Source organism: Nicotiana tomentosiformis, chromosome 2 (assembly GCF_000390325.3).
Source record: "Nicotiana tomentosiformis chromosome 2, ASM39032v3, whole genome shotgun sequence".
Classification (NCBI taxonomy): domain Eukaryota; kingdom Viridiplantae; phylum Streptophyta; class Magnoliopsida; order Solanales; family Solanaceae; genus Nicotiana; species Nicotiana tomentosiformis.
Window position 1 is genome coordinate 43,422,836 of NC_090813.1, and position 71,812 is coordinate 43,494,647.

At 40.1% G+C, this 71,812-nt stretch overlaps 5 protein-coding genes, 2 long non-coding RNA genes and 1 pseudogene across 14 annotated transcripts; 3 read left to right on the forward strand and 5 right to left on the reverse strand.

Moving 5' to 3' along the window:
• Positions 1-334: 334 nt before the first annotated feature.
• On the forward strand, positions 335-1,848 carry LOC104115574 (uncharacterized). The gene is made up of 2 exons (XR_690639.4): positions 335-1,225; positions 1,393-1,848. It is a non-coding gene; the product is annotated as an uncharacterized lncRNA (long non-coding RNA).
• A 6,018-nt stretch (positions 1,849-7,866) lies between these two features.
• LOC104115580 (uncharacterized) lies at positions 7,867-12,022 on the reverse strand. Of its 7 annotated transcripts, XR_011413834.1 has the most exons (6): positions 11,436-11,730; positions 10,476-10,538; positions 10,154-10,398; positions 9,727-10,058; positions 8,857-9,106; positions 7,867-8,505 (listed from the first exon to the last, which is right to left on the reverse strand). It is a non-coding gene; the product is annotated as an uncharacterized lncRNA (long non-coding RNA). The 7 variants fall into 7 exon arrangements; XR_011413833.1 differs by having other exon boundaries at positions 8,852-9,106; positions 9,727-10,398; positions 11,436-12,022; XR_011413832.1 differs by having other exon boundaries at positions 9,727-10,398; positions 11,547-11,737.
• A 252-nt stretch (positions 12,023-12,274) lies between these two features.
• LOC104115604 (abscisic acid and environmental stress-inducible protein TAS14-like) lies at positions 12,275-13,458 on the forward strand. 2 transcript variants are annotated; one of them, XM_018777392.3, is made up of 3 exons: positions 12,275-12,520; positions 12,617-12,768; positions 12,945-13,458. In XM_018777392.3, the coding sequence occupies exons 1-3, from the start codon at positions 12,421-12,423 to the stop codon at positions 13,137-13,139; spliced, it is 447 nt and encodes a 148-aa protein (XP_018632908.1). In that variant the 5' UTR covers positions 12,275-12,420; the 3' UTR covers positions 13,140-13,458. The 2 variants fall into 2 exon arrangements, with proteins under 2 accessions (XP_018632908.1, XP_009624572.1); XM_009626277.4 differs by having other exon boundaries at positions 12,275-12,768.
• A 7,482-nt stretch (positions 13,459-20,940) lies between these two features.
• Positions 20,941-22,875, reverse strand: LOC138904546 (uncharacterized). The gene is made up of 2 exons (XM_070193050.1): positions 22,266-22,875; positions 20,941-22,154 (listed from the first exon to the last, which is right to left on the reverse strand). The coding sequence occupies exons 1-2, from the start codon at positions 22,542-22,544 to the stop codon at positions 21,363-21,365; spliced, it is 1,071 nt and encodes a 356-aa protein (XP_070049151.1). The 5' UTR covers positions 22,545-22,875; the 3' UTR covers positions 20,941-21,362.
• A 2,264-nt stretch (positions 22,876-25,139) lies between these two features.
• LOC104115619 (dehydrin Xero 1-like) lies at positions 25,140-26,213 on the forward strand. Its single transcript, XM_009626297.4, has 2 exons — positions 25,140-25,516; positions 25,722-26,213. The coding sequence occupies exons 1-2, from the start codon at positions 25,229-25,231 to the stop codon at positions 25,941-25,943; spliced, it is 510 nt and encodes a 169-aa protein (XP_009624592.1). The 5' UTR covers positions 25,140-25,228; the 3' UTR covers positions 25,944-26,213.
• Positions 26,214-26,421: 208 nt separating this feature from the next.
• Positions 26,422-30,073, reverse strand: LOC104115611 (pentatricopeptide repeat-containing protein At5g44230). Its single transcript, XM_009626288.3, has 2 exons — positions 27,775-30,073; positions 26,422-27,125 (listed from the first exon to the last, which is right to left on the reverse strand). Exon 1 carries the CDS (start codon positions 29,969-29,971, stop codon positions 28,010-28,012), a length of 1,962 nt encoding a protein of 653 aa, XP_009624583.1. The 5' UTR covers positions 29,972-30,073; the 3' UTR covers positions 26,422-27,125; positions 27,775-28,009.
• Positions 30,074-31,768: 1,695 nt separating this feature from the next.
• Positions 31,769-39,156, reverse strand: LOC104115626 (uncharacterized). Its single transcript, XM_009626304.4, has 7 exons — positions 38,491-39,156; positions 36,066-36,208; positions 34,724-34,995; positions 33,149-33,303; positions 32,620-32,882; positions 32,419-32,481; positions 31,769-32,275 (listed from the first exon to the last, which is right to left on the reverse strand). Exons 1-7 carry the CDS (start codon positions 38,768-38,770, stop codon positions 32,018-32,020), a joined length of 1,434 nt encoding a protein of 477 aa, XP_009624599.1. The 5' UTR covers positions 38,771-39,156; the 3' UTR covers positions 31,769-32,017.
• Positions 36,352-36,459, reverse strand: LOC117281333 (U6atac minor spliceosomal RNA; annotated as a pseudogene).
• Positions 39,157-71,812: the final 32,656 nt, after the last annotated feature.

Here is a 71,812-nt window from a genome sequence, read left to right on the forward strand (position 1 = left end):
TACAGCTCACAATGCGAAAATGCTCTAATTATAGAAAGTAGACCAAGTTAAATGAATCGGATGCGCATTAGTGTGATCCATTTCTATCATACACCATTGACGAGCAAGCTAAGTTGCGCTCCTATTCTTGTGTTAATATATTAGGCTTAGAAAAAGTCAGCGACTAGAATTGAAAAACTAAATCAAGCTATAATTATGGCAATTAAATTGAGTCACGCATCATGAATTTTAATAGATCGAAGAGTCCATCAAGCAACAACCATATTGTTACACTGTCAAAATGCAAACCTGCCCCTCTCATTTTATTTAGGAAATAAATTATATGCATATCCTTTGGGATTTTTAACAAAATTGATATTGATAATTAACTTTATTGTTGGAACTTTTCCAAAGAAAAAGGCTTGATTCCAGGAATTAGTTCAACTTCCCTAGCTTATTTGACTCCTCTGAGATAATTAATTGCACATATTTATTAAAAAATTCGAAAACTCGTTTTTTAATGTTTTTTTCATCTTCGTTGAAATTCTTTCTCGTCAAAGGACATAAATCACATGAGGCTATTTTCATGTGCTCACTGTCATGGGAATATATCCTTTTATAGAAACCAGGTAAAGTGGCATTACATGCATGCATTCGGGATAGATAATAAAATTATTAGTACGTACTATATTTATGTTGGACCAATTTACCTGAGGAAATGGGTAAAAGGCAGAATGAGAGAATCAGATTTCTATTCTCAGATGGGCTATAAATAGAGTACTGGGATTAGAGCTCTAACGTCATTAATAGAGCAAATTATTAAAGCATGAGGAAATTAAGGAGAGAGGTCTTACATGAAGTGTAAGAACCCTTTTGATAGCCAAGGATGACTTGCCTGCTTCATTCTTGAGGCTGTTGAATTTAATATATATATATATATATATATATATATATATATATGGTTAATTAGCATTCTTGTTTGATTTCCAGGCAGGTGTCCTTAGCTACTCTAATTGGTTCTTCTTTTCATGCTTGACTCCTCTCTTCTTCTTCAACCCAGTAGAACCCCGCCACTGCCTTTTACGGATGGAGAAATTAACTTTGAGCAATATTGTCATCTTTAAAAATTTGACTTCTAATCTCCATAGGAATTATTGGTACATATATATATGGTTTAATTTGTCAATGCTCAGTGCAAAGTGGTGAGAATGTTCTGCAGCATGAAGGGATCGAGACTATGGACAAGGTATGTAAAATTTTAACAATATGCTCGTTTTATCAAACAAAACTATATGTTGAGTGAAATGATGATTAAATGAACTACTAAGTCGTTTCCAGAATAATCTAGTGTGCATAATGTTTTTGATCTACCCCATATTGTACTTTTATGAAGTTTAATTTTATTGTTTTTAGAGAAATTCCTGGACCCTATATTGCAGAAGAATAATCCCAAATCTAATGAGATCGGATCATTGAAGTAAACACTGTATTCAAGAATAGCGAATTGTACGAAAATTCCAGCATCTCATGATTTACAGCGGTATAGTTGGAATACTGGGTCTGGATTAGAAGGCCATTGGGCTGGAGACAATTTGATAGTAGAGTGATTGTTGGGTCATTCAATGAGGAGTGCTATAGAGCCCAATGGTTCAAATAAAATTGAGATTTTGAGAATTATTTCACAAAATGTCGATGTAATTTGTCAAGATAAGTTAAATGCACCGATGACATTGTATAAACTATAAAGTACTTGCAAAATCAAGTTACTTAAAGATTACAACACATAAATCTTTAGAATAAGTATTGATGTAGTAAATTATTGTAACAAGTTAAATTGTATAAATACAGTAATAGTATAAAATTTTATTACATATTCAGCGTATATAATTTATAATCAATTTGTCAATTAACATGGTCACCTGATTGTCTACTCGAATCCAAAAAGGCTTGAAGCAAGTTTTCTCTCTTCAAATTCTTGTTAGGACTTGTAGTATCCAAAAATTAAAAAAACAACTAGTTATACAAGCAAAGGCTACACCACATTCAATTTCTACAATAGGAATTTAAAAAATTGGAATCAAATCATAATACAGAGGGCGGGAAGGAACACACGAACTTATGTTTGTTATCTTTGTTAGCTAGATACATTCGCGTACGGGCTTTGATATTTTATCCAAAGCAAATCATCCAAAATTCTTATCATAAGGGCCCACAGAACATGAGTTTATCCTAATTTTCAGTTACTAGTAGGGATAGCCCGGGCTTTGCCCGGCCCAACGTGAATAAAGCTATGCTATTACAAATAAAGGTACCGTGATAATATCTAGAAGAATGAGCTTTTGTTCAGAGGAGAAATAGAAGATTACAGAGTTACTACAGGAGCCATAATATTAAAATAATATGGCTTTCCAACAAAAGCATGTGATATGGATCTAAAAGATAGCAGCAGTTACAATAGCTCTTGTTGCGACCAAACACACTCACGCAAGTATACGCGGTCGTCAAGTAATAAAGTGACTAAAAGTCGGATGTCGAACCCACGAGGACTTATGATTAACTATTAACTAAATTAGACTATCCTAATTATCTAAACAAGAATTAAACCTAAAAATATTTTATTCTAAACTAATTAAATAAGAAAATATAAATAATGAACTTTGAACAGAGAAAGAGCAGATTTTTATGATATCAATGTAAGGAAAATGATCTAGGGTTATGGGCTATCTAACAATCCTATTGTATTCTTCAATTGAATTGACCGACTAATTTATCTAGCTTATTGGTTGACAGGGTTAATATTGCTCATAAGAATCTGTCGAGTTCTTACTCGCCTATTCAAGCTAACCTAACGCCTATATGTCTATGGAGTTAGAATCAACAAGAACGCATGTATAATTCCTGTAAATCAACCAAGCAAGGCAATTAGGTATATGTCTATCCTAACCACGAATCTGTTCCCCGATGCCCGAGTTCAAGAACTTGCCCTACTCAATCCTATATGCAATATAAAATTCCCACTTTCGAGTTCAATTCTAGATTCGTAGATAATATTCAATTGGTGATCAAGCAATTAAATAATTAAGTGCAAGATTGAATAAATAAACTAATATGATAAATCAAGAAGTCAAAATCAATATCCGAATAACAATAGTCGTGAAAGAATCACAACCCTAGAACGTGAAGTTTAGCTCCACATAGACATGGTAGCCAAACAACAAATCATACAAAGAAACATAAAAATTACTAAGTTTGGTGGGAGAAAGATGAAACTTGATGAATTCCAGCCTCCACAGCTTTTTCGTGGCTTTTTCCCTCTCTCCAATATGTTAGATAACCTAAAGGAGGCGTTTTTGGCTTATATATTGCGTACAAAAGTCGTGCCAAAGCTCTCCTATTCCTAGTCCAAATCGGCTTCAGGGATTGATGCTAAGGTGGATGCGACGCATCCACCTCGTCCTCCATTTCAATTTTGCCTGCGAAGGTGGATGCGACGCATCCACCTTGTCCTCTATTTCTCAGCTTTGCATGCGAGGGTGGATGCGACGCATCCACCCCTAGTTCCTCCATCTCAGCTTTGCCCAGGTGCGGATGCTATGGCGGATGCTATGGGCTGACTTCACTGCTAAGGGTGCGCGAACTGATCTTTTTCTAGATTGGATGCGACGCATCCAATCTCTCTTCCTCTACCTAGAGCACCTTTTCTTCATATTTTTGCACTCCAAACACCCTAATTCACCACACACAACTCAATTAGTCATAAAACCAATAATTAAACCATGTTGGGCATTTTAAAGATCAAATAACATCAAGAAGCGGTTAAAACATGGGTAAAGTAACATCAACACATATCGAAATATGCCAAACATCACTACCCCACACTTAAACCTTTGTTCGTCCTCGAACAAACCATCCTATAGTAGACAAAACAAAATTAAGCTCTTATCATTCAAAGCACACTGCACCTATGACCATGGTTATTTGCAACAATTAGGCTCTAGACTATGCATCACACAAACTTCCCTTTACTTATGCCCTTCTTTAAACATATTCGAACAAAGACAACATGCTCACAACAACTCTAACCTCAAAAACCGACTCAATATCACTATGCACTCATGGCTTGAACACCCAACATCATAGAGAAGTCTAATAACGTTACCTATCCCTCGTGAAACCATGTGCCCTCACAACAAGAACAAGAGAGCGAGTTCAATCCATACATTCGAATCTCATGATCAAATATATTTTAATGACTCACATATATCAAAGAAAATCACTCACTCTCACAGAGAAGTCACATGCATGCAATTGGTACCATAGGCTTGCCCTTAATGTAAATCTCTACTAATGTAAGCTCGCTCGATCTAAAATCAATTAGGACTTTTTCATGGTTGTAATGTGGGCTAAGGGAAAGGTAGGATATATTTTAGGAATAGTGACTCAACCTCCTAAGCACTTTAACACATCATCAAATAACTTAAGCGCAAATTCTTCAACACCACTTCAATTTCATAAATAATATCACCCCAACAATATTTCCTCTTTCTTTAAGCACTACTTTAATTCATACCCACTAGCAAGAACAAGACAACAATTTATTCCTCTATATTTTTCTTTCTTTTTTTTTTCAGATTTTCCTCTTCTTTTTTTTTTTTTAATTTCCGCTAGTGGTGTATTATTTTACAAAATAAGTGTACCCTTCTTTCTTTCATTGGTTCCACTCAAAAGTCACCCCACACTTAGTCTCTTCTTACTTCTTTTAGCGCTCATCTAACAATTAAAGTGCTTTAAGAGGTAAAAGGATCAAAATAATGTCAATTAAGAATAAAAAGGGTATAGGCTTGTAATGTGGGTACCAAATAAAAGGTCTACAGGCTCAAAAGGGTTAACTAGGGATAGATTTTATTTGTGATAAGCAATAAGCTCAAAAAGATCAAAGAAAGCCTAAAATTATTTTTCAAACCGAGCATCACCTAAAATTTCGCTTCAACTCACATACCGGGCAAGTTCTAGACACAAGTACAATACATGGACAACATAAAAACCTCACCACACATGGCACATGACTCACTAAAGACGACCACATTCCGACTCTCAAGCAATACAAGTATTCACGGAGCCACGAGATATTAAGTATTAAACACAAAGTGAACATAAGTCATGTAAACGAGACATAGGCACCACAAAACATGCTGTCCAATTTAACAAGGCATCATCAATAAATTCAAATCATACAGAAGATACTACACATGCCAAAGTATAAATATGTTACTATCAAACAAGTCAAGGGCGCCTAGGTTCATCATTCTTGCTCCTTTTATTCCCTAAATTCCTAATCTACTCAGAAAAAAAGCTACCTGGTTCAAACTACATCCCATGGAAAAGAACCGAGGCACAAAGAAAAACCACAGGGGATTATTACTACCTAAAGAAAGCTAAAAGACATATTTTGGATTTTAGTTTAGACTTTAATCCCTCAAGAAAACTGTCTAGGAGATCAATCGTCGGGAAAAGTCCAATTTTTCTACTTTTTTTTTTTCACAAAAGCTACTACACTTTAGAATGAGTACTACAACTAAGCTAAAATAGCACAGAAACTCATCCAAACGATCTTCTCACCCCACACTTAAAATTTTGCAATGTCCTCAATGCACACTATAAATAATAAGAGGGTAAACGAGACTCCTGATAGGCCAAAGGCCGAAGCAATAGCGGCTCACGAGGTACTCAGACTTCCCCCAGGCATCGTCCTTTGTGTGGGCACCCCACACTTAGTCCTCACCATCTAGCTCGCTTTTGCACTCTTCTAATGGCTTTGCTTCCTATGCTCATAATCCTACAAAATAAAAATAAATACTACAAAATAATAAAAATAAAATAAAATAAAAAGTAAACAAAAATAAAAGAAAGCAGTAAAGCTGGGTTGCCTCCCAACAAGCGCTTGATTTAACGTAGTGGCACGACTTGAACCACTTTCTGCCTCCACCTCGAACTTATGAATTGTACCCCTAACATGGCATCCAGTCTGTGGCTATGCTCCTTTGGTGGGGATACAAAAATAAATAGGCCAAGTAACAAATTTTTCACTCTATACTTCTCGGCCTTTATATGAGGAATGTAATTTTTTCTCTCTGGCACGACAAATCCAAGAATGTAAGCATCTTGTTCCTCTTCCATTGACTCCTCCAAAGGCTTAGATGACTCGATTTCCATGTCATCATCCAAATACAATGTCGAAAAATGTTTAGAATGAGAACCAACACGCCCTAACTTTGGAATTGTATTACTATTTATATCCTCATATGTGCACACATTAGAGTCTTCAAATATAACATTATTTGCTACCTCGTATTGCTCTAGTGTACTTTTCTCAACATGGGCATCATCAACAGAAATATGCTCGAATGATTGGCTCTCCACTTTTAGCTCCTCAATTTGGCGTATAAGCTCCTTTTCAGCTTCTGACAACTCATTACTATTTTGTTGGGCGATAGACGCAACAACCTTTGCATTTAATTTATCTTGCAAGTCGTGAATAGTAGTGACAAATTTATCGATCCCTTGTCCTAGTTTAGATCTTTCCTCTATAAAGTGTCTCATCCCATCAGTAAGTTCCTCACGTTGAGCTTCATATATTTCTAACTTTTCAGCCTGTTCTACCAGCCAAGTTTGGCTCAAAATCTCCTCTTTTTCAAAAATTTTCTCTTGCTGGTACTCGCTCTCTTCATTCAATTCTTCCATATTGGCCTTCATTCTTGTGATTGCTGCCCTCATTTTTTTCATATCTTTTTTGAGTTCATCCTGTTGCTCTGCTACTTGCCTCAAAATATCCCTAATATATGCATCAGGTTCCATATCCTGTACTTCATTGCCCCTATCAAACTCAGAAACATCATTAGAAAGATCATAATAAGGGCTCAGAGAAGGATGAACAAAATTAGGACAACCATCCCAATGGCCATCTTGACCACCACACATATTACAAATATTTCACTCAAAGGATTGAGATTGTGCGCACAAATCGGTCCCGGGAATATTCTGATAATTTTTTCACCAGTGGGGTCCTCCACAATATGGACAAGGATCATCAAAATAAGAATAACCATCATTCGAATAATTTTCATTCCAAGATGCCATGCTAAAATAAATAAAAAATACTAACTAAACTAAAATAAAATAAAAAACATGAATAGATAAAAAAAATGTCTAATCTAGAAAAATAGCTATTTTCTGAGTCCCCGGCAACGGCGCCAAAAACTTGTTGCGACCAAACACACTCACGCAAGTATACGCGGTCGTCAAGTAATAAAGTGACTAAAAGTCGGATGTCGAACCCACGAGGACTTATGATTAACTATTAACTAAATTAGACTATCCTAATTATCTAAACAAGAATTAAACCTAAAAATATTTTATTCTAAACTAATTAAATAAGAAAATATAAATAATGAACTTTGAACAGAGAAAGAGCAGATTTTTATGATATCAATGTAATGAAAACGATCTAGGGTTATGGGCTATCTAACAATCCTATTGTATTCTTCAATTGAATTGACCGACTAATTTATCTAGCTTATTGGTTGACAGGGTTAATATTGCTCATAAGAATCTGTCGAGTTCTTACTCGCCTATTCAAGCTAACCTAACGCCTATATGTCTATGGAGTTAGAATCAACAAGAACGCATTTATAATTCCTGTAAATCAACCAAGCAAGGCAATTAGGTATATGTCTATCCTAACCACGAATCCGTTCCCCGATGCCCGAGTTCAAGAACTTGCCCTACTCAATCCTATATGCAATATAGAATTCCCACTTTCGAGTTCAATTCTAGATTCGTAGATAATATTCAATTGGTGATCAAGCAATTAAATAATTAAGTGCAAGATTGAATAAATAAACTAATATGATAAATCAAGAAGTCAAAATCAATATCCGAATAACAATAGTCATGAAAGAATCACAACCCTAGAACGTGAAGTTTAGCTCCACATAGACATGGTAGCCAAACAACAAATCATACAAAGAAACATAAAAATTACTAAGTTTGGTGGGAGAAAGATGAAACTTGATGAATTCCAACCTCCACAGCTTTTTCGTGGCTTTTTCCCTCTCCCCAATATGTTAGATAACCTAAAGGAGGCGTTTTTGGCTTATATATTGCGTACAAAAATCGTGGGCCAAAGCTCTCCTATTCCTAGTCCAAATCGGCTTCAGGGATTGATGCTAAGGTGGATGCGACGCATCCACCTCGTCCTCCATTTCAATTTTGCCTGCGAAGGTGGATGCGACGCATCCACCTTGTCCTCTATTTCTCAGCTTTGCATGCGAGGGTGGATGCGACGCATCCACCCCTAGTTCCTCCATCTCAGCTTTGCCCAGGTGCGGATGCTATGGCGGATGCTATGGGCTGACTTCACTGCTAAAGGTGCGCGAACTGATCTTTTTCTAGATTGGATGCGACGCATCCAATCTCTCTTCCTCTACCTAGAGCACCTTTTCTTCATATTTTTGCACTCCAAATACCCTAATTCACCACACACAACTCAATTAGTCATAAAACCAATAATTAAACCATGTTGGGAATTTTAAAGATCAAATAACATCAAGAAGCGGTTAAAACATGGGTAAAGTAACATCAACACATATCGAAATATGCCAAACATCAGCTCTCAACAAGATGATGATGATAAACTATTAAGTAAAATAGCACCAGGTGATATGGATCTAAAAGATAGCAGCAGTTAGTTAACAAGATGATAAACTATTGTGAAAAATAAAGTACAGCAACAGTGAAATAAATTAGCCGTCGACAGAACTTTAGGAATCAATTTTTCGTGAAAACACTTATGGATAATGGAGTTGGACTTAACAATACCAATTAACGAAATTCCTGTTAGGTCACCAGAGCTGCTCGTTGCCTGCGATTATCTGTCTCGATTGCTTGAAATTTCTGAGCATTCTCATAAAGTGAATCAACACCAGATGTGCAATAAGGAGACATTCTCTTTAGGGATCTTGATGAGATTAAACAAGACTCTTGTCCTCTATTTTTTCCTTCAGTGGCTAAACCACCAGTTTCTCCAAGAACTTTAGTATGGGCATCAAGTTGCAGCTTGATCACAATCCTACAAAAGAAAAGAATAGTGCGATCAGGGAAGGCAAGGAAAGAAACAGATTCTGAATTTTTTCTACAAATTATTAAAAGACACACCATATGCATCAAATATAAATTCACCTGCTTATTACTATAAGCACATCAAATACAATACTGTGTAAGGACAACTAAATAGACGTATAAAAGTGTTCTCACTTCGCATAGAGGCTACCGAAACTGCCATCAATTAGAATAATAATTTATAATTCGATTTGATGCGTATAATCTAGAACACTTAACCAGCAAGGTCAAACCCACTTCCCATATTATTCAAGCTACAAGGATTATACCTTGTCAAGTCCATTTTTGCTACAGAGACCGAACTCATAGAAACACATATACACAAATAAAATAATTCTCATAAAAAGATCTAGTTAAAAAGATATATGGACTCAAACAAAACATAATGGATCTGACGTAGACAGTAATACAAAATAATCCTGTCAAATGAACTTTTTCTAATTAAAAACAAAGGCAGGGAAATAGCAGATAAATCATGAGAGCAACTCCAACTTATTACAAACTTTTATAACAACCTTAGATTTCTTTGTAAAGCCAAAACAAAATAATAAAATGAAAAAGAATATGTACCTTTCTGATCAAAATCCATTTGCCATCTTTCCAATTTTGTCGATCTCTCATGCCTGATATATGAATGCTAAGTTTCAGAGAGCAACCAAGTAGTCTCACCAAATAACGATCACGTGGTAACATACTGAGCACGATGGCAACTTTCCAAGAGCAGTCATTATATACCTCCACAATGTCCCCAGGTGCCCAAGTCTCCACACACTGCACTACAGGGGGCAGGGCCTTATCATCTTCCTTGATACCCTTTCTTCGATATTTTCACTTTACATTGGTGAACCAGAACCATATCTGACAACTGCAACTGTGGCCATTACCAGACACTATCTCGGCAGCTAAAGGGATGCAGAAATATTGCAATAGTGTAAGTTTGACGCATTATATGACCAGTAGTAATATTTTCATTAGCATCAAAGCAGAATTGTCTTACTTTGGCAAATGAGATGGAAAGCTAACCAATGATGTTAGGTATAGCAGCTATCATTAAAGACTGCAAATAGGACAAGAAACTCGAGTATCCACTTGTACAAAATAGGCAAGCAAAAGAAAAGGGGAAGCAGAATTCCTAGTGATGCCATTATCTTACCCCTTTCCCCCAATGTACTCGACAATTTGACCACTAGATATTGCTCCGACCATAGCACCCACATTAGATAACGAACCGAACAAAGAGAACTGAAAAGATTAACTTTAGTCAGAAATTGCTCTCAAGCAAATGAATCGAAATATATAAAGCAAGAATGACTCGTTACCTAAGAAACAGTGAGCTTCAGATCTTTGGTAATAGTAGTTTGCGCAGGCAAAGAATAACCAGACTACAGTAACAATAACAACAAGAACAAAAAATGTAAAACAATAGATCAAGCAGAGACATATATACGCACACAAACACATGTACATACATACATATATACATACATAGCAGCAATATAAAACTGGTATGCATCCACGACAGTGCAAGTTACACAGAGACACTTCAACCTCTACATTAACTACGCATTTAGTTAGAAAATTGCCATAACAAATTGTAATCCCAGAAAAGAAATTGTATTCCCAATAAATAAGTAACTTTTATGCCAAGCGATCCCTTATGACTTAATATCAGCCAAGAAATTGCAGACTACATAATGAAAACTTCAATCTCTAAAATTACTACAGATTTAGGTTACAAGAATCAATAGAAATCTCAATAAAGACTCCGCCTTTTAGCCAAAATTGATCCTTTAACCACTAAGAAAGAAAGGTAAAACAGGCAACAAAAAATCACATGTAGTACTATCACACTTTTCATTGAAGGAATAAGTTGGAAACAGAGAGAAGCCATTATACATTTTAAGAAGTATGTACATCCTTTTTGTATTTGTGCAGAATCGATCACTTCACAAATTACGACAATTATTCTTTTGCAGTCAAAACCTTTGATGTGTAAGAAAGATGATGATCACATGAGCATTATTTACAACCATTCTTATATCATTTAGCCCAAGCGAAATGAGAACAAAAACCATTGATACTCCTCAAGAGAAATACACATAGAGATGAATCACAAACAGTTAAAAAATAGAGAAGACAGAAATATGCATAAGAAATTTAACAGAAATGGTAATTCATTGAAGAATTTTCTCAAACACCTAGAGACCAAAATCCGTTGATACTCCTCAAGAGAAATATGGATAAAGATGAATCAAAGAGATGACAAAAGAGGTACCCACCAGAAAATACTATTGACGGAAGAAAACACACTGAAGTGCACACTTGACAACAAGAGGAAAGACGGAGAGCACAGACATTCTGGATTTTTCTTAAGTTGAAGATGGTGTTACCTCTACACGATTGTTCGAGATTTAGCTGAAAAACCAGCGGTACTTCCACGCGCTAAAATTGGAATCCACGTGTTAAGCTATATAATCAAATGTATAGCTGTGAAAGTTTTAAAATGACAAAAATATCCTCATTTTAGTTTTTATTTTCATATAAGCTCACATGTTGACCTTGAGGTGCCAACTATTCCCTCTTATTAGTGAGTAGTAATATATGTCATAAGGATGAGTCATAGGTGCTGCCTCTCTTACCATGCCACGTTTAAGGCTATTTGAATTCCCAGTCCCAAATTATTGGTATGTACTCCTTAGTCCATATACCCCCAAAATGAAATTTCCTCTTCCCTTTGTTGGATGTAGCAATAATTTGTCATTAACCTCCTTGTCCTTGTCCTTGTAATAGCAGCGAAGTGTCACATTAGTTTTTCAGTTAAAAATCTTCTTCCATCTTTATGTCCAGTTGACACTGGCCAATACACTTGTCTTCCATTCTATGCTCTTAACCTCGCTCAGTGTAAAGCTGCGAAGTGTCACCTTCATTTTGTTCTAGTTGCGTAAGTTGCACTATTGCAATCAAATATCTTCTTCCAATCTTTTAATTATTACTCCTCTCTTTATCTCCCAGCCGACACTCACCACCTGTCTTCAACTCTCTGCTGCCACGATCACTCTTCGTTATCCTAAAACCCTCAACTCCATTAGTCACTTAACACCTGTTATGCCTCGAACTAGCCTTTCCAGCTTCTCCTTTCCCTATATAAATCTCAACTCCCCGCAGCTCACTCCATCACAACAAACCAAACTGCAAGTAGAATAATATTCTAGTTCTCTTAATTCGTCTAGCTTTGTTTGTTCAAGTTTTCTTTACTAGAAAGAGATGGCACAATACAACGAGGGATACGGTAGCCAGGGGCAAATGCGCCAGACTGATGAATATGGAAACCGGGTCCAAGAAAGTGGGGGCATGGGCAGTACTGGTGCCTATGGAACTCAGCAAGGTATGGGGGGCATAGGTGGTGGAGAATATGGAACCCAAGGCCAAGGTACTGGTATGGGGACCACTGGTGGTGGAGCCTATGGAACTCAGGGTGGTACTGGAATGGGGGCTATGGGTGGAGATCAGTATGGAACCCAAGGTACTGGAATGGGTATGGGTACTGGTGGTATGCATACTCAGCACCATGAGGGCCAACAACAGCTTCGTCGATCCGACAGCTCTAGCTCTGTAAGTTAAAGATCTTTCACATGGAGTATATAAAAGTGTCATTTCTTTCAAAGACAAAAGAAAAAGGAAAGTGTCATATAAAATGGAATATTGGGAGTTTTTTGTTCCTCCATTTGATATTACTTTGTGAAATATACCCTTCTAACGTGATTTTATTTATGTGGTTTAATTTGCAGTCTGAGGATGATGGAGAAGGTGGAAGAAGGAAGAAGGGAATGAAGGAGAAGATAATGGAGAAGATGCCAGGAGGACATGCCCAACAGGAAGGTGAGTATAACCAACATGCGCAAACAACTTATACTAGTACTGAAGGAGGAGAGAAGAAGGGAATGATGGACAAAATCAAGGACAAGATCCCTGGGATGCACTGAGAACAAGTTGATCAGCTTGTTCCTTAATTTGTTTTCATTTCCAGCTTATAAGTAACAAATAAGTGTCTAAAAAGCGCTTGATTTTATTTCATGCACTCGTGAGTCGTGAGTTTTCTTCACGTTGTATGTTTGAAGTTGTGTAAGGGCAATGTGCTGACTCTATGTGTATATAGGCGGCGGCCATGCTCGCTTCTGTGTATTAAGAAGAACAGTGAGTTTACTACTCAATATGTATCTTGTTAAGGTGTTGTGGTGTCCCATGTTTAATGCTGTACGTACTCTTTGGAACTAATATATGAGTTTAAGTTGTGTTGTATAATTTTACACTATCTAAGTTTAGTTGACATATAATAGTACTCCATAATGGTAACTCTTAAAAGAGGGCTAAATGGGTCTCTTGAACTGTTTTTTTTTTTTTTTTTCTTTATACTGTGCTGCTATTTCCTACAAATATTTTCCAATAAAGCGATGTAGGTCTTTTTTCTTTTCTTTTTGTTTATGTCCTTTAATTTTTCCTTTGTGGTATCATTTTCTTCCTTCTAGATTGTAGTCTTAGGATGTTATTTCTGTTGTTGTGACTACTATTATTATGAATGAATAAGTTGTGCTCTTCAAATTTTATTCAAACAATAAACTACTACGTAATTTTATGGTAACAAATGAAAGGGAAAGAAATTAAGAAGGAAGCTCGATTATCCATATTTACTACGAATAAAGATTAGGGGGGGAAACTTAACTATGCAATCAAACATGTGAATAGAACTCCTTACACATTGTGGATCTATTTGGACCTTGAGCGTACGTATCTGTATTGAACATGGGCTGGTAACACTCTCATTCAATAATTTTACGTTCATATGCATCAATGGCAAAGGTTTTTAACTCTTAATCTTTAACAAGTTGAACTTTAAGAAAGATAAATATCTTGTTCGATTAGTTTTCGTCATGTAACTGGAGAAGCGAGAAGGCAATTTAGTGCGTTATAACGTCCTGGTGAACTTCTATTTTGGATTAATCAAACCAATTTATGGGGAAGAAATTAATCTTCAAACGACTAGGAAAACATTTTGTCATCATGAGAGTTGTCCTAACTACACTAACAAGTACAAGCAAAAAGAAAACCAGGACCGCGTACATACAAAACTTTAAATGTTAGTTAAAATTCTAAACCTAAAGAGTGGTGAAAGTTACCGAAAGTAGACAGAAGCATATAAAAGTTTTTTTTAAAAAAATACAGAAGCACACAAAAGATAAAGAAAAAGGCCCAAAAGTGACCAAATTTGAAGATTTTGGCGCATTGAGATTTCATGTAGGCCCTTTTAGTTCAAGACTCACCCTCCCTAACATTTTAACATAGTTGGTCGGTCCCACAAAAATAACTACAATTGCAAGTCAAATATAACAAAATATATATACTAATTATGTACGAAATATGTTATATTATATATTAATATATAAAAAATATATATTTATCGGCTATTATTTTGAGTGGACGAACTGTATAAAAATTGCAACATTATTTTTACCGCAATGGTTTATTCTCGCCAGAGAGAACGTTGTTACCTCTCTAGAACCTACTGAGCTTTTCATTATTTCATATGCATCAAAAATGAAAATAACATTTGCTAAGTTCATTGAAATTTATATAAATTAATACAGCACAGTGTTAGTTAGCTTCCATCAAGCCGTATGATTTTCGAAATGCTACAAGCCCAACAAGTAGCGATAGCTCAGTTGCAGAGCCAAACTCATATGCAAAGTAATCCTAACTCCAATCCACTTCTTCGAGAAGTAACCCCCAGAACGGAGCCTGTCACAGTGAAATCGAACGAGCGAAAATCAGGAACCGCTCCTGAAATTACTAAACTACTCGAGGAACTCACAAAATGAGTCGAAGACAACGACAAAAAATTCGAAACATATGATGCTAGGATCGATCAGATCCCGGGGGCTCCGCCCATGATGAAAGGGCTGGATTCGAAGAAATTCATACAAGAGCCTTTTCCATCGAGCGCGGCCCCGAAACCAATCCCAAAAAAGTTCCGTATGCCCGTAATTCCCAAATATAACGGTACGACCGATCCTAACGAACATCTCACCTCCTATACATGTGCCATCAAAGGCAACGATTTGGAAGACGATGAGATCGAGTCCGTATTATTGAAAAAGTTCAGAGAGACCCTCGCAAAAGGAGCAATGATCTGGTATCACAACTTGCCACCGAATTCTATCGATTCTTTTGCCATGTTAGCAGATTCGTTCGTAAAAGCACATGCTGGTGCCATAAAGGTCGCAACGAGGAAATCAGATCTATTCAAAGTAAAACAAAGGGGTGACGAAATACTGAGGGAATTCGTATCCTGATTTCAAATGGAACGCATGGATTTGCCACCAATCACGGACGACTGGGCCGTACAAGCTTTCACCCAAGGGTTGAACGGACTGAGTTCGACAGCATCACGTCGGCTGAAACAAAGCTTGATCGAATACCCTGCAATAACTTGGGCGGATATACACAATCGGTATCAATCGAAAATCAGGGTCAAAGATGATCAATTGGGATTTCCGTATGAACCCACGCGTCAGAACCGCGCAACCACTAAAATTCTGAAGGAAACCAACAGAGAACAAAGGTCAAACAGAGACCGACACCAGCCGTACGTCACAAATCGGGTGAACCATGGTTCGGCACATGAGACAGTTAGGAATAACCGCAGGTATGATCAGGGGCAAAATTCTCGGGGACTTATGAGCAAGAGAGGCTTTGATAAATATGCCGATCCTATAGAAGTTCCTCGATTATCGGAATATAACTTCAACATCGATGCATCCGCCATCGTATCGGCTATCGGACGCATCAAAGATACTAGATGGCCTCGACCCATGGAGACCGATCCGGCCCAAAGGAATCCCAATCAGATATGCGAGTATCATGGCACCCATGGTCACAAAACGGAAGAATGCAGACAATTAAGAGAGGAAGTAGCCCGCCTGTTTAACAAAGGGCACCTTAGGGAATTTTTGAGTGATAGGGCGAAGAACCATTTTAAAAACAAGGACTTCGGCAAGCAAAACGAAGAAGAAGAACCACAGCACATCATTCACATGATCATCGGCGGCGTCGATACCCCTCAGGGACCTTTGCTCAAACGCGCTAAAACGTCGATTGTGAGGGAAAAGCGATCTCGAATTCAAGATTACGCTCCCACAGGGACTTTATCGTTCAATGATGAAGATGCAGAGGGAATCATCCAACCCCATAGCGATGCACTGGTAATATCCGTACTCATAAATAAAATTAAAATTAAGCGTGTGTTAATTGATCCAGGTAGCTCCACCAATATCATCAGATCGAAGGTCGTAAAACAGCTCGGCTTACAAAACCGGGTCGTATCCGCAACTTTGGTTTTAAACGGATTCAATATGGCATGCGAAACCACCAAAGGCGAGATAACCCTACCGATAACGTCGCCGGAACAATTCAGGAAATAAAGTTTCACGTGATCGAAGGCGATATGAGATATAACGCCCTTTTCGGAAGGCCATGGATCCATAACATGAGAGCTATACCTTCGACCCTACACCAGGTCCTCAAATTCCCAACACCGACAGGTGTCAAAATAGTATACGGAGAACAACCAGCCGCAAAGGAAATGTTCTCCGTCGAGGAAGCAAAACCAACATCCTCGTCTTCGCCAGTGAATGGATCGGGTTCAAAAGGAGGGACAGTCGAAGACCAGAACGCCAAATAGCAATCAAAGACATCGCCCCCGACCCAGCCAGATAAGCAGAGCATCGAAGAAGATAATAATCAGTGGATCCCTCGATCCTTCGTGACCCCCTATGACTCCGATGCCACCAAATCAACTATTGAGGAATTGGAGCAAATCATTTTGATCGATCACTGGCCCGAACGAAAGGTATACCTGGGAAGGGGTTTGAGACCCGAACTCAGGAAGAAAATCATTCAATTTCTTATCGATAACATCGATTGCTTTGCTTGGTCCCACTTAGATATAACAGGAATCCCACCGGACATAACGACACATCGACTAAGTGTGTCCCCTAGATTCAGACTGGTGAAGCAAAAAAGAAGACCCCAATCGGAGGTGAAGCACGCATTCATAAAAGATGAGGTAACCAAACTGCTCAAAATAGGATCCATTAGAGAGGTAAAATACCCCGAGTGGTTATCCAATGTGGTCGTAGTGCCTAAAAAGGGAAACAAACTTAGAATGTGTATAGACTACAAAGACTTGAACAAAGCATGCCCCAAAGATTCTTATCCACTGCCCAACATCGATCACTTGATCGATGCCACGGCCGGCCACGAGATCCTTACCTTTCTCGATGCCTATTCCGGGTATAATCAAATCCAGATGAACCCGGAAGACCAGGAAAAGACTTCGTTTGTGACCAGATATGGAACATATTGTTATAACGTAATGCCCTTCGGGCTAAAAAATGCAGGAGCTACTTATCAACGCCTAGTAAATAGAATGTTCGAAGAACAAATAGGTAAATCAATGGAAGTCTATATTGATGACATGCTAGTCAAGTCCCTGCGCACAGAGGACCATTTGTCCCATTTGCAGGAAACATTCGATATCTTGAGGAAATACAACATGAGGTTCAACCCCGAAAAATATGCTTTCGGAGTCGGCTCGGCTAAGTTCCTCGGCTTCATGGTGTCAAATCGGGGAATCGAGATTAACCTAGACAAAATCAAGGCCATTGAAGACATCACCATCATAAACAGCGTGAAAGCTGTACAAAGGTTAACAGGAAGAATAGCAGCCTTAGGCCGATTCATTTCGAGATCATCAGATCGAAGCCACAAATTTTTCTCTCTACTCAAAGAGAAGAACGACTTCGCTTGGACACCGGAATGCCAACTAGCGTTGCAAGAACTGAAACGATATCTATCGAACCCACCATTGCTGCACACTCCAAAAACCGACGAAAAACTTTACCTGTACTTGGCAGTATCAGAAGTCGCCATAAGCAGTGTCCTGGTTCGAGAAGAGGAAGGTACGCAATTTCCTGTTTACTACGTAAGTCGGACCTTAGGGGAAGCGGAAACTAGATATCCGCACTTGGAAAAACGGGCGCTTGCACTGGTTAGCGCCTCTAGGAAGTTACGACCGTACTTCCAATGCCACCCCATAAGCGTATTAACCAACTGCCCACTTTGTAATATTTTACATAGGCCTGAACTATCGGGCTGATTGGCCAAATGGGCCATCGAACTCAGCGGGTATGATATCGAATATCGACCTCGAACGGCCATCAAGTCTCAAATTTTAGCAGACTTCGTAGCCGATTTCACGCCGACCCTCGTACCCGAAGTCGAAAAAGAACTACTGTTAAAATCAAATTTATCGACGAAGGCATGGATCCTCTTTACGGACAGAGCTTCGAACGTAAAGGGGTCCGGGCTAGGCATAGTTTTAAAATCTCCCACGGGTAACATTATTAGGCAAGCTATTAAAACTATCAGGTTAACTAACAACGAGGCCGAGTATGAAGCCATAATTGCAAGTCTCGAGCTAGCTAGAAATTTGGGAGCGGAGGTCGTTGAGGCCAATTGCGACTCTTTGCTGGTGGTGAGTCAAGTAAACAAAACCTTTGAAGTCCGAGAAGGCAGAATGCAAAGGTATTTGGACAAACTGCTTATCACTTTGAACCATTTCAAACAGTGGAGTCTACGACATGTTCCACGAGAACAGAATAACGAGGCCGATGCGCTTGCTAATTTGGGATCATCGGTCGAGGAGAATGGTTTGAACTCGGAAACTGTCGTTTAACTTTCAAGGTCTGTAATCGAAGAAGGGCACGCCGAAATAAATTCTACTAGCTTAACCTGGGATTGGAGAAACAAGTATATTGAATACTTAAAAAATGGAAAGCTCCCTTCAGACCACAAAGAGTCCAGGACCCTTCGAACTAAAGCTGCTCGATTTACTTTGACTGCGGACGGAACGTTATATCGAAGAACATTCGACGGACCGATGGCGGTGTGCATAGGTCCGGGGTATACCAATTACATCCTCCGGGAAGTACACGAGGGCACTTGTGGCAATCACTCCGGTGCCGACATGTTAGTTCGAAAAGTGATCAGAGCAGGGTATTATTGGATCGATATGGGCAAAGACGCAAAAGAATTTGTTCGTAAATGCGATAAATGTCAAAGGTTTGCTCCAATGATCCATCAGCCCGGAGAACAGCTTCACTCGGTCCTATCGCCATGGCCATTCATGAAATAGGGAATGGACATCGTCGGCCCCTTACCATCGACCCCAGGTAAAGCCAGATTTATTTTGTTTATGACTGACTATTTTTCTAAATGGGTTGAAGCGCAGGCGTTCGAGAAAGTAAGAGAAAAAGAGGTTATCAATTTTTTGTGGGATCATATCGTATGCCGATTCGGGATACCATCCGAAATAGTATGTGATAATGGGAAGCAATTCATTGGCAGCAAAATCACAAAATTCTTCGAAGACCACAAAATAAGAAAGATACTAGCAACCCCATACCATCCCAGCGGAAACGGACAAGCCGAATCAACAAACAAAACTATTCTTCAAAACCTGAAGAAGAGATTGAACGACGCTAAGGGAAAATGGAGAGAAATCCTGCCCGAAGTCCTTTGGGCATACCGAACAACATCGAAATCCAGTACAGGGGCGACCCCATTCTCCTTAGTATATGGCTCCGAAGCATTGATACCAGTCGAAGTCGGAGAGCCTAGTCCCAGATTTCGATTCATGACGGAAGAAGCAAATAACGAGGCTATGAACACCAGCCTTGAATTATCGGACGAAGGACGAAAAGCTGCCCTCGTCCGGTTGGCCGCACAAAAGCAACGAATCGAAAGGTATTACAATCGAAGAACTAAACTTCGCCACTTCAAGCCAGGGGACTTGGTGTTAGGGAAAGTCACCATCAACACTCGGAATCCAAACGAAGGAAAATTAGGACCAAATTGGGAAGGGCCGTACCAGGTGCTCGAGAACTTTGGGAAAGAATCGTACAGGCTCGGCATCATAAACGGCAAACAGCTATCAAGCAGTTGGAATGTATCACATCTAAAACGGTACTACTGCTAAGGTCCGACCTTTCCCATATTTATTAAATTGTCCCGTACAGAAGTTCGAACGAAGAACAGAAGTATTCTTTTACTCAAAAGCACGTGTTGCACTCTTTTTTTCTTAGACCGGTTTTTCCCAAAAGGGTTTTTTGCGGCAAGGTTTTTAATGAGGCAACCATCAATCGTGCTGCGCTTTCAAAACAGTATCTGAGGCTTTCAACCCTTAGCCCGAACGGCCTCGAATACCGGGGGGGCACCAGGGCCTCAAACACATCGAGTTCAGACGCAACAAAGTCTTCTCACAACAATAGAGGAAAAATTGTGAGAGCCAAAATGGTCAAAATGAACCATGCTCATATTAGATTGCCCCAAAACATATGTACAATGACTTGAGATTTATTATGCAACCAGAATTAACGATCACTCGAATATTAAGCCTACGGGCTACCACATTATCTCGAGTTCGAAATAAACAAGCCTACGGGCTACTTCAACATCGAGTTCGAAACGATCACTCAAATATTAAGCCTACGGGCTACCACATTATCTCGAGTTCGAAATAAACAAGCCTACGGGCTACTTGAACATCGAGTTCGAAACGATCACTCAAATATTAAGCCTACGGGCTACCATATTATCTCGAGTTCGAAATGATCACTTAAATATTAAGCCTACGGGCTACCACATTATCTCGAGTTCGAAATAAACACTCAAATATTAAGCCTACGAGCTACTTCTATATCAAGTTCGAAATACTCAGTCGACCGTTAAGCCTACGGGTTATTTCAACATCGAGTTCGAAATAATCACTCGAATATTAAGCCTACGGGCTTCCACATTATCTCGAGTTCGAAATAATCACTCGAATATTAAGTCCACGGGCCACTTCTGCATCGAGTTCGAAATAAATACTCAAATATTAAAGCCTACGGGCTACTGAGTTCGAACAAGGACCCAATCGAATTTGAAACATTGAAAAAGCTACGTTTACTCAGAGTTTACGTTAACCACCACATTATCATCAACTCAACAAGCAAAACGGCACTCCAAATCTGATCGATCAAAATCGACCTTGGTATATATATATACAAAATTGCCTACGTAATTAATTTATAGATAATGAGAATTAGACTCTAAGCTTCTGGGTCGGGGTCTTCCCCACCCTCGGACCCGCTTTTGCTACCATCATCGTTATCATCATCATCATCATCAGAAGCCAAGGCTTCAGCTTCCGCTTCAAGCTCTTTTGCCTTTCTTACCTCTTCGGTAAGATCGAAACCTCGAGCATAAATCTCCTCGAGGGTCTCCCTCCGAGATCTACACTTAACAAGTTCGGCAACCCAATGAGCTCGAGCATCAGCAATCTTCGCCGCTTCCCGGGCCTCCACCTGAGCGGCCTCAGCATCAGCTCGATATACAGCAATAGACTTATCCGCCAAAAGTTTCGACGACTCAACCTCCGCCTTATCCTCAGCAAGTCGTATCTCAAGCTCATCGATTTTCTTAGCCTGAACCGACACCTTTTGCTTGACGTTTCGAAGCTGAATGTCGGCTGATAATAACTTTGTTAAGATGGTTTCTTTCTCCGCTGCCAGGCGGTCAATAGTCTCCTTCCACTGGTTGCATTCGGTCCGGATTTGATCGACCTCCTCCCGAAGTAGCCCGATCTTCTCGATCTTTTGCTGCAACTGAGACAACGGAGGGTTAACTTCCACAGTCGAGTCGAATCCATACTTTAACAGAACGAGGCTCACCTGCTGATCGAGCTCGACCCTTTCTTCACGAACCTTAGCCAAATCCGCTTGAAGATCCTTTATAGCCTCCTCCTTTTTGCTACAAAGAAGCCGAAGGTCATCTCTTTCACCTAGGACCTTCCGGAGTTCGGCCTCACACTGGCTAAGATCAACTCGGAACCTACCGATGGCCTGCATAGTTATAAACTGTCATCAACACTAATAAAGCAAAAAGGGATCACCGATATCGGAACCGCCAAGTATGGAAAAGAACAAAGAAGCCAAGTATGGAAGAATCATTACCCGAGTAATAAAACGCTGAGCTTCCTCTAACAAAAGAGAAGCATCACCGATATCGGAACTGTCATCAACACCAGTAAAACAATCCTTAAAAGGATCCGCTGCACCTGAGCCAACACCAATGTCGGGAGTCTTCAGTTCTCGAGCCTCCTTCAACGCCTCCTCAGAAAAAGACGGAAGGGAAGGTGAATGACCCATTGCCATTGCCCCGAGCAAATCACTCGGAGTACTCCGATCGAGACTTAGGTCTTCGGAACCAACCCCGATGGGCACGGCCTCCATCGGCTCAGCAACTCTAGCAACCTCGACTGCCTCCGTAGGTCGGACTATCAAAGCCGAGGAGCTATCTTCTTCTTCTTCTTCTTCTTCCTCCCTCAGTCGATGGACAGAGTCGATCGAAAGCGCAATGATTTTTCTCCTCACCTTTCGAGTTTTGGGCTTAGGGTCCTCCGGCCGAGAGGAAGCCCTTCGTTTCTTTTCTTTCCCTTGTTCCAGGACCGGGGGCTTGTTTCCTTCATCACCGCTCAAAGGCCGCAAAACAGCATCCCTAGTTACACCTATATACAAGGGAAAAACAGATAATGAAATGAACGCAGAATATACCTCGAGGGAAACAGGAACCAAACCTCACCATGATTCTTGGCCTCCCATCTACCTTTAGCCAAATCACGCCAAGCGCGTTCGGCATAGGCTAACTTTCGAACCCAATCCTCGAGATCAGGCACAGCTTGTGGCATCCAAGGTGCAGCTGAACATCAGAAAATAATATTAACAAATACGAAAAAAGACACGAAAAGCAAACATGGATCACTTACGGTCGAAGTTCCATTTTTCAGGAAACGGCATCTTTTCCTCCGGGATAAGATCACGAGTCCTCACTCGAATATATCGACCCATCCAGCCTCGATCCTTATCTTCATCGATGCTCGACATCAAAGCCTTCGATACCCGACGATATAGCCTAATAAGTCCACGATAAATCTGAGGCCGATACAGTCGTATAAGGTGGCTCAGAGAAAAATCCAACCCTCCGGCTTTGATAGAGAAGAAACGTAATAAGATGACTATACGCCATAAGGAAGGATGAATTTGGCCGAGGGTGACCTGATATCTCCTGCAGAAATCAAAAATCACGGGATCGACAGCTCCCAACGTAAAAGGATAGGTGTAAACACTTAAAAATCCCTCCACATAGGTAGTGACGCTCTCATCGGGGGAGGGGATTTGTAACACAACCTCAGAACCCCAGCCGCAGTCTTTTCTGACGGCCTCGAGGTGAACCTCCGCTATAGAGCATGTATACATCGATACGTGCTCACACCGACCCGGAACTGACGAAGGGTTCTCCACCTTAAAATCAATTTTTTAAAAAACACGGGCCGGGAATATAATCTTGAACGGACGGCTCGGGCGGCGCCTTATCATCACACAGCCGCGAGGAAGAAGCTTTCTCCTTGTGAGGTACGATTTTTGAAGTTTTCGCCATTAATATGAGAAGAAAAAATCACAAAGAAAGGTGAAAGAGGGGACAGCACCGTAACTCCTGATAAGCGGCACTAAAGCAACGAAATAAGAGAAACTAATCAAAGGGAATTTGGGAAAAGAGGAAGCACAAAAGTGAAAAACATTATATGTGAAAACTATTTATAAGGCATGGCGATTCGTTTCTAGCGGTGGCCGACCACCGACTGACACACATTAAATGCCTCGATAAAACCAAATCGATGGGACAGCTATCACGCACGTCATAGTCAAAGCCGATAGAAACGTCATTATCGATTCGGTCGAACCTTAGGGAAATCACATCGTTTCTCGTCATCTCCTTTCCAAGAAACGAGGGGGCTATCTGTATACGGTTAAAACCGATCCTCGGTCATGAAGATCGATCGAGGATGGCATTTCAATCAAGGGGTATCTTCACGGAGACCCCGAACGAATTCCGAGATGGGGGCGTCGAGCTCGGGCGTTCGAATCGACCGAGGTAACATCGACTGATACAGGTCCCGAACATCGATGCCCAAAAGTGATCACCTAGCTCGAAACCAAGGCCGAGGTTCCGATCCGATACCGAGCTCGAGTCGGTATCGAGTTCACAGACAAAAAGCTGTTACAACCGCACCAAAGGAGAGAATCTCTGCGGGAATTAAGGAGGAGACACACCATCATGGGTCCTCCACTAGTAATATTTATTCTATCATGTTGCTATAGATAAAGTAGTGATCCTTGGCTATAAAAGAAAAGATAGTTTGTAATAGAAGGCACTTTTTGGCTGGGATTAAGAATTCATTGTGTTTATCCTTCTAAATCTCACTAAATATCTTTGTTCATCATCTTCTATTTTTACATCATAAATACATGTATTGTTATTTTCAGATCAAAAGAATTTACTTACCCTTGGAATCATACATAAATTTAACGTTATCCGATTTTTCGGGTAAACAAACTTGCCTGCTCTTGCATTGCATACTAAAAAGTAAGTATATGTAAACTTTAGATAGGCATTATTTGCTTGCTTTAATGAAAGTTTATTTGGTAGGACAGGTCTTATGGTGGGAAATGATGAGATGGTCTAGTGTTATTAACTGGAACACATATAAGACATGCACGGTTTCTAAGCCCGTCTATATCTTTGAATGATGATGAATTTGCATATCTGTTTCAGCGTACGTAGTCCACTGCATCAAGTAGCGGAATTTGACCCAAAATTATAACCAATCTTATCTCAAAGCCGACAGAGAAAACACTTGCCACTCTCTCATGCTGCCACGTTCATGATCATGTCGACTGTGCTTAATTCACGTGACACCTGTGAAGTTCTGGTGCCATCAGCCATGCACCGGAGCTTTTCATCCCTATATCAATCCCGTTTTCGCACTTAAATTTGAAACCATTTACACTCGGTATTTTCAACAGACAGAATTGTGTAGTTCAGATTTTAATTAGTTTTGCTCTCTGTTCGTGAAGAAATGTCGCACTACGACAACCAATTTAGTGCAGGCCAGGCCTTGCAGACGGACGAATACGGCAATCCCATTCGTCAAACCGACGAATATGGGAACCCAGTCCATCACACTGGAGGTACCATGGGAGACTATGGAACCACCGGAACAGGAGGTGCCTATGGAACTCACGCTGGCGGTGGCGCCGGCCATACCACTGGCATACTTGGTGGGGAACACCGTCCCGGCCATGAGCACGGTACTCTCGGTGGCATGCTCCACCGTTCTGGAAGCTCCAGCTCCAGCTCTAGCTCTGTAAGTAATCTTTTCTAAACTTATTTTTCCAAGTATTCGATACTTTCTTTGTACTCCCGTAATGATAGTTTGTTTTTTTTGTAAAAATAAACCTCAAATGCAAAAAGAGCTTCTTATGGATGGAGTCGGCGGTGTAATTCAGCATATTATTGTTGTATGTCTCTCTTAATTATATTCAACACTTGTGCTTGTGTTTGTTTTGCAGTCGGAGGATGATGGACAAGGCGGAAGAAGGAAGAAGAAAGGGATGAAGGAGAAGATTAAGGAGAAATTGCCAGGAGGTCACAAAGACGATCAGACTCATTCAACTGCAACAACTACGACTACCGGTTATGGTATGGAAGGGGAGCATCATCATGAGAAGAAGGGAATCATGGACAAGATTAAGGAGAAGCTTCCTGGCCACCATGGACCTGGCCACCACTAGAAAAGCTGCTGCCAAACAATAAAATCCCTTTAAAGATACATGTAAAATGTTGGTCTAATACTTTTTGTATTTCAACGTTGTTTCTAGTTATTAGTCTTTTGAGTTTTTGAGTTTTGAGAGCGTGGCGTTTATTTGAATAAAGCCATGTTAGACTCTTAAGTAGTGGAAGCATAGTCTTACATGTAATAAGTACGTTGTAATGTTGCAAGCACGTTGTGTCGTGTACCTCGTTATAGTGATGTGTCGTGAATGTATTTAAATTCATAGGAACATTTTTTTCTTTCTTGCCTGAGATTCTGAAGGAACCTTTAAGGGTTCGATCACATGGATGATGATTTTGATAGCAAATACTACAAAACAGGCATAGTAACGAGCTGTAACGGAACAAGGACTGCGGGAAAAAAATGGGTAATGGAACGACTATTAGTTTCCCACCTCTTATTATAATCAGTGATGCAAAAGAATTGTAAAACAGTAATGGAACGAATATTAGTTTCCTATCTCTTATTTCAATCAGTGATGCAAGAGAATTGGTACATAAACAGACGAGGAAGACGTGAGAAATGAGAAAGAACCAATACCTGAAGCAGTGTTGGGTACATTTGTTTTTTAGATGAAAATCCCCCTCCTGCTGCTGCTGAAGTTAGATTACAAGAGAGTAAAAATTGGACACGACAAAGTGCTGCTTAAGTTATTAGATTAGAAGTGTGAGTAAAAATTGGACACACCAAAGTGAGAAAGGATACTGAGGTCCAGCTGAGCGCTCTTTGTTTCATAGGTACAAGGCAATTGCTTCGATTTTGCCTGAACATGTTCTGTGACCAGATAAAAGTACATGAAGTTTCCAGCTTTTACCTGCATTGTCTACCCAGAGGAGCCTTTCCTGGTTCCCAGGAATAGCATGTTTTGTGCTAGCATATTCTCCATCGAATTTAAGCCACAGATGGGATCAGGGTTGAATCATGTCTGCACCAACATTGAGTTCCAATTTCAACATATCCCAGCAAATTTAAGCAACACAGGCATCAGAGTTGAGTCTGGTGAAACGTATCATCTGCTAGACAACCGAGTTTGCAATAAAATTGAAGTCGCACAGTTACTACAGTCACAGATCTTCTGATCCCATACACACAGTACCAAACTTCAGGATCGCCTATCTTCTGCTGCAACTCACACCCAGGGCTTTCACATTCACAGGAAACGATACCACAAAAAAATAACTTAAAGTCAGAAAATGCAAGGGTGAGAGGACGAAACATCCCAGCTTCTTTGAAGCATGTAAAAATTATTACTAATATTCTAAGTCATTCCTTAGAGGAGAAACTATAAAAAGGAAATGAGTATCCCTGGGCTTTGCAAGAACACGTGGAGATCAAGCCTGTTGTCTGTTCCTGTCACCTAGGCTATCTTATGGTGTAAAAATATCAAGTTTGAGAGAAACATGGATCTTATTTTCACCATGATACTAGCCTTTCTATGTAAACTTTACTTCCGGAGATGGCTGTCTTTTTATAGAGCTAGTTCCATATTTCTATACACTCTACAAATTAGAATGTAGATGAGCTTGTTTATTCCGATCAATTGAAATCCAAAGAAGTTCACAGCCTCAGAGCAATAAGCAATTTTTATTTTAATTTGCCAGCAGTAACGCTTGAGTTCTACAAACTTTCAGAGATGTCATTTATTTCCAATAATCAATCAGGTGTCAAAGTTAACTAAACTCGGTACTGATCAACAATTTGTCAAATAAGATTCTATATGAGAGTTGTATGTCCCAGGTGAGTGCAATCTTAAACTGACACTAAATGTATATATCCAGCAGTATAGGTACCTGTCATATAGATTGGCACCTTGGATCATAGACATTTATAGAACTTAGGTTTGCCCTTGAATGAATTAATCATACCCTTCAGTTGAACAAGAATCCCAATTCCTCACTTCAGAAGCAATTCAAAACCAGTTTGAATAACTGAGGCACTTGTGACGAGTAATGGCCATCTCTGAAGAAAAAGGATCCTTCAAACTCACAGAGTGGCACTTGAGAGAAATGAGAGTTCTTGCTTCAATTACCAAAAGTTACCACAAGAGCACACACCATTGCGGAAATGGTGAAATCTCTTGTTATCCCTGATAATAATCTCCCTGCCAGTGATTTGAGATGCACCGCACATAAATGAGTGGCAATCTTCACATATTCTCAGATTTTTCATGATCCTGATGGTAGACTCATTATCAGTGATAAGCAGCCCATATGCCAAAGCCAGCTTCTCACTATGTGTGAGAAGTATTCGCTTTTTATTTTCCTCACTCAGATCATAAGGCACAGAACTTAAGTTTGGCTCATAGCCATGTGTCTTAAGCCGACCAACAAGATCCTCAAGTGCTTCCTTTATCTCTTTTGACTTTGGGTGGGTCATATCACCAGCGTAGAACTCATGAATCACCCCCACTTTGCCTTCAATCCAGCTGCGTGAAGGATCCTTTCTCAGCAGTTTTTGTTTTATTAATTTCCTTATCCCTAAAACATCTTCCCACCTTCCTGCTGAAGCATATGTATTGGCAAGCAGGACATAGTTTCCAATACTATCAGGTTCAAGCTCAAATAAACGGCTGGCAGCAACTTGTGCAATTTCAGGATTACCATGAATCCGACAAGCTCCCAGTAGGGCTCCCCAGACACCACTATTAGGCTCTATTGGCATCGCTTTGATAAGCTGAAGAGCTTCTTCTAGTTGCCCAGCCCTGCCAAGGAGATCAATCATGCAAGCATAGTGTTCTACTGATGGTTCAACACCATAATGTTTCTCCATCATATCAAACAGGTGTCGACCCCGTTCTACCAAACCTACATGAGTACAAGCCATAAGAACACCAATGAATGTCACCTTATTAGGCTTTACCTCAGTTTTCACCATTTCATCGAACAAATCCAATGCAGCACTCGCACATCCATGCATTGCGAAACCCACAATCATCGAACTATATGAGAACACATTCTTTTCCTTCATGTTCTCGAAAACCTTGTATGCCTCCTCCACATTCCCACACTTGGAGTACATATCAATCAATGCAGATCCGACCATGACATGATTGGCAGGTCCAAAACCATATCCCTCAGCCACATCATGAACCCAATTTGCATACTTAGCAGTCCCCAACTGCGCACAAGCTGAAATAACCCCAATCAATGTTACCTCATCAGTCTCCACACCTCCACACTGCATCCTATTAAAGAACTCCAATGCCTCCCTTGGTTTAGCATTCTGTGCAAAACCCGACACCATAGCCGTCCATGCAACCAAATCTTTCACAGGCAATCTCTCAAACAGCTCAGCAGCTGCCACCATATCTCCAGTTTTTGAATACGCAACGATCAACGAAGTCCACGAAATCACGTCCCTCTCGGACATTTCATCGAACACCTTTCGACCACAATCCAACCAACCACATTTCACATACATATCAATCAAAATATTATGAACAAACAAATCTTTACAGAACCCACCAAGCTTTATGCCCTGACAATGAATCTGCTTACCTAGATTCAACCCAAGTTCATCGCTACAACCCTTGAGCAAAGCCGTCAAAGTAAAAGAAACGGGGGATATACTTTCCATTCTCATACCATTATACAAACGCACTGCCTCGCTCAATGGTCCTTGAATTGAATAACCCCGAATTAAAGCGGTCCATAGAAAAGGGTTACGGTATTCCACTTGATGAAATACAAGACGGGGATATGGGTCCATTGGGACATTGATTTTTGTGAGCATACGGAGTAGCTTCGCGAGAACATAGCAGCATTGGTCAAGACCTCTGCGAATAACGTGAGCATGGACTTGTTTGATCTGAATTAGGCTGCTACAGTTGTCGAGAAGTGAAACCAGATGGGATTCTAAGAGCTTTGTCTCTTGAAGACGGGAAAATGGGACGAAGGGCTGCGAAGCTTCTGGGTTTCCGAGCTCGTAACTTATGGATCTTGGGATAGGGTTCCTGGGTGCGATCAGCTTCCGAGCTAGTGAAACCATTACATGCAAAGCTAAGGTCTACAGTTGAGACAGAAAGAAACCAGAAGGACGATGGAAAGCTAACTCCTATTATCCTATACATGAGTGTGCCAACTTAGGATGGCAATTGACTGTAAATGATTTATATTGTAAAATTAAAAAAATAATTTTTAAATCAAAATAGTTTAATGAATCTGATTTTTAACTGTTGTGAACTTCTCAAATAAAAAAGCATCATATAACCTCGGATAGAGATTACTAGGCATCTAGGCTCTAGCTTTGTGAGTTGTAAAAGTGAATTAGTTAAACTTGTGTGCAACTTAACTCAGATGAAGGAAGGACAAGAGTCAATATCTCTAAATTTAGATAGAAATTGGACATCAATTCATTAGTTTTCTTGCAATGAAACTTCCGCATTTAGAAACTAATCAGAACTCAGAAGTACTCAAGTCAAAATAGTTTAAACTACTTGAAAAATGTTGAAAAATTCGTAGTCGAGCCTTTGTTCAAACCAAATCAATGGTGACGGGTTTTTAAATTTATAAATCAAACCAAACCAACAAAGTCGGATTTTTCAATCTCGGTTTTTCTCGTGTTTATTCGGGTTTTCAGATTTTTTTCCGGTAAAGACTTCATAGCATAAAATATGTAACTTGTGCTCCAAATATTTCTTAAGTCCTACTAAAATACAACTATATAATGTGTTTTCCAAGAAACTAACACAATAATATGAGATAAGTCATAGCATTATACTAAAATATTCAATAACAAATATAAAATAATAAAATTATATAAAACAAATATTGTTAATTAATAAGCCATAATGAAAATTAACATAATCTAAAAATACTATATAGGTCATGCTAAAATAAGTATAGCTAATAAGTACTAATATTAATTACGTAACTAATCACTAAAGAAAAAGATAAACTAAGTTATGCATTTTCATTATAAACTAATATAAAACTAAAATAATTATCCAACACTATCGTCATTTTTAGTATTGAATTGAATTTATTTTGTTAGCATTAGTATTGATTTGAACTTGTTTGAGTTACTACATTTATTGGCTATAAAATTTATTTACCATTCAAAAATGTTAAGTCTAAACTTGAAATAATACGTTAAAAGATAAAACTGTGAAAAAGTTTAAGAAATATTTATAAATTACATTACAACAAATATTTATATGTATAAAAAAAATTAAAAATTATATAAATGTACTATCGGATTAGTTTGGTTTCGGTTTGACTTTTTTTTAGTTAAAACCAAACCAAACCAATTATGGTCGAGTTTTATTTTCCAATACCAAACCAAACATCGGATTTTTTTTCCGGTTTGACTCGGATTATCAGTTTGGTGCGGTTTATCAGTTTTCTTTGTACACCCCTGTATGTCGGTATACTAAAGCCTTTTGTTTCACTTTTGCAACATTTTAACCTAGCACTCAATTCTTCAAGGATCTGGTGATACGAGGGAGCTAATCCCGGTATAATTCAGATAGATGGTGGACTATCTGACTATGAGATGTTCAAGCAGCTTCAATCTGTGTAGCTACCATTGCTTCTTCGATGCATAACATGTTTTTACCCCACCTCTACTATAACAGGACTGGTTACCTAATATATGTGTGTGTGTGTATTAGTCAGACAGGAGATAACTTAGCTTTCTTGACCCAAAAAGGAAACCCCACTCTCTACTTACAGGAAATACAGGTCCAGAAACACAATGATGCAAAGGCCTTTACCCAGACGTCAATTTAATCATACTATTTCCTCCCAGACTATATACTATCCTGCTAAGAAACCAAAAAGAAGATGTAAAATTATGGTGAATGATTAGCAGCACTAGTCCTTCTGACACCACATTGACAACATCAAGGATGAGAAAGTCGTTTTTTTTACACTCACAAAATATATAAGCAAGAGACGGCTAAACTGTTTCTCTATGGTATTTCATTTCCTGTTGTTGACCACCTACTCACAGCTTATAAATTTCCACGTTTCATCTACAAATGCAGCTCCAACTGAGAATAGAGGCTTTATGCTAGCCAACAGTAATAAAATCTCATGTCCTTTGATGTTCCTTTGCTTTTTGCAACACGTCCTTTAAAACTGCTGCAATTCTTTCTTCCATGTGACGCTCCAGAAATACCTCTTTCACCCTCTCATACCCTTTTTTACCCATTGTAAGCCTCCTCTCAACGTGAGTGGCTAATTTAACAATGTTTTTTGCAAGGGGCATTATCCCTTCTTTCCCCACAGGATGTAGCAGACCAGTCGTTCCATCTATTACAATTTCTTGGGTGCCACCAGCTGCAGTGCCCTGAAATGAAAGGCAAGAAGATGAGAGTGTAAGTTCTTCCAATCTAACGAAATATTTTAGATTATGCAAAGAAAATGTTGCATGTAAAAGAATAACTATGCAACAAGGCACAAGCCAAGATGGAGGAAGAAAATGGCAATTACCAACACAGGCAGCTGAAATGCCATGGCCTCAATAGTAATCCGACCAAAGCATTCACCCCGTGCCTACATGGTTAAAAGAGAAGGGATGAAAAATATGAAGTTAGCTATTACCGTAGTAGTAAAATTATCTTACTTAAGAGGACAAAAAGAAAAAAGAAAAAGAAAAAAAAGTGACCTAGCATCCACCCCATGCCTACAAACCTGAGAATTCTGAACAAGAACGTCAATTGCAGCAAGATATGGGGCTACTGTCAGTGTCTTATTGACAAAATGAACATACTTTTCAATCTTTTTTGATATAACGAAGTTCCTAAGCTCTGTCTCAAATTTGCTATGACTAGTCATGTCACTCCCTACAACAACAGCATGAATTGATGGCAATTGTAACTTCCGTTCTTGAATAAGCTGCAAGCTCTCATAGAACGCCCGTAAAAATATGTCCTGACCCTTCCCACGAGTAACACCTGCAATATTGCAAACCCAGGTCATACTGTAGTTAGAAAAGGACCGTTAGTGAGAAAGCTACCAATATTTCGAATCCAAGTCGTGCAGTAGTTAAAGAAAAGTCTGTACAGCATGATGAGGAATACAAGTGAATCATAGTGATTAGATAAATTCAGAAAATATATCAAGAGCAATCCACCTAAGCAGGTATTCAAGAAAGCAGCTTTTATCAGGATCGAAGCATGATAAATTGCAATGCATAATAGTATTAAAGGAAAAGGCTTACTATTTATGATGGCAAATAGTATATCTTCATTTCGAACTCCAAGAGATTCACGAACATGCTCCCTCAAAATTCTTTTTGCCACACTATCTTCAGCAATTTCCATTAGCTCATTGCTGTTGCCAAGATGAACAACATGGGTTTTCGGCATTTTGATCCTACAGAATATTAATAACAATTTAGAGAGATTATACAACGCATACAACCAAGAACGGAAAAATGAAGGATAAGCAACGTATACAAGGTAGATTTGGACATAAATGAGAAGTTCAGTCTTTCTGGAGTTCACCCAAAGTTTGAGCCTTCAGACCCAAGTATTAGAAAGAAGATTTCCATTAGATCCCCTTACCAACGGAGAAATAAATTCAACTAAATTTTTATGATCAGGTAAAGAAAATAAATAGCTAAATTTTATGCCTGGAAATAGATTGAGATGCACTTTGAGTTTAAAATTACTTCACCAAGCATCCACCACAATTAGGATCAGGGTACTTTCAGTATAAGTAACATTAGAATTACTGTTAGCATTTTCTGGTAATCCGACTAAGTACTCTTCTATGTAACAAAATGCAAACCAGATAGTTTTCCTGGAGTGCTGTTTTTTCACTTCTTGAGTCCAACAGAATCTCATTAGAATAGATATTGATAAAGACACCAATGACAGAGATAAGAAACCAGATGGTAAAGGGTTAACTAAAATGAAGCAATCTGAAGTTACCAACGGAATCATAAATTTCCAGCAAAGATAAGAAAGCTCTTGCATCTTGTGATCTAAACTTCCGCAGTAGAAAGATTACTTTTATCAGCTAGATTTGTATGAAGTACAAGCTAACCTATCTTTGTGTGTGTGTGTGTGTGTGTGTGTGTGGGGGGGGGGGGGGGGGATTAAGAGAGAAAGAGAACGGTTACAGCCTGTTCATTTACCCCTTTTATATGGGTGCTAGGAATACAGTTTTTCCGAAACTAAAATGCTGCACGTTGGGCAGTACATGAAGGCCATTTTAAAACTTCATATATGACATACTTCAATGAGATTTTCATCTCCTTCTTTGATAATACAGCTAGTAAACTCTGAATAACTACAGCAGCTCCCAATAGGGAGATAAATTTTTTATGCCCGATTTTCTCTCATTTTTAAGGAGAAGTAGATCTTTCTGGAAGAATGTTCACAGGCACTTAAACTTTTATCCCTCATAAGTCTTATGTTTTTCAATTTATGTATTAACATTCCTTTTCCTCCCTCTATCATTTCTTATGGAGTTATGGTGACTGTATAAGTCAACAGGAAAGAAAATCAAAAATAGATATATGCCAGTAGGAAATGATGGCAGCTTGAGAGAGTAAACTACCATTCTAAGACTAGAAGACTTCATTTACTCAATTTAAACAGTCAAAAAAAACAAGATTTCATCTACTCAATTTATTGTGTAAATTCACATTAATGTGTAAGCAAAACATTCTGGTATCACAACGATGATGCTCAAGACGTGATTTGAACCTAAAGATGCATGACCTCAAAAGGCCACTGGAAGTAGATCCGTCACCAACTATATCAAAATTGTGAACTTATAAACGTACCTTAGCCGTTCCTGTGTTCTATTCTTCCAGTATTCAGCTGTTACATGTGAATCAATCATTGCACCAGCAACGTACGGGAGGTGCTTCACATAATCTAGACTGAAGTAATGACCTCGCATTTCATGGATCCACCATAAAACTTTGGGAAGGACACGAGGAACATGTTCCTTGAGAACAGCATCCAACCATTTCCCAGCAACGGCAGTGTTTAAAACAACCAAGTCAGCTTTTAAAGCAGTATCTATTGCCTCCTGACCCTTAGCAGAGACAACCTGAAAGCAGACGTGCCTCCCATAAGCACAATCATTTCAATCTTTCCTACTAAACTATAAGTTTCAATAAGGCAGAAGAATGAATTTCTAGATCTCAGTGACTAGACATGCACATCACTGCAAATATGCCAGCCATTAATTGCTTAAGGCTGCTGGAACAAAATAAGCTAATGGCAGACTACCCTGCAGAGAATGACCCCTACCGTTTATAAGGAGTGACATCACTTATCAAAACATAAATGTGTGTGTTATGAAACAAATAAGGATAATATTTAGAAAAGAAAAAGTGAATCTCACAGAGAATTGCCTCTATCATTATCATATTTCAGTTTTCATGGAGGGTAAGATGCTAAAAGAGCTAAAAGCCAAGAGAAATTACAGAAAAACATGGAATTTCACCTCAAATGGATAAGAGGGTAGAACACATAGGGCAAAATCTCCACTAATAGTAATGACAGTTATCTCTGCTGATAGTACTGTTATACACTTGTTGGATACTGGTTAAACAAAAAAACTAGAAGCGATTAAAACACTCTATGTTTTATCTACCTCAATGAACTTGTCCCTCCACACCAAGTTGATTTTCCCTTTTTCTCTATAAAAGCTCAAATAAGAAAAAGGATAATTTTGGTGGGAAGCAGCAGGTACCCGGTGGAATAATCGAGAAGAGTGCAAGCTAGCTCGGATACCACCATTATAAAAAAGAAAAGAAAAGAAAAGAATAGTTTTTTACATATATTGTACTTCACACGCGAGGCTCGTCTTTACAGTCTCACAATTTTCCATACACGTTTATCTGTATTCTATCCCATTAACTTTCAATTCTCTTCTTAATATCCATGAAAAGTTAAATATGGACATTTATTTAGGACTAAGAAAGTAATGAAAAAAACAAAATATATGAACTAGAATACCAAAAGGACAAAAACAAGTACTAAAACTGAAATTACTATTACCTTTCTCAAAAAAAAAAGGAACTGAAACTGAAATTAAAACGAGGAAAGATGAAATTGTGAAAATATGGAAAGGTATGAAATCTCAAGCTGGAAAGGAATACTGCTAAGTACAACCTGAACTCCTCGGTGTAACATTTTGTGTTCCAAACTGTATACGACGTTATTTGTTTCAGATGGTCTTTGATTTGTGATCCAACAGACTTCAGCTCCAACACTTCTCAGCAAAAATGCCAGCTCCATCAGCAACAAGGGTCCACCTATATGGAAAGAAGCAATCATAGTGATTAGAAGTAGTATTTGTTTCCATGATATGACCCTTTCCTTTTTTTCCTTCTTTTTTCATAAATCAAAATATTCATTGATACTCAACCACGATGATGTAATAATTACAAAGGAGGTAGTAAACAGGTAAAGCCCGAAGGTTGTTCACGTCCTTTTTTTTTTTGATAAGGAGGTTGTTCACGTCCTTGTAGGGGGGATGCCAACCATCTCTCCTTTCTATGAACACAATTACAAAGGAGGTACAATACAAGTATTCTTTAAGCATCCAAAAATACCAAGTTCCAAAAATATTGTTGTTTCTTACAACATAAATACAAATATACAAAAGATACAAAATAGAGAGAAATTAACTCCTAATCAATGATTTTCGGCCTCTTCGAAAGTTCTTTTCTTTCTTTTCTCTCTTAATTATCAAAATATGCAAAAGGGCCCATTTATTTGCCAGCACTGAACTCAGTTCTCAAGTGCAAGGAAAACCAAACTAATAGGTTTCTTTTTTCCGATAAAAAATAAAACATTCTAGAATATATGGAACGGATTTAAATGATGCATCAAACCAACGGCTTCACTGGTAACATGTTTTTTACTGGATCTCATTTCCATCATCAAGAAGATGCGGAGTAAATTACTGAAATAATAAAGTTGTAATAGAAGTGGTTCAATGTTTGGCCGAAATTTGAAATCAAGTTATACAAAGTAAAAATAAAAATAATTAAAACATAGAATAACTGGGAAGCAACAAACTTAAGTCGACAAACTGTTGCTAGCACCAAGAAAGCACATTATCAACAGAGCATGAGCGAGCACATTTTGGAACATGAATTAAATGTTCATCAGCCAGAAAAGATAACAAAGATTACATCCATTTTCAACATTTTAAAACATTTTAGCAATCAGGTCAAGGAACAGCTGAAGAGGTTCTAGCCAAAGCTCAAATCTAGCAGTTAAGAACTCTGGTTATTTTACTCGTCAAAATAATGAAATATTGCCAGCTCCAGAACAGTGTTATCAAAGGCGCGCAAAGCGCTGAAGCCCTGAAGCGAGGCTCAAAACATGTTGAGCGCTTCGCCTTGCTTAGTGAGTGCTTCAGTGTTGTCATCAAGGCTCTAAGGCATACTTTTCCTTGCCAATGAGCGTAATCTAAAGAAGCGACACTAAACAATTGATATTTCACTTTGTCGTAAATTTTCTTCAGTTTCTTTGTCTATATATTTGGTAATCATGCTTATAGATATTAGTCTTGAATTAAACATACATATTTGTAGTTTTTCTCCATTTGCACCTTTCTTCATTAAAGCCCACGCTTTATTTGCGCTTTGCGCTTAAAGCCCCAACAGACCTTAGAGTTTTTTTGCGCTTTTCGCTTTTGATAACACTGCTCCAGAAGAATGAAAAACCGGCTAACTAAAGAATCCAAAATGACAGATCAACTCTCTTAATTGCTCAAAAATATAAGTACAAGATAACTCCAAATATCCCGCTATAGAACAAATTTCTTTTATCAAACTTCAACGAATTTTAAACCGTCTTTCATAACTCAGTCACAACTATCTTGTGCTATAAAGATAAATAATACCAACAAAAGGGTGTAGATCAAAAGAATGAAAAGCGACAAAACAAGATAGGAGGATCCAGTGATTTCTCAATCTATTCTTATGCAACACGTGTTTCTCATTTGATTTTGTTCCATATACATTTCAGTTAATACACTGTTCTAAAACATTTCAGTTCATTTAAACTTCTACCAAAGTGGTACAGAAAGAGGATACATACACGCAGCATTAATTAGGGATGCCACGAACATCCATTCCACCATTTTAATGTTCTCAATTTAACTCATCTCTGATTCTACGCCTCTTATTTAGTCTTGTGATTTCGTGATTACTTCCTTTTACACCTTAAATAGCCAACTTCCATTACAACACCAATTCTGAATGAATGAATTAGCTAATAAATTGCAGATCCAACCCATTAATACGCATATAAAAATAATTGACTTCACATCTCACTATACACAACAAAAAAAAGGAGCGCGCACACACACACAACAACAACAACAACAACAACAACAGGATCAACAGTAACACAAGTGATTCACTAATGCAGCTAAACAACACTCTTCAGTCCAGCTAGACTAGCAACATTTCACTCTAGAATGCTCCATAAGCAACATTGACGAACCGAACTAAACATAATAGATGATATATAGTAATTAAAAGCGAAATTCAGGGAAACCAAAAGAAAAAATAAAAGGTACCAGAAAGGGAAAGTTCGTGGGAGACAAGAAGCACAAGCCTAGACTTCATAAAACTGAGTGGGCTCTGAATAACAGCAACTCCAATTGGCTTAGCTGACTCGGGTGAAGAGTTATATCGCTTCGCAGAAGCCACATCTACGCGGCAATCACAGGAGGACTCAAGGCTAGCTCTCACGATAAAAGCAATGGCAGTGGTAACTGAAAGCATCACAAGGAGCGCTACTACAGTCAGCCAGCGCTTGCGGAACAGAGCCATAGCTACGGAAGAATGCTTCGCCATGTCCAAAGCTAGGGTTTGTGAAGGTAAGAAGTTGGATCTGTGTCACCTTTCTCTGCATTTTAGGGTTGGGGTTTTTGATCTGGACTGGTAATTGGCGTACATTTGGCTTTTAAATTGACACTTGGAAAAGAGAAAAGAGTTTGTTCTTTAAAGGTTGGAATCTCTGGCTGTGTGAAGAAGATCTACTGCGCTGGGTTAATAACTGCCGCGAAGAGTGATTGGGAGCTTTTTAGATTTGACTACGATTCAGCATTAATGAGGAGACAATGTTGTTAATCGCAAATTGGCAATGACGATGCTGTCTTTCGAGAAAAATTGTCAATACGTTTGTACTCTACTAGTTTATTGCATTCCTCAGTAATCCCCTTGCTTCAATTTGCTTCAGTTTTTCAAGCCATTCTTGGTAATGTGGTTATTGTCTCGAAATATTGCCTATGATATTAAATTACAATTTCAGCCCTCGAAATTGTCTGGAAATATTGATTATAAATTACAATTTCAGCCCTCGAGATTGCCTGGAAATGTTGCCTATGATGACAAATGTTGCTTATTCTGTGTGAGAGAGACCATGCATGTCACATTCTAAGTTTGTGTGTAAAAAATGGGACGTAAACATCCCCGTCAAATCAGGTGAGATTAGGGGAAATTTGCTAAGCCAATAACACAAGGACGAAATATCCGCGATCGGACGTAGGTCACGACGGAGATCTCGATACGTATCAAGGATAGGCCGATTAATTAGCCAATCATAAGATTTCTTACTTCATTTGGAACTGTATCAAGAGTAGGACTCCCCTACTATATAAAGGGGGTCTGATCATTTGTAAAACAGATCACATTTACGCAACATAAAGCAATATACTATTATTTCTAGCTTTCATTACCTTGTTACTTTATTCACATATCAGCTTAAATATCTCTTAGTTCAAGGGTGATCGAACTCGAGGGTCAAGACTATTCGATTCGTGTGGTTTGCATTTATTTCTTTTATCGTCAATCTCAATATTAATATATTCTCTTAATTTGTGCCAACTTACATCACTTATCCTTAAAATCGCGTATAAATTTAATTGTTATCCGTTTTTAGGGTAAACAGTTTGGCGCTCATCGTGGGGCTAAGGATAATAGTGATTACCGGGTACTAACTTTCACGACACACACTATTTTACACTTGTTCTTGTGAGTATCTTTGATTCCAGGATCAAAATGTCGAACTCTCAGGCAGCACCCATACACATGGACAATGATTTCGGTCACCACGATGAAAATGACAACATAGCACAAGGGAACGACGCACCTCCAGTTGGCCTCGATGGAGTTCCGGCTGCAGATCCAATCGACGTCACCTCGCATGTAGCCATCAATGCAAATTTTGTTGTCGATCCCGAGAGTAGCATCCGTAGAGATGTTCGATCAGCCGCTCAGAGCACACATGGCGGCGAAGAGGGCGGGGTCAGCCTTCGGGTGATCTTCGAGATGTTGCAGGCTCAACAAGCCGCGATAGCCCAGCTCCAAAATCAGAATCATGCACCAAGCAGGATCGAGCCCGAGCCGTCTCAGGAAGTTGTTCAGAGGGTCGAATCGGTGTCAAGGAAATCGAACGAGAATGAATCGGGGACTGATCCCGCAATCATGAAGATGCTCGAGGAATTAACAAAACGAGTTGAGTCGGGGGAAAACAAGATCGAGGCAAACGACAAGAATGTGGAAACTTATAACTCCGGGGTCGATCAAATCCCGGGGGCACCACCAATATTGAAGGGTTTGGATTCCAAAAAATTCGTGCAAAAGCCTTTCCCTCCGAGCGCGGCTCCCAAACCGATCCCCAAGAAGTTCTGCATGCCCGAGATTCCTAAGTACAATGGAACAACCGACCCAAATGAGCATGTCACCTTTTACACATGTGCAATTAAAGGGAATGATCTAGAGGACGACGAGATCAAATGCGTGTTACTAAAGAAATTCGGGGAGACCCTATCAAAGGGAGCTATGATATGGCACCATAATTTACCACCTAACTCTATTGATTCTTTTGATATGCTTGCAGATTCTTTTGTAAAGGCATACGCCGGAGCCATCAAGGTCGAGACTAGGAAGTCGGACCTTTTCAAGGTAAGGCAGAAGGACAACAAAATGCTTAGGGAGTCTGTGTCTCGATTCTAAATAGAACGAATGGACCTACCACCGGTCACCGATGATTGGGCCGTTCAAGCTTTCACCCAAGGACTCAATGTACGAAGCTCAATAGCTTCACAGCAGTTGAAGTAGAATTTGATAGAATACCCAGTTGTTACCTGGGCCGATGTACATAATCGGTATCAATCGAAGATTTGAGTCGAAGACGACCAGCTTGGGGCTCCTTCTGGGTCCGTTTATCCTATCAGGCCCGTTGACAGAATCAAGAGGGACATTGATCAAGAACCAAGGTTGAACAGGGCTCGATACCAGCCATATAATTGAGATCATAGGAGCAGCGGATCTGGGTGAAACCCTGTACGAAGTAGAAATGACCGAGGCCAAATCTCTCGAGGGCTCATGAGCAAGAATGGCTTCGACAGGCATATCAGACCTAAAGAAGCACCATGATTGTCAGAATATAACTTCAATGTTGATGCAGCCGCCATCGTATCGGCTATCGGACGCATCAAAGATACTAAATGGTCTCGACCTTTGCAGACCGATCCAGCCCAGAGAAATCCTAACCAAATGTGCAAATATTATGTCACACATGGCCACAAAACGGAAGATTGTCGACAGCTGAGAGAAGAAGTAGCCCGGTTATTCAACGACGGGCACCTTCGGGAGTTTCTGAGTGATCGAGCCAAGAATTATTTCATAAACAGAGATTCCAACAAACAAAATGAGCAAGAAGAACCTCAACACGTCATTCACATGATTGTCGGAGGGGTTGATGTTCCCCAAGAGCCAGTGTTAAAACTCACCAAGGTGTTGATCACAAGGGAGAAACAAACTCGGGATTACGTACCAGAAAGAACCTTGTCCTTCAACGACGAGGACGCAGAAGGAATTGTGCAGTCCCATAACGATGTGATGTTGCCCAAACTCACACCACAAATATAGGTAGTGAGGCGGTCGAAGTAATAATAAAACCCAACGCAAGTTGGGGTCGAATCCTCAGAGAGTTAGAATTGGGATTAGGTATATATTTAGTGTAATTGTACAATATGCCTTAGATTACACTTCCACATTCTTGTTTGTTGTTTCTACTTCTACTTTAAACTATTGATTTCAATTATAAAACTAGGAGACAATATTTTTGATTTTGGTTGTTTTCCAAATGATAAAAGAACTAGGATCATGACTTCCACCTAGGTGGTTACTTAATGGGTTGAAAACTCTAGGACAAGCCTGATTGGTCGGGGTTGTAATATAGCAATCACACACAATTACCCACTCTATACCTCTCGGTAGTTTGAGTGATTTTGCCCAATTTGGCTTTCTCAAGTCCAAATAGGTATTGCACAAAACAAGTGATAAATGCTCAAGTCGGGTCTTACTATCTCTAGATTCAACCCTTTAATTGGGGCTATCAATTTCCTGAGTTCACCCAAATTTCTTATTAGCCAAGTTTTCCTAGACTTAATTTCTCTTTCTCAAGTAGAGACTAAGTCAATTAGGCATGAATCACTGTTTGCAACCATTAATTCTTGAATTCAAGCAAGAACTAGGCTAAATATTACTAACCCAATCACAAACAAGTTCTAAACCAAACACCCATTAAGTGCCCACACTAGGGTTGGGCCACAACCCTAGCTAGAAATTTAGCTACTCATGAAAAATGAAGAAATACAAGAAGAAATTAAGATAGAATGCATAATAGTTGATTAGGAAAAGAAAATATAATGTTTAGAAGCTAATCTAGTACAATATTACTCAAAACAATAAAGAAAAACGGCTCAGGTGCTCTCCCAAAACAAAACTTACCCTAAAAATGACAAAAAGTTCTATTTATACTAAGCTAAAAATATCTGACAAAAATGCCCCTTCGGAGGTTGTGCGGCCGCATAATTATGTGTGCGGTCCGCACAACGAGACTTGGCTTGACAGGTTCCAGTTCTGCGGCCGCACAATTCTGGATTGCGGCTGCACTCCTTCAACTATTGCGGACTGCACATTTGTGAGTGCGGTCGCACTCTTGCTTCTGCGGCCGCACAATTATAGTGCGGTCCGCACTCCTTGATCTTGGGCTCTGACTGTGTGAGACTTCTGCGGACCGCATAAAAATGAGTGCGGTCGCGCTCTTGAGTATGCGGCCACATAAAAATGGTGCGGTCCGCATTTTTTCTTGAACTTGAAATCCCAACTCTATGATCTTTGTCTTCTGCGGCCGCACCAGAATTGTGCGGTCCACACTTTACATATCATTTCTTGTCAGAGGTTTTCTTCATTATCTGCAGCCATACTCTATATTGTGCGGTCCGGACAGTGCCATTTTAGCCTTGTTTTTGTCCTTCTCCAATATTACTCCTTGAGTTGATTTTCATTTCTTTAGCTCATATTCTAACACTCCTGCAAGAAATCATATTTCGTTAGATTTCGGGAATACCTTTAAGCAATTTTGAGCTAAAACTCAAGTAAAAGAGTGCAAATAAGCAGTCAAAATCCCTACTTATCAACTCCCCCAAACTTAAGCTTTTGCTTGTCCTCAAGCAATTAAGGCAATTCCCACATCTACTAGAAAAAAGGGCTATTTCAGCTGGCCTAAGTTGAATTAATCACACATCAATTGGGACCAACAATTACCCACAACACGAATGAATTATCAACAATGCAATGATTTGACTTTCTGAGTACCATAGTTCTAATGTGACACTAGAGCATCAAGAGTTAACTTTATTCATCAAGGAAGCTCGCTCTTTCATGTAGGTCATTATGGATCCCAAACTCCTTCTCCTTTACTCTCCGTTAGCAAATCTCACTATAGAATGCAACACTCAATTCAAGGATAGTGAAAAGTTCACTCATCTCTCTCAAAAGAATGTCACAAGTACGACTTTAAGTACCATATGCTTGCCCCTCATGTAAATCACCGCTAATGCAAGTTCACTCAACTTGAAATCACGTAGGGCTTTTTCGGGATGTAATGAAGGCTTTTTGGATCAATGTAGGACTTGATGGACTAGAATGGGTTCATCTTTCCTTAAGCACTCCATTTTTTCTTTTTTGGCTCATACTTTGTCGACTCTTTGAGTCAATTTCTTTTTCCTCGAGGGAACTAGAGAGACGTAACGTCACTATTTCTTGATCATGACATTCATTTTTCTCCTTTTCTATTTACTCTATGCCTTTCATCCTTGCTTTTCTTTGAATCCCTTCAACTTTTTACTTTATTCACTTTTTTTTTGGCATCTTTTTTTGTTCTTTCTTTCTTTTCTTTGCCTTCCCTTTTCTTCATTTCTTTTTCTTCTTTGTACCTTTATATCACTTTAAAACTCCTCATCTCTCCCCTCAAACTTATGTTTTTGCCAATTGTTTCTCAAGAATGCTAAGGAAAGATCGGGTACCAAGAGAGGGTTATTACCAAACGGATAAAGGCTTGTAATGTGGTTATTGAAAGAAAAAGGACTTAGGCTCAAATGGGTTGACTAGGGATATCACATTGGTAGGCTATGGAAGATTTCAAATTTCAAATTGGACCAAGGAGATCCTACAATCATTTCTCAAGCCAAGCTACACTTAGAATTTCGCCTAGAAAAGCATTCGGGACAAGTTCTAGACTATTAGCACGGGTACTTGGACTTGCAATTCAATACCTCACATCTCACGCTGCTGGATTGCTAAAGAGAACGGAGTCGAGGGCCCACAATAACCTTAGTTGAGATTGAGAATCACAAATGGCTCGACTGAACCACTCGATGACTGCTTAAGTCAACACAAGAGTCAAAAGGTCACAACTAGAGTTAATTTCTGCCAACAACTTGTTTTTAACCATAAGGTCGTGGGTAAATGTGTTGGTACTAAGTGAAGCATGTTAGAAACCCTTTTATTCATTACTACTATTTTTTTTCCCTAAACATAAACGAAAACGGACTCAATCCCTTAAGAAGGTTGTCACGCCATCTATCATTAGGAAGAGCCACCCGATTCATACAAAATCCACCTTTGGAAAGAACCGTGGTATTAAGAAAATCAAAGGTTTATTGTTCACTCAAATGTAAAAAAGAAGATAACAAATCAAAAAGATGTTACTAAAATAAATAAGAAGTTCTACTACTAAGAAAGACAAACTAAAGAAGCTAAACTACGAAAAGTAAAGCAAACGAATATACAAACCGAGGGGAAAATGAATATAAACATCAAGGGAAAGGGAAGAATATATACATAACCAAAGAGAAAATAAAGATAAAATAAAAATATTATAAGAGTTAATACAGACCAAATGTCAATGTCAAATCAATCAACATAGACCACCCCCCGAATAAAAATGAGCATTGTCCCCAATGCTTATCAAAAATAAGAACAAGATGGGGTAGAGAGTTAAGAGAACTCCCTATGTGGTCTCAGTCTGTATGGCATCCTCAGCACACTCGGTCTCCTCTAGATGTATCTCATCATCACCTGGCTGAGGGACAACAGGGTTACTGAGCATCTATATCATCTCGTCAGCGGTGTGGGCAGTCGCAACCGGCTCCTCATACTGGCCGCCTGCTGCCTCTGGTGCCTCCGGTACTGTTGGTGCTGCATGTGCTATTGGAACTGCTGGTGCTGTCTCCATTAGTAAATCCAGTGGTAGATCTCTAGCAGATGCAAGCTTGGTAACTGTTGTTGTCAACTTATCCACCGACTTCTTCGAAGCTTGAGACTTTCGCATTTTCTTTACCTGCTTGCCCAACTCCTCAATGACATCCCCATGTGCCACCAGAGTCTCCATAATGGTCTTCTGGTTGTCCAGAATCTTCTTCAATATTTTCTTCACCGACGGAGGTACCTGTGGTGCATACTGGGCAGAAGACTGTGCTTCAACAGCACTGGATATGTCAGACAACTTTGAAGTAGCTGCCTGTATCCACTTGTTGAGACTCGCCAATGTCTGGGAGACTCGCAGCACAGTTAGTGGATAAGTAGATATAGTTGACACTGATAATAGAGATGATGGTCTGGAAGATGACAGTGGTGACATGGCTGCTCTCCCAGTAGAAGGACCGGCTGTTGTGGAAGGCTCAGCAGCTGAATTAGTAACTACTACCGTTGGCTCCTCAGACTGGCTAGCGGACGTAGTTGCCTTACCCTTGAACTTCGGGTTGTCATCACCCTGCATGTGGTACCAAGAGAAAGGCTTCTTGGCATTTACCTTAGTATCATACTGCCTCGGCTCAACCTTTTGATCATTGAAGTACTCTGTGAGAAAGTTCGGGTAAGGGTAGGATCTCTCATCCTTCTGGACAACCAAAGTGATGTTGGTTTATATTATAGCACCCACATTGATCGGGTACCCAGCCATAATCGAAGCCCCCAGGACTGCTCGAGGAAGTGGGAGGTTCTTCTTATTCAAGCACGGTCAATGCGGTTGCACAGGAAAGTCTGCCACCCTTTAGCTTCAAAGTTTACGGTGGCCCGGACTATGGGAACCCCTGTTGTAAGCCACGGGGGTATTGATCCTTGAATAGCCAAAATCTCAGCTAGCCACAGGCGAGCTGCATCACCCATAGCCAGCTTTTCCAAGTATTGGGTTGTCTTTACTTCTTCAAATCCCACATAAGAGTTCAAAGCACAAGAGTCGAATCGGATTTTCAGATATCGCACTTTTGTCACCTTGGTACCCTTCTTAATGTGAGCCACATTGGCATAAAATTCTTTAACCAAGTGCTCATTTGCATCGAGGGCACTTTGGGTGAACTATTTCCATCATTTTCTCTCCTGGAACTGTCTAGGGACATTTAGGTTGTGCTTGTCCAAATCCTTCATCAAGAATTGTCGCTCAAGAGTGAGCGATCTCTGGGGACACCACTCTCTAAATCTGTTGAAGGCAGTCAAGCTGACAAATCTGTCTTCCCACATCTCCCTTTTCCTTGACCTCTCTAAACCCCCCACTGTAGCATCACCACCTCTACCATCATCCGGGATATCATCATCATCATCAATATTGATTGGTGCAGCCGGGACATGTGAGGAAGAGGACTCAGAATCTGGGCTACCCTCTTCCGAACCTTCAGAAGAACTAGCAGCGAAAAATGACTCATCTACCAAGTGGAATCTACCAGGGACTTGTTGTGATTGGGCTTCCGGCTGTGCTTGCACGGAGTTACCCTCAGAATCTTCCCCAGATGGGAGATACTCACTGGTCTCGGAGGGTTCAGGAACTCTGCTGGCGGTTGGTTTCTTGCCTATGGTCCTCTGAATGGCAAGTGGTAGGTTACTTTTGCCTCGGCCTAGGGAGGGTTCTGCCTTCCCTCCCTTTTGATGTATCTCCTCCACCACGTGATCTAACCATCGTCTGTAATTCATAACAATAAGAATCAGTTAGAGTTCAGGTACATAGGACACAGATATATGCATGATAGTTGCAGGTCAGTTGTGGAAAAACAAAAGAGGTAGTGCGGACCGCACAATTTTGAGTGTGGCCGCACAACCCCAACTTCAGACTACTGGGTCTCTGATTATTTAATAGTGCGGACCGCATAATTTTGACTGCGGACCGCACAATTTCACTATGGATCGTATATTTTTGAGTGCGGTCCGCACAATTCAAGCATACAGATACCCTAACTTAGAGATTGCGGACCGTACGAAAGTGTGTACGGACGCACAATTTGGATTAACACGGCACTGCTTTATGATTCATGCACGTTTTTCAAGAATTAGACATGGCCCTAACAATTAAGCATGATTAGCTATTTACCCATGCCCTAATTAACAATTATGTAGCTACCCACATGATTTTGAGAAAAGATGACTAACTATTGACATTTTTAGGCATGAAATTAACCCTAGACAAAAGAACAAAACTAAGAGAAGATGAAAAATCTAACGATGAAATGAACATACCAGTAATGAAAGGTGCAAGTGAGAATCTACAGAGATGAAATGGTTGAAGTTTGATAACTAGTGGGGGATGCACTGTGTTTGCTTAGGGCTTGAGAGTTCAAAGATTGTAAAGTGTGAAAAGTATTGAAAAGTCATATTTATAGGTTGACCCATCGGACCCAGAACTTACCTGAGTGCGGCCGCACAATTTTGAGTGTGGTCCACACTTTTTACCTGATCCTTTGAAGAAGTTCTGCGGTCCGCATAAAAGTGAGTGTGGTCGCTGAATTTGTGTGGACCGCACAATTTTGTATGCGGCCGCAAATTGTTAAGGAAATTTTGACAGGACAAACTTCAGAGATCATGCATTTTTGATCTTCCAGTTGTGCGACCGCACACAGAATTGTGCGTACGCAGAGTGATTGTGCGGTCCGCATAAGTTTGGTGCGGTCCGCACTCCTGTGACACTTAGCTAATTTTTATTGCACAGACCCTCTAATGCACACCCATTCCTACATACACTTCAAAACTAGTTAGCACAAAACAAAGCTATCTAACAAAGAAGAAAAACAAGAAAAAGAAAAAGATGCATGGGTTGCCTTCCAAGAAACGCCTGATTTAAGGTCGCGGCATGATGCAAATTACCAATCATTTGAAATGAAGAACCGCCATAATGTGGCCATCATCAACCTTGCCAAGATAATATTTAACCCGGTTCCCATTGACTCTAAACACCTCATCATTCTTATTTTTCAAATCTATAGCACCAAAGGGGGTTACAGTCACCACTTCAAAGGGGCCATTCCATGTTGACTTCAACTTGCCCGGAAACATCCGTAACCGGGAATTGAACAATAGCACAAGATCACCCTCTTTAAATTTCTTGTTGTGGATGTACTTGTCATGGAAGTACTTCATCTTCTCCTTGTAAAGAGACGAGCTTGTGTAGGCATGATACCGGAATTCATCAAGCTCATTCAATTATGACATCCTTAGATTTGCCGCGACATCCCATTCAAGGTTCAACTTTTTCAAAGCCCACATGGCCTAATGCTCAAGTTCTACCGGAAGATGGCATGCCTTCCCGAACACTAACCGGTATGGAGACATCCCGATCGGTGTTTTGTAGGCCGTTCTATAAGCCCAAAGAGCATCATCAAATTTTCTTGACCAATCCGTCCAGTTGGCATTGACTGTCTTTGACAAAATACTCTTTATCTCCCGGTTGGAGACTTCAACTTGTCCGCTTGCTTGAGGATGGTATGGGGTTGATAGTTTGTGAGTGGCACCATACTTTGTGAGTAAGGTATCAAAAGCCTTGTTGCAAAAATGCAAACCTCCATCACTAATAATGGCTCTTGGGGTACCAAACCTCGTGAAGATGTTCTTTTTCAAGAATACCACCACATTCTTTGCTTCGTTGTTGGGCAAAGCAATGGCCTCAACCCATTTAGATACATAATCCACTGCAACTAGAATGTAGGTGTTCCCACAAAAGCTAGCAAACGGACCCATAAAATCAATACCCCACATATCGAAAATATCTATCTCCAAAATGGTAGTGAGAGGCATTTCATTCTTCTTTGAGATGCCACCGGCCCTTTGGAATTCATCACACTGCTTGACAAACTCACTAGCATCCTTGTAGTGAGTAGGCCAATAGAATCCATAACTCAAACATTTTGCCGCCGTTCTTGCTCCACCATGGTGACCACCATACGGTGAAGATTGGCAAGCCTCAAGAATACCCATTTGTTCTTCCTCCGGCACACATCGTCGGATCACACCATCGGTATATTTCCGAAAAAGATACGGCTCATCCCAATAATAGTCAAGGCAATCCTATTTGAGCTTATTCCTTTGGTTTGAAGATAACTCATTCGGTACAATTCCACTCATAAGATAATTGGCAAAGTCGGCAAACCATGACATCCCGGTCATAGAAATGGCTAGGAGTTGCTCGTCAGGAAATGAATCATTTATCTCAAGGCCATCATGTGGCCTCCCCTCCTCCTCCAATCGGAATAAGTGGTCCGCCACTTGATTCTCACTACCCTTGCGGTCTTGAATCTCTAGATCAAACTCTTGCAATAGAAGCACCCACCGCATCAACCTTGCCTTAGAATCCTTCTTGCTTATCAAATACCAAAGCGCCGCATGGTCGGTGTGAACAATCACCTTTGTACACATCAAGTACGGTCGGAACTTCTCCATAGCAAAGACAATAGCAAAGATCTCTTTTTCGGTCACTGTGTAGTTGACTTGGGCATCATTTATGGTCTTGCTTGCATAATAGACTAGATGGAAGATTTTGTTGATATGTTGCCCCAACACCCCTCCAACCGCCACATCACTTGTGTCACACATGAGCTCAAAAGGCAAGCTCTAATCCGGTACGGTAATAATAGGAGTAGTAGTCAACTTGAACTTAAGCAACTCGAATGCCTTCATGCAATCTTCATTGAAATGGAACTTGGCATCCTTCTCCAAAAATTTACACAAAGAGTTCACCACCTTAGAAAAATCCTTGATGAATCGGCGATAGAACCCCGCATGACCCAAAAATCTCCTTACTCCCTTCACGGATGTAGGGGGAGGGAGTTTGGAGATCACTTAAACTTTGGCCTTATCAACCTCAATACCATACTTTGAAATCTTGTGACCAAGAACAATGCCTTCCTCGACCATGAAGTGACATTTCTCCCAATTTAAAACTAAGTTAGTTTACTCACATCTTGCCAATACCTTGTCCACGTTGTTCAAGCAATCATCAAAAAAATTCCCAATGATGGAGAAATCGTCCATGAAGACCTCAAGAATATCTTCCACCATATCAGTGAAAATAGCCATCATACACTGTTGAAAAGTCACTGGTGCATTACATAACCCAAATGGCATCCTCAAGAATGCAAAGGTACCATATGGACAAGTGAAAGTGGTCCTCTCTTGGTCCTCAAGAGCAATAAGAATCTGATTGTAGCTGGAGTATCCATCCAGGAAGCAATAAAAAGCACGTCCGGCCAACCTATCCAACATTTGATCAAGAAATGGAAGCGGAAAATGATCTTTTCGGGTGACTTTGTTGAGCTTCCTATAGTCCATGCACACTCTCACTCGGTGACAGTTCTTGTGGGGATCAATTCATTCTTGTCATTAGTTATCACAATCATGCCCCCTTTCTTTGGGACACATTGCACCGGAGAAGTCCATGAGCTATCGGAAATGGGGTAAACAACCCCAGCATCCAACCAATTTATGATCACCTTCTTCACTACCTCTTACATCGCTTCATTCAATCTTCTTTGATGCTCCATGGAGGGTTTGGCATCCTCCTCCAAAATAATCTTGTGCATGCAAAAGGCGGGGCTTATACCCCGAATATCCGCCAATGTCCAACCTATAGCTTTCTTTCTCTTTTGGAGCACCGCCAAAGTAGAATCTACCTGCACGTTAGTCAAGCAAGAGGAAAGAATAACAGGTAAACTGGAACAAGGGCCAAGAAACTCATACCTGAGATGTGAAGGCAAAGGCTTTAACTCCAAAGTGGGAGGCTCCTCGATTGAGGGCTTTATTGGAGAAGTCTTCCGGTTCTCAAGATCTAAGGACAATTTTCGGGGTTCATAAGTATATGACCCCATTCCTTGCAAAGCATTGACACATTCCACAAAGCCTTCATTCTCATCATCATCATGATTGGGCAATACAGCTTCCAAGGTATCCTCAACATTCATCACAGCACTAGCATCATCAACAATTACTTCGGTCACTAAATCCAGAACGAACATACTTTGTTGCTATTTGGTTGCCTCATCGATTTGCACACATGGAAAATCACCTTTTCGTCACCCACCCGTAAAGTGAGCTCACCGGCTTCCACATCAACAAGATCCTTCCCCATAGCAAGGAAAGGTTTGCCCAAGATAATAGACACCTCGTAGATAACCTCACAATCAAGGATCACAAAGTCCGCTGGAAGGATGAACTTATCAACTCGGACTAACACATCATCAATAATTCCCAATGGCCTCTTCATAGTCTGATCTGCCATTTGCAACCTCATAGATATGGGTCTTGCTTGCCCAATTCCCAAAGTTTTGAACACAGAGTAGGGCATCAAGTTGATACTTTCCCCCAAATCACATAAAGCTTTGGCAAAGTCGGCGCTCCCAATAGTGCAAGGGATTGTGAAAGCACCCGGATCTTCCAATTTTGGAGCCATTGAGTGCACAATAGCACTCACTTGATGTGTCATCTTTATAGTTTCATAATTCATCGACCTTTTCTTGGTGACCAAGTCCTTCATGAACTTTGCATAACGCGGCATTTGTTCCAACGCCTCAACTAATGGTACATTAATAGACAAAATCTTCATCATGTCAATAAACTTTTTGAATTGGTTCTCGTTATTTTGCATTGCAAGCCTTTGAGGGTATGGAGGAGGAGGCCTTGGCATTTGTGCCTTAGCCTTTGGCACTACCGGTTCCGGTATGTCAATCATGTGCTCCCTAGACGGGTTCAACTCTTCTTGCATCTCCTCCACATTTTCATCAATATCAATTCTCACTTCATCATTAGCTTGAACCGCATTGCTTGGAATTTCATCTTCTTGAACTACAACATCATCATCCACAATTCTTCTTTGATTTGAGATGGTTGCATCTCCACCTTTTCCACTTCTCGTAGTTACGGCCATAGCATGTCCTATATTATTCCCCTCCCCCCCTTTGGGTTCACCACCATATCACTTGATAGTGCTCCCTTAGGACGAGTGTTCAATGCTTGTGAGATTTGGCCAAGTTGAACCTCCAAATTGCAGATTGAAGTGTTGTGGGAGGCTAATTGAGCATCGATGTCAGCATTTTTCTCCATCATTTGTTTAAACATACTTTCAATCTGTCCCATCTCATTGTTAGAAGAGCTTGGGCCTTGAGAAGTATAAGGAGGTGGATTGCTCGTTTGTTGGAACATTGGGGGCCTTTGAAAACCCGACCCCCGGTTGTTGTTGTTTTTCCACCCTCCTTGATTACCTCCCCAATTACTTTGATTGTTGCCACTCTAATTGCCTTGGTTTTCTTGATTATTCCAATTGCTTTGATTGTTGTTGCCACCACTCCAATTGCCTTGGTGGCCTTGGTTGTTCCAATTTCCTTGATTTCCTTGTGATCTCTATTGTTGTTGATTTTGAGCATTGTTTCTTTGACCTTGATAATTATTGACGCATTGCACTTCTTCTTCTTTCTCATTATATGTATCACCTTGGTCATACCCACTATCATCTTGCATGAATTGTTTCGGATGGCTTTGCCCTTGTTGACCTTTTTTCCATCTCTTGTTCATCATCATATTAACACCTTTCATCGCATTCACTTGTTTCGGCCCTTGAATTTATTGCAGCTGAGCTTTGGCCAATTGGTTCATTGTGGTTGTTAACTATGCTATAGCTTGCCCATGATCATGTAGTTCCTTATGTAGGTGGATGACATTGGGGTCACCTTGCGGAACATTGGCCCTACTTTGCCATGCCGATGAGGTATCCACCATCTCATCCAAAAATTCACAAGCTTCGGCATAAGGTGTGTTCATGAAGTTCCCACCGGCAAGTTGATTTACCACACATTGATTTGTTGTGTTAATCCCCTTGTAGAAGGTTTGTTGGATCATGGCCTCAGTCATATCATTATTCGGGCACTCTTTAACCATGGTATGATATCTTTCTCAAATCTCATGCAATGGCTCATTGGGCTCTTGCTTGAACGCTAGAATTTCATCCCGTAGTGCAGCCATGTGCCCCGGAGAGAAGAATTTGGCAATGAATGTTTCGACTAACTCATCCCATGTATGGATGGAATGATTGGGCAATCTCTCTAGCCAGTCCAATGCTTTTCCCCGTAAAGAGAAAGGAAATAGCCTCAACCTCAACGCGTCCTCAGAAATATTGGTTTGCTTGCTCCCCCAACAAGTATCTACGAACCCCTTGAGATGCTTGTAAGCATTTTGATTTAGAGCCCCGGTGAAGAATCCCCGTTGCTCAAGTAGTGTAAGCATCACGTTGGTGATTTGGAAGTTGCCTGCCCTAATGCGGGGCAGGACTATAGCACTTGCATAACCCTCGTTCGGCAACATCTGGTGCACTGCCGCTCTTGGTAGAGGTGGAGGGGGACGTGAACATTATCTTGAGGCGGTCGGCCTCGCCTATTTGCTTGAGGTTCGGGAAGAACCTCATCTCCTTGATCATCGTCCACTTCCTCCCTCAATGGCAAATTACCAATGGGCTCGTTGTTGAGAGCCATTCTCGTACCTATAAGCAATTCAAAAACAAAATTAGTGACTCGGAAGGAAAAAAAGATAAATCACACAAAAACCTAGATATATAGCTAAATCCGTTTAACTCCCCGGCAACGGCGCCAAAAATTGATGTCACCCAAACTCACACCACAAATATAGGTAGTGAGGCGGTCGAAGTAATAATAAAACTCAACGCAAGTCGGGGTCGAATCCTCAGGGAGTTAGAATTGGGATTAGGTATATATTTAGTGTAATTGTACAATATGCTTTAGATTACACTTCCACATTCTTGTTTGATGTTTCTACTTCTACTTTAAACTATTGATTGCAATTATAAAACTAGGAGACAATATTTTTGATTTTGGTTGTTTTCCAAATGATAAAAGATCTAGGGTCATGACTTCCACCTAGGTGGTTACCTAATGGGTTGAAAACTCTAGGACAAGCCTGATTGGTCGGGGTTATAATATAGCAATCACACGTAATTACCCACTCTATATCTCTTGGTAGTTTGAGTGTTTTTGCCCAATTTGGCTTTCTCAAGTCCAAATGGGTATTGCACAAAACAAGTGATAAATTCTCAAGTCGGGTCTTACTATCTCTAGATTCAACCCTTTAATTGGGGCTATCAATTTCTTGAGTTCACCCAAATTTCTTATTAGCCAAGTTTTCCTAGACTTAGTCTCTCTTTCTCAAGTAGAGACTAAGTCAATTAGGCATGAATCAATATTTGTAACCATTAATTCTTGAATTCAATCAAGAACTAGGCTAAATATCACTAACCCAATCACAAACAAGTCCTAAATCAAACACCCATTAAGTGCCCACACTAGGGTTGGGCCACAACCCTAGCTAGAAAATTAGCTACTCATGAAAAATGAAGAAATACAAGAAAAATTAAGATAGAATGCATAATAATTGATAAGGGAAAGAAAATCTATTGTTTAGAAGCTAATCTAGTACAATATTACTCAAAACAATAAAGAAAAACAACCCAGGTGCTCTCCCAAAACAAAACTTACCCTAAAATGACAAAAAGTTCTATTTATACTAAGCTGAAAATATCTGACAAAAATGCCCATGCGGACGCATAATTATGTGTGCGGTCCGCACAACGAGACTTGGCTTGACAGGTTCCAGTTCTGCGGAAGCACAATTCTGGATTACGGTAACACTCCTTCAACTACTGCCGACCGCACATTTGTGAGTGCGACCACACTCTTGTTTCTGCGGCCGCACTCCTTGATCTTAGGCTCTGGCTGTGTGAGACTTCTGCGGTCCGCATAAAAATGAGTGCGACCGCGCTCTTGATTATGCGGCCGCATAAAAATGGTGCGGTCCGCATTTCTTCTTGAACTTGAAGTCGCATCTCTCTGATCTTTGTCTTCTGCGGCCGCACTAGAATTGTGCGGTCCGCACTTTACATGTCATTTATTGTTAGAGGTTTTCTTCATTATCTGCGGCTGCACTCAATATTGTGAGGTTCGCACAGTGCCATTTTAGCCTTGTTTTTGTCCTTCTCCAATATTACTCCTTCTTGAGTTGATTTTCATTTCTTTAGCTCATATTCTAACACTCCTGCAGGCAAGTATATTTCGTTAGATTTCTGGAATACCTTTAAGAAATTTTGAGCTAAAACGCAAGTAAAAGAGTGCAAATAAGCAGTCAAAATCCCTACTTATCACAATGCACTGGTAATATATGTACTCATGAATAAGACTCAAGTTAAACGTGTGTTAATTGATCTAGGTAGTTCGGCCAACATCATTCGATCAAGGGTCGTAGAACAGCTCGGCCTACAGGACCAAATTGGGCCCGCGGGGCGAGTGCTAAATGGATTCAACATGGCATGTGAAACTACTAAGGGCGAAATAACTTTGCCAGTAAATGCAGCTGGGACCATCAAGGAGACCAAGTTCCATGTGATTGAAGGGGATATGAGGAATAACGCCCTGTTCGGGAGACCATGGATCCACAACATGAGGGCAGTGCCCTCGACCCTGCACCAGGTTTTAAAATTCCCAACACCGTAGGGAATTAAAACAATCTACGGGGAGCAACCCGCTGCAAAACAAATATTTGCCGTTGACGAAGTGATTCCAATATCGACACTCTCATCGACGAAGGGGGAAAATTCGAAGGTAAAACATAAAGCTAAATAGCAATCACAGACACCGGCCTCGACCCAACTAGAGAAACAGGGGACTGACGAAGATGATGATTATGGGGTCTCTCGATCCTTCATAGTGCCCGATGACTCTGACGCTACCAAATCAACGGTTGAAGAGCTGGAGCAAGTCATACTAATCGAACATCTGTCCGGCCAAAAGGTATACCTAGGCACGGGGTTAACTCCTGAGCTCAGGAAAAAACTTATTCAATTTTTTATAGCTAACATGGATTGTTTTGATTGGTCCCATCTCGACATGACAGGGATCCCACCGAAAATCACCACCTATAAGCTAAGCTTGAACCCGAAGTTCCATCCGGTGATGCAAAAAAGAAGACCCCAGTCTGAGATCAAGCATGCCTTCATCCAAGATGAGGTAACTAAACTTCTTAAAATAGGGTCCATCCGAGAAGTAAAATACCCCGAATGGCTAGCAAACGTAGTAGTAGTCCCTAAGAAAGGGAGCAAATTAAGAATGTGCGTAGATTACAAGGATTTACATAAAGCATGCCCCAAGGATTCTTTTCCTTTGCCTAACATCAATCGCATGATCGATGCCACGACCGGCCATGAGATCATCAGTTTTCTCGATGCCTATTCAGTGTACAACCAAATACAAATGAACCCAGATGATCAAGAAAAGACCTCGTTCATCACTAAATATGGTACCTACTGCTATAACGTAATGCCATTTGGATTAAAAAATGTTGGTGCCAGTTACCAACGCCTAGTAAACCGGATGTTCGAAGAACAAATAGGGAAATCTATAGAACTTTACATTGATGATATTTTGATTAGGTCCCTGCGAGCAGAGGACCATTTGAAGCATTTGCAAGAAACCTTCAATATATTGAGAAAATACAACATGAAGCTGAATCCGAAAAAATGCGCGTTCGGGGTCGGGTTAGGCAAATTTCTCGGATTCATGGTATCTAACCGAGGAATCGAGATCAACCCGGACAAGATCAAAGCTATCGAGGACATCACGGTAGTAGACAACGTGAAGGCTGTACAGAGGCTAACCGGGCGCATAGCCGCCCTGGGGCGATTCATCTCGAGGTACTCCAATAAGAGTCATCGATTTTTCTCGTTGCTGAAGAAGAAAAATAACTTCACATGGACTCCGGAATGCCAACATGCCTTAAAAGAACTTAAACGATACTTATCGAGCCCACCGTTGCTTCACACGCCAAGGGAAGACGAACAATTGTACTTATATTTGGCAATATCGGAGATAGCAGCAAGTGGAGTCCTAGTCCGGGAAGAACAAGGTACGCAATTTCCAATTTATTATATTAGCCAGACCTTGGGTGAGGCCGAAACTAGATATCCCCACCTAGAAAAATTGGCGCTCGCTTTGATAAGCACCTCTAAGAAACTAAAATTGTACTTCAATATCACCCCATATGTGTTGTAACAACTTATCCATTGCGAAATATAATGCATAAACCCGAGCTTTCGGGACGGTTGGCCAAATGGGCCGTAGAAATTAGCGGGTACGATATTGAATATCGACCCCCAACAACCATTAAGTATGAAATTTTGGCAGACTTCGTGGCTGAATTCACGCCGGCCCTAATACCCGAAGTCGAAAGAGAGTTGTTGGTAAACTCGGATACATCAAACGCAAAGGGGTCCGGACTCGGTATCGTATTAAAACTGCCCACAGGCGATGTGGTTAGACAATCTATTAGAACTGTGAAATTGACTAACAACGAGGCCGAATATGAGGCCATAATTGCAGGTCTTGAACTATCCAAAGGCTTGGGGGCGTAGGGGATCGAAGCCAAGTGCGACTCCCTCCTTGTGGTGAAACAGGTTAACGGAATGTTCGAAGTTAGAGAAGAACGAATACAAAGATACCTAGATAAGTTACAAGTAACTTTACATCGATTTAAGGAATGGACTTTGCAGCATGTTCCTCGAGATCAAACTAGTGAGGCCGATGCCCTCGCAAACTTAGGGTCGCCGGTCGAGGACGACGAGCTCAACTCAGAGGTCGTTGTGCAACTTATAAGGTCGGTATTTGAAGAAGGCCACGCCGAGATAAACTCTACAAGCTTAACCTGGGATTGGAGAAACAAATACATATAGTATTTGAAGACTGGGAAACTTTCCTCAAATCCAAAGGAATCGAGGGCCTTGCGCACAAAGGTAGCCCGATTCACCTTGTCCGAAGATGGAACCTTGTTCAGAAGAATGTTCGATGGCCCGCTAGCGATATGTCTTGGACCGGGAGATACCGAGTATGTTCTGAGGAAAATTCACGAAGGCACTTGCGGAAACCATTCTTGCGCCGAATCGTTGGTTCAGAAGGTAATCGTTGGATCAACATGGAAAAAGATATGAAAGAGTTTGTTCAAAAATATGACAAATGCCAAAGACATGCACCGATGATTCACCAACCTGGGGAACTACTCCATTCGGTCTTGTCGCCATGGCATCGTTGGCCCTCTTCCATGGGCAACAAGTAAAGCTCAATTTATCTTATTTATGATTGCCTATTTTTCTAAGTGGGTTGAAGCACATGCCTATGAGAAGGTTAGGGATAAGGAATTCATCGACTTCATTTGGGACCACATCATATGTCGGTTCGGGATGCCATCCAAAATTGTGTGTGACAACGGTAAATAGTTCATCGGCAGAAAAGTAACCAAATTTCTCGAAGATCATAAGATCAAAAGAATCCTATCAACACCTTATCATCCTAGCGTAAACGGGCAAGCCGAATCGACCAATAAAACCATCATCCATAATCTTAAGAAGAGGCTAATCGACGCCAAAGGAAAATGGAAGGAGATACTACCCGAAGTCCTTTGGACATATCGCACGATTGTGAAGACCAGTACCGGGGTTACTCCGTTCTCATTGGTTTATGGCGTCGAAGCCCTGATTTCGGTCGAAGTCGGGAAGCCAAGTATCAGATACCGATATGCAACAAAGGAGTCAAATGACGAGGCCATGAATACCAACTTGGAGCTGTTGGACGAAAGGCGCGAAGCTGCCCTTGTTCGATTGGCTGCCCAAAAACAATGGATCGAGAGGTACTACAATCGAAGAGACAATCTTCAATATTTTAATATTGGGGACTTAGTGCTAAGAAAAATCACCCTAAATACCCGAAATCCGAATGAAGGAAAATTGGGTCTGAATTAGGAAGGACCGTAATAGATTCTCGAGGTCACCAGGAAAGGGTCCTACAAGCTCGGAACGATGAATGGAGAACAACTATCGAACAATTGGAATATATCTCACCTAAAACGGTATTACTGCTAAGGTATGACCCTATTTCATTTATTTTTTATTTTATTTCAGACTAACACTTGCAGATGATCAACGATAAGCGGCACGAAGTCTTTAGGTCTGAAAGCAGGTGTTGCACTCTTTTTTCTTTCGACCGATTTTGTCCCAAATGGGTTTTTCGACAAGGTTTTCAACGAGGCAACAATGGATCTTGCTAACTTCAAATCAAGCCCGATTATGAATCGGCACCAAAGATCAATTCAACAATATCCGAGGTTCCTTTGCAATCAACCTCGAATACTGGGGGGAATTACCCTCGGATATGCATTACCTTCGGATATCAACTCTAGCGAGGAAACTACTTCGTAAAGAAAGGGTCTCGATAGATAGGATTTATTGTAAGGGCCAAACGGTCAAAATGAACCGTACCCACATAGATCACTCGAACCCTAGCATAAAACATGTACACATGTATGACTGTTTTGCTCAAGAATAAAGAGAAGTACTTTCCTTGCAATCATCTTATGTTTTAAAATTTTTCCTTTTTACATCTCTTAAAGAGTTTCGTACTTCCGAAAATAACGAGCCTAAGGGCAATACATAACCGGAATATGAACGACCACTCCCTCACTCGAGGACTACCGTCCGAAAAACTCAAACAACCCAAGTCACCGGGCCTCGGGGTTAAAAGACCTATTAGGCAACTCCCCGATTTCTAAAGGCCACGGCCACCCCACTCGGGGATTGATATCTTGGGTAAGCCCGGATAACTCGGAAAAACAAGCCCAATGGGCAGCTCCTGAACTAAAAGGCTACGGCCAAATTAACACGTCTCGGAGACGTCCGAAACTCGTAACAAAAACTAGGCCTTCGAAAAACAAAAACTTTCACAACCAGTTCTAAAGGCTGCCCTCGGCAAAGCTATAAACTTAAGATATTTTTGGGGGAAAGTTTTAGGTAATATCGAACCCCTACAATGCCTTAACCCAAAAAGGCAATAAAGGTAAGGTTTGTTCGAACCTTCGAACACAACCTTATTATTTCATGCTAAAGGCATCTCGACATTTACGAATACAAATAAAGCAAAGAAGAAATTTGAAAGCTATGAAAGTGAAAAGCCTTATATATATATATATATATATATCAAAATTTTTACATGGAATGTACAATGGCCAAAACGGCCTCAAAAAGATACAAAAAATAAAAAGTAAAAACGTCTAAAAACCTAAGTGGCTTGATCCTCATCGGAGGCAGCGTCTTCATCCTCGGGGTCTTCCCCACCATCGGATTTAGACAAGCTCTCGGAGCCTTCCTCGAGGAAAGCCAGCTTCCGGGCCCTAGCTTCTTCAGCCTTGGCATTCTCGATTTCTACTGATATATCGAAGCCCTGTGCACGGACTCCCTCGAGGGCTTCCCTCCGAGCTTCCCACTTTGCATGATCCACCATGCTATTAGCATGTGCCTGAATGGACTTGACGTCAACCTTGAATTGGCAACTTAGCCAGTCTCTCTTGGCCAGAAATAGCCGAGTTAAGATCACATTGGAGCTCCCCGATCCTCTTGGCTTGCACCGAGTTTTCCTCCTTTGCAGCCCGAAGCTGAACCTCGACAGAAGCCAACTGCGCCCGGACAGTTTCTTTTTCCGAGGCCAGACGGTCCATATTTTTCTTCCATTCTTCGGCCTCGGCCTTCACCGCGTCTGCCTCTACCTGAAGCTGCCCAATTTGGTTAATTCTCTTTTGAGCATGTAGTTTTGGGTCGTTAGCCAAAACGTTTGAATCATCATTGCTAAGATCGAATATTCGTATTACATGTTCAACCAAACCAGCATGCTCCTTACGAGTCTCTTCTAGCTCAACCTGAAGCTTCTCACTCAGAAGCTTGTAAGTATCTCTCTTCTTGGTGAGCTCCCGAACCTCAACTTCGTGCTGGGTTAGCTCCTCTCGGATTCGGAGGAAAGCTTCATGGTGCAATAGTGAGGCCTGCAAGCGTGAAGAAAGGTGTTGGGATCATTTACAACTTCAAATTTAAAACAAATAAATGAAATAACTCTCGAAGTTACCCGATTCAAAGCATGTTGGGCCTTATTGAATAGGCAGGGTGTTCTCACCGGGGCCATCACGACCTGGTCTTCTTCGATCATCAAGCAACTGAGGTAGCTAGCAACCCCCACGGGGCAGAGAAAACCCAAGCATCCTCTGGGGCCGGGAATCGGTCCACCAGTTTTGGACTCGAAGAAGACCCAGTGGCACCCGATGACGACACCTTCCTTAGCACCGGCAAGTCACCAAACCCGGTGACATCTTCCGAAGCAGAGGACTCTAATCCGTCCAGGAAATGATGCATATCGGTCACCCCCTGAGGCCCCTCGTAAGAACGGCTCTCTAACAAAATGACCTCATGGATCATAGCGTCTGAAATCTGAGGGGACCCGGTAATGTCGATCACCCCAAGCTCGGCATTCGGGGTATCTCCCTCTGATCGAGAAGCGTCACCCCCGGTCTCTCTCTCGACCCCCCTAGCTTGGGGAAGAGTGGCCTCAACCCCTTCTAGTTCAGGAGATTCAGCCAAAACTCCTTCACCGACCTCCTCTAGTTCGGAGGGCCCTTGTATCACGACACCTGCCCACATGCGGGCAACCAGATTGGATTTTTTTTTTCTTCTTCTTCTTCTTTAGACTCGTCCCTCAACCGATGTATTGAGTCCAAGGATAGAGCGCCGGTATTTCCCCTAGGCTTGCGAGACCTCTTCTTTGATTTTTTCTTTTCCAAGTTTGGGGAACTCAGAGCCTTTCTTTTCTTCTTATCACCCTACCTCGGGGCAGGTCAATCGATAGGTGCATCCTCATCACCAGATGGAGGCCTCATAGAAACGTTCTTGGGGAGACCTACAGGAGAAAATGGATAAGAATTAGACAGCGAAAGGAGGAAATCAAACATTATTGCATCAGGAAAGGAAACTTACCATGATTACGGGCTTCCCATCGACCCTTCGATAGTTCCATCCAAGCGCGCTCAGTATATGGCCTCTGTGACACAAGGCCCTCGACCCATTCCTTAAGTTCAGGAACTATGTCCGGCATCTGGGCCACAAGTGCAACACCAAAAACATCGATAAGAAAAGAGATAAGAGGAAAAACAACAAGATTGAATCTTCAAGGCAAAGTGGTACTTACGTTTCATGTTTCACTTTTCGGGAAATGGCATGTCCTCAGTCGGGATTAGATCTGAGATCCTTATTCAGACAAAATGACCCATCCAGCCTCGGCTCCGAGCCTTATCTATACTCTAGAACGGGGCCTTACTGGCCCGGCGAGCAAGTTTGATCAGTCCCCCTGATAGAGTCGAGCACTGTAGAGACGCACAAGGTGATCGAAGGTGAAGGGATACCCCTCGATTTTGCTGACGAAGAATCGGAGGAGAATCACTATTCTCTAGAAGGAAGGATGGATCTGACCAAGAGTCACATCGTACCTCTTACAGAAGGAAATGTTGATAGGGTCTAAAGGACCCAAAGTGAAAGGGTAAGTGTAAACACTTAGGAAACCCTCCGCATGGGTTGTGATCGATTCCTCGGGCGAAGGTACCACCACATGTTTATTGGTCCAGTTGCAGACCTCTTTAGCCTTGGTGAGGAGATCTTCGGTTATTGTGCATATGTATCTCGAGACCGGCTCGCATCGACTCGATACCGAGGAAGTCTTTTCAACCTTGAAATCGGCAACAGTAGGGCACCCTATCGAAACGAACTCCTCAGGGTGAGGTTCCGCCGCAGCCCTCTCGCCGGTGGGTCGTGATAAAGAGGCGGCCTCTTTTTGCGGTATAGTCTTAGAAGTTTTCGCCATTGTAGAACAGAAGAGAAGGGAATTAGGAAGGTATACGGTTTGCTAAAGGTTCAAGAAATTTGGGTACGAGAGTTGCATCAAAGGGATTTTTGAAAAAACAAGAATGGGAGGAGCTTTGAATGTAAAGTTTGAATGGAGAAAAATTGGTGTACTTATAGTTTGCTGGTGACGGTTAAGAATCCATAGTGGCCGACCAGCAACTTACAGGAATTTAATGCCTTGGTAATTGGACCGACAGGACGTTTTGGGATCCGTTTGTCGCTTACGTCACAGCCGGGTGTCTCAATGACTGATCGTCGCTTACGTCATGGCCCATTGAGACGGGATTCGAAAAATCATATCGTTTCTCGCCACATTCCTTCCGAGAAACGAGAGAACTATCTGTATACGGTCAAAATCGGGTTCGCCCTTCGTGTAATTAGTAGAGATTGGAACATGATGGACCGAAGGTCGTCACCATAATATCGAGATGAGATCTGAAGCTAGGTTATTGAGCTCAAGATTCAGGGACCGATCAATACCGAGCTCGAAGTCAATATCGAGATCGAGTCTAAATCGAACTATGATATGAAGTGGTGTAATCGAGCTCGAGATTCAGAGACCGATCAATACCGAGCCCGAGTCAATATCGAGCTCGAGACCTAGAGACCGACTGATACCGAGACCGACCGAGATCGAGCCAAGAGACAAAGAGTCGTTGTAGCCGCACTAGGGGAGACAATCTCGTCGGGAATTAAGGAAAAACTAATTAACTAATCTATCATGGGATCCCACTATGTATTTTTAATTATATCCAAAGTAGGTTATTCCACTATATAAAGAGTAGCTATTATTTTTGTAAGCCATTGAAGATTGAATATCGAGAGAAGAAAACATTGATACACTCACATCCTAAAGATTATTACATTGATATATAGTGGAGATTATCTATTTTTGAGTTTGGACATTGATTCATCTTGTTTGTTTATAAATCATTCTCTACTCAATTTGGTTTGTATTTCATTCCTTTATACAATCAATATTCGATATATTCCTACTTACTTTTCTGATTTGTACCAAACTATATCACGTATCCTTAGAACTACGTATAAATTCAACTCTATCCGTTTTTCGGGTAAACAGAAGTGCTCATTTGTTCTTTTAGTAATGAGTTCTGCTCAGAGGCAATTTATACGTGAGGAGGTTTCCCCTTCAGTTCGTACATTTTCTGACTTAATAAGGTCAATGCATCTATAAATTCTCGATCTTATTTTTTTGTTATACTAGTAAATTTGTTCGCACTTCGCGCGAATTTTAAAAAAAATCAAAATATAATAAAAATTATTGCAACAATTTTAATAATTGAAACATAACACAATAATGAATTAAATTAAATTACTGAGAATAGTACTGTTGTTAAGACCAAACAAAAGAAAATCTCTTCTAACCTAAGAATTGATACAATTAACTCAAGCATAACATGGTAACGGATTGATACGGAAGAAAATATCTCGTCTAATAAGAATTGATGATACAATTAACTCAAGCCTAACATTAACAAACTAAATTTGAATAGATTATTAAAAGATACTACCTTGGATGTTAAAATCGATTGTTCTCCAAACACTTCTTTTTCTCTGAAGCAAAATCAAAACTTTTCAGAAGCTGAAACATCCAAGAGCAAAAAACACATAATCGGACATAGAAACTGAACGATTGATACAAAAATAAAATCTCAATTTTTCCAAGACACTTCTTTTTTCCCTAAAATAAAATCGAAACTTTTCATTGGTAGAAAAATTCAAGAGCAAAAAACACATAAATCGGACATAGAAACTCCAGGACCAAAATTAGCCAATATGCAATATGATCTCCCATTCTTGATATTTCACTGAAACGATAAACGATAGGACTAAAAATATAATTCCATGTAGCACAACACATAACACGACGCAATTAATATGCAAAAAGTAGCCAACATCTAACTAACAAAGTCTTTGTCTCTTACACGCTTGCCTTGGAGTCCCTTCACCTTTTTTAATAGAAAGAAAATTGGAAAAATGAGACAGTGATTGTTGGGATTTTAAGCTTGTGTAGCTTAAAGAGGGTGAATGAGAAATGGAGGAAAAATAAAATATTTGAGTTTCCCTCCTTGGCAAAGGGACATTGTCCCATATTGGAGGAAGAAAAGGCTTTTGATGGGTATATATATAATTTCTCTTCTTCTAGCTCTTAAAGAGTTAAGAAGAAGGCAAGCCTCGCGCCGTCGTCGTCATCGCTCGCTCGGCTCGGATTCGGTCAAAGATTGATTGATTAATCTTTTTGGACAAAATTCCTTTCAATTATTTGGCTCGCTGTTCACCGGCGTTTGGTACCAATACTCCGATGAGTTAAATCGTTCTATCCTGGGAGGATATATTCCAGCACCTCGGGTACTTGAGGGGGGGAATAATTTCCTTAAGGACACACTGTGTATTTAGTGGGCTCGATTTATTCCTATACTGTTTTTTCAGAATTTATTTTGTTAAACAAGTATTACTAACTTTCTGTTTTATTTATATATTTTAGAAAATTTAATTGTTTATTACAGCAATACAGATTTATAACAATCTTAAGAAAATTATTCCCCTTATATTCTTTTTTTTTTGTGGAGATTAAAACCTGTGTGGTTTTCTACTCCTTCTGAATTTTACTATTCTGATTTGAAGATATAAAAAACTTCATCAGAGTATTGAAATTCATAAAACGATTTGAAGAACATAAAAACTTCATCGTTTTCTGTGAAACAGTATATAAAAAACTTCGATTTTATTTATTTTACATACTTTTTTTTGTTAATAACAGTATTGTTTACTGTTATGGTATTGCCATTAATTGAATTCTTCTGTTGTTTACAGTAAGAAATGGCAATTGATAACGAAAATTCTTCTGCGACTGTTGCTACAACGACGATAGCCTCGTCAAGCCGGACTGCTGTTCCACCGACAGAGAAACCGGAGAAATTTTTCGGAGCCAACTTCAAAGGATGGCAGCAAAGGGTGTTCTTCTGGCTTACCACACTTGGTATGTAGAAATTCACTAGTGAAGAACCTCCAGTGCCTGCTGCAGACATGCCGGACAACGAGAAATTCATGATTGTTGAGGCGTGGAAGCAGGCAGATTTTCTTTGCAAAGGCTATATCTTAAGCGCTTTAGAGGATGACTTGTACAATGTGTACAGTGCGATGAATACTTCGAAAAAATTATGGGACGCACTTGAGAAGAAGTACAAGACTGAAGATGCATGCTTGAAGAAGTTCGTGGTTGCCAAGTTTCTAGACTATAAAATGATAGATAGCAAAACTGTTGGAACCCAAGTTCAGGAGCTTCAACTTATTTTTCATGACCTTATTGCTGAAGGTATGGTCGTGAATGAAGCATTTTAAGTGACTGCAATGATTGAAAAATTACCTCCTTCGTAGAGAGATTTCAAGAACTATCTTAAGCACAAGCGCAAAGAAATGAAGTTGGAAGATCTTGTGATTCGTCTCAAGATTGAGGAAGACAACAAAACGGCCGAGAAGAAGTCTCGTAGAAATTCAACGATCATGGGAGCTAATATCGTTGAGGAGACTGCTCCAAAAAAATAAGAAGAGAAAGAGGTCTTCTGGACAAACTAAGGAGCAGAACAAAAAAAAAATTCAAGGGCAGCTGCTATAATTGTGGAAAAACCGGTCACAAAGCCCCTGATTGTCGTCTCCCGAAAAAGTATAAGAAGAAAGGACAAGCCAACATAGTGGATAAGAATGATGACATTGATGATCAGTGTGCAATGCTTTTGGAATGCAACCTAGTTGAAAATCCGAAGGAGTGGTGGATTGACTCTGGAGCCACTCGACATGTTTGTGCTGTCAAAGAAGCATTTGCGACTTACTCTACTGTTGGTCCCGAAGAAGAGCTTTCCATGGGAAATACTGCAACAGCCAAGATTGAAGGTTATGGGAAGATATTCCTAAAGATGACTTCCGGCAAGGTGTTAACGCTCAACAACGTTCTTCATGTTCCTACTATTAGGAAGAATTTAGTTTCTACTTATTTGCTTGTTAAGAATGGATTCAAATATGTATTTATTTCTGATAAAGTAGTTGTAAGCAAGAATGAAATGTATGTTGAAAAGGGCTACCTCACAGGGGGCCTCTTCAAACTAAATGTAATGGCTGTTGACAGTATGAATAAAATTTCAGCTTCTTCTTATTTATTGGAGTCGAATGATTTATGGCATATTCGTTTAGGACATGTCAATTACAAAACCTTGCGGAAGTTAATTAATTTAGAAGTATTGCCTAAATTCGAGTGTAATAAATCAAAATGTCAAATATGTGTTGAGTCTAAGTTTGTAAAACATCCTTATAAGTCTATTGAAAGGAATTTAAATCCTTTAGACTTAATTCATACTGACATTTGTGATATGAAGTCGACACCATCACGAGGTGGGAAAAAGTATTCTATTACTTTTATTGATGATTGCACTCGATATTATTATGTTTATTTGCTTAATAGTAAGGATGAAGCAATTGAAGCATTTAAGCAATACAAGAATGAAGCGAAGAATCAACTGAATAAAAAGATCAAAATGATTAGAAGTGATAGGGGTGGAGAATATGAATTTTCGTTTGCAGAAATATGTTCGAAATATGGAATTATCCATCAAACTACTGCACCTTACACACCTCAATCCAATGGAATTGCGGAAAGGAAAAATCGGACATTAAAGAAAATGATGAATTCTTTATTAATAAGTTCCGGATTACCGCAGAGTTTATGGGGCGAAGCTATCCTTACAGCTAACCGAATACTCAACAGAGTGCCCCACAGCAAAACGCAATCTATTCCATATGAAAAATGGAAAGGAAGAAAACCCAACTTGAAATATTTCAAAGTGTGGGGGTGTCTAGCAAAGGTACAAGTTCCTTTACCTAAAAGGGTTAAAATCGGACTAAAAATTGTTGATTGCGTTTTCATTGGATATGCTACAAACAGTAAAGCATGTCGGTTTTTGGTTCATAAATCCGATGTTCCCGAAATTCACATTAATATGGTAATGGAATCAAATAATGCTGAAATCTTTGAAAGCATCTATCTGTATAAAACGGAATGTGAGTCGTTAAGTGAAAGACCTAAACAACCTCGGGAAGAACCAAAGGAAAATACTCCAAGTATAGAACATCCAAGGTGTAGCAAACGTCAAAGAACATCTACTTCCTTTGGACCAGATTTTGTGACATTCTTGCTTGAAAATGAGCCTCATACTTTTAAAGTAGCTATGTCATCTTCTGATTCAGCGTTTTGGAAAGAGGCAGTCAATAGAGAGATTTAATCAATTTTGGATAACCATACATGGGAATTGGTAGATATTCCTCCGAGAAATAAGCCTTTAGGTTCGAAATGGATCTTTAAACGGAAAGTGAAAGCTGATGGCACTATTGACAAATATAAGGCAAGACTTGTTGTCAAAGGTTATAGACAAAAGGAAGGCCTTGATTACTTTGACACTTACTCGCCAGTAATGAGGATAAAATCTATTAGGGTGTTAGTGGCACTAGCGGCCGTGTATGGTCTTGAAATCCATCAAATAGATGTTAAAACAGCTTTCTTAAATGGAAAATTAAAGGAAGAGATTTACATGGAACAACCTGAGGGTTTTGTGGTAACTGGTAAAGAAAAGAAAGTGTGCAAACTTGTTAAGTCGCTTTATGGACTTAAACAAGCACTCAAACAATGGCATGCCAAATTTGACCAAACAATGTTGGCAAGTGGGTTTAAAATCAACGAGTGCGACAAATGTGTTTACATTAAAAATACTCCAGGTTACGAAGTCATTGTTTGTTTATATGTTGATGACATGTTGATAATGAGCAAAAATATGGCAGATATAAATGCTACTAAGCGCATGTTGGCTAGCAAATTCAATATGAAAGACTTAGGAGTTGCTGATGTGATCTTAGGAATCAGAATTCACAAGACTCCACAAGGTCTAGCATTATCACAGTCTCACTACATTGAAAAGGTACTTGACAAGTTCAAGTATTTGGATTTCAAAATTGCCAAGACTCCAATTGACGTGAGTTATGCACTTCAAAAGAATGAAGGTGAAAGTGACTCACAACTGGATTATGCAAGAGTATTGGGAAGTTTGATGTATATCATGAATTGTACGCGACCAGATATAGCATGTGCTATTAGTAAACTGAGTCAGTTTACAAGTAATCCCAATCACATACATTGGATGGCAATGAAAAGAGTTTTGGGGTATCTCAAACATACCCAAAATTACGCTTTGCATTATAACAAATATCCCTCTATGATCGAGGGATATAGTGATGCAAATTGGATCATTGGATCATCTGAAGTTAAATCCATGAGTGGATATGTTTTCACAATTGGGGGTGGAGCAGTGTCTTGGAAATCATCCAAACAAACATGCATCGCCCGTTCTACAATGGAATCTGAATTCATAGCTTTAGATAAGGCCGGTGAAGAAGCTGATTGGCTCCGGAATTTCTTGGAAGATATTCCATTTTGGCACAAACCTTTGGCACCTATTTGTATACATTGTGATAGTCAAGCGACAATAGGCAGGGCAGGGAGTGTTATGTATAACGAAAAATCTCGTCATATACGATGGAGACACAATACCGTTAGACAACTACTCTGTAGTGGTGTTATCACAATTGACTACGTAAAGTCAAGAGATAACGTATCAGATCCACTTACAAAAGGCCTATCTAGAGAGGCAATTGAAAGATCATCAAAGGGAATGGGGTTAAGGTCTAGGACAAGTCATCATGGCGGTAACTCTACCTAGCAGACTGGATATCCCATGAGCTAGGTTCAAAGAGATCAAACAAAGTTATGAATGACGGTTCAACATTGTCAAATAACTCAACCAATTCTCGTGATGAAGACAATGTTTAGAAATCGAGGTAAAACATTAAGGCTTTTTGATGAGTCAACAAAGCTTAAAAGTTTTTTTAATGATTTGCTAAGTCTGGCAGGAAATGACCAGATAGTGTGTCTATAGGATTACACGTTTAGAAATCACCTATGTGAGTATGAAGTGTAAGCCGCTTCAAGGGGAATGAAAGTAAAGGTCCATTCTCTAAGCACTCATGAAACCAAGCGGTGTTCATGGCTGAAACGAACACAACCGTGAGAACCATAGATGGTTATGGATTGATTGTGTGACTTATGTTGTCTAGGTATACAACAAAGCTCGACGGTTCAAAGATATCAAATCTACCGATTGACCGAGTATATCCGATATAAGTTTTCTACGGAAAGTTCAAAGGGAAACCTACTTATCCAGATGCAATTAATTCCTGCATGTAAAACACACACGCGTCCGTGCATTCCTTTATTTTATAGCCATTCCCCATTCATGTGGGGGATTTTTGGGATTTTAAGCTTGTGTAGCTTAAAGAGGGTGAATGAGAAATGGTGGAAAAATAAAATATTTGAGTTTCCCTCCTTGGCAAAGGGACATTGTCCCATATTGGAGGAAGAAAAGGCTTTTGATGGGTATATATATAATTGCTCTTCTTCTAGCTCTTAAAGAGTTAAGAAGAAGGCAAGCCTCACGCCGTCGTCGTCGCTCGCTCGCTCGGCTCGGCTTCGGATTCGGATTTGGTCAAAGATTGATTGATTAATCTTTTTGGACAAAATTTCTTTTAATTATTTAATTAATTAATTAAATAATTAACGAAAATTTCAATCCGGAATAACCCATGACCCGCGACCCGGTCCGGTCAGGCCCGTTTTCTTTCCCGGATTATTTTAAATCCATTTTCCTGTAATATTTCAAACAACCCTGTCCCAACAGCCATGGCTGTTTCTGAAAGGTTGCAAACCTTTTCAGAAACAATGCCAGCAACTCTATAAATAGAGTTTGAATCCCAGAATCTTTCCTTATGAAATTTTTTGAGCTTCTTCTTCTTCTTCTTCTTCTGCACAAAAAAAAATTCAGTGTGTTTTACAGCCTTCGAGTGGCTCGCTGTTCACCGGCGTTTGGTACCAACACTCCGGTGAGTTAAATTATTCTATCCTGGGAGGATATATTCCAGCACCTCGGGTACTTGAGGGGAATAATTTCCTTAAGGACACACTGTATATTCAGTGGGCTCGATTTATTCCCATACTGTTTTTCCAGAATTTATTTCGTTAAATAAGTATTACTAACTTTCTGTTTTATTTATATATTTCAGAAAGTTTAATTGTTTATTACAGCAATACAGATTTATAACAGTGATAACTGGCGAAAAGTCCTAGCCAAAGAAGAAGAAAAAAAGCATTATGACAAACACTTTCTTCTACTAATAACAAAATGGGTGATAAATTATCGAATAAATAGTTACTGGAAAAAAAAAGTTTGGAATAATTAAAGAGAACATTAATAGTCATAGATGTTACATATCTAATAAATAATTAATTATAAGGAAAGAGGAAAAGATGAATGGTTATACTTGGAGAGTTACTCGTGCTCCTATTCTTTGAATTTAAA

Bases quoted from the DNA above. Each gene is read 5' to 3' on its own strand.
- LOC104115604 (XM_009626277.4), top strand. From the start codon at position 12,421: ATGGCACAATACAACGAGGGATACGGTAGCCAGGGGCAAATGCGCCAG. The intron at 12,769-12,944 runs GTAAGTTAAAGA...TTTAATTTGCAG, and splicing joins GATCCGACAGCTCTAGCTCT to TCTGAGGATGATGGAGAAGG.
- LOC138904546 (XM_070193050.1), bottom strand. From the start codon at position 22,544: ATGGAGGCCGTGCCCATCGGGGTTGGTTCCGAAGACCTAAGTCTCGAT. The intron at 22,155-22,265 runs GTAATGATTCTT...ATAACTATGCAG, and splicing joins CTCAGCGTTTTATTACTCGG to GCCATCGGTAGGTTCCGAGT.
- LOC104115619 (XM_009626297.4), top strand. From the start codon at position 25,229: ATGTCGCACTACGACAACCAATTTAGTGCAGGCCAGGCCTTGCAGACG. The intron at 25,517-25,721 runs GTAAGTAATCTT...TTTGTTTTGCAG, and splicing joins CCAGCTCCAGCTCTAGCTCT to TCGGAGGATGATGGACAAGG.
- LOC104115611 (XM_009626288.3), bottom strand. From the start codon at position 29,971: ATGGTTTCACTAGCTCGGAAGCTGATCGCACCCAGGAACCCTATCCCA.
- LOC104115626 (XM_009626304.4), bottom strand. From the start codon at position 38,770: ATGGCGAAGCATTCTTCCGTAGCTATGGCTCTGTTCCGCAAGCGCTGG. The intron at 36,209-38,490 runs GTACCTTTTATT...CTTTCCATATAG, and splicing joins CCACGAACTTTCCCTTTCTG to GTGGACCCTTGTTGCTGATG. The intron at 32,276-32,418 runs GTAATTGCCATT...CTTTCATTTCAG, and splicing joins CATTTCAGCTGCCTGTGTTG to GGCACTGCAGCTGGTGGCAC.